The following is a 72,089-nucleotide window of genomic DNA, read 5'->3' as shown; positions in this document are numbered from 1 at the left end:
TGGTGCCTCAAGAGACGGATGGCATGCTTGTAATCCTAAATACCAAAAACACAAAATGAAAAGAAATACAAGCATTTGAAGCAACTTTAAGATAGATACACTTAAATAAAAAACAAAGACGGATTGATATTACTTACGATAGTACTATGGATTTCACATTCCCATGAGTCTTTGTATCCAAAAATAACATGTCCACCATCTTTTGGGGTTCCATTTGGAGGCTCATCTGGTTTCTGTGTAACCATCAAGTGAGATGGAGGCATGTGGGAATCAGTTGGTTTAGTGATAACCCTCTTTAGTCTTTCAGCGGTTGAGGTTGAAGTTGAATCTTGGGTTTGTTGATCATTAGCTTGAGTTTGTTCTCAATTTTCTTCCTCTTCCTCTTAATGTTCCTCTTCAACAATTTCATCTTCTATATCCTTATCTTTATCTACATTACCACCATCATCATCATCACCTCCTCCAACATTTGGCATGTCTTGATCACCATTATCATCATCATTGTTACCTCCTCCAGTAGCCGAAGTTCTTTCAACATCATCATCATCATTACCTCTTGTACCAGGTGGACTCCGTTGGTCTTCATGTGGAATTTCATCTGAGTCATTTGGTTCCCATGGTGGTTGAGAATCATTTCGTAAACGGATCTTGAGCGTTCCAGGGACAACGAATGCCCCTCGATGTGTTGCAATCAAGAGTTTGTCACCAATACGTGGAGGTCTTGAAGGAGGAGTAACCGTTTTCTTCTTTGCCTTTTACAACCTTAAAAAGAACAATTAAGAAAAATACATAAGTCAGCAGGGTCGACATATACAACCAATCCGGTGGAACGATGGTCGGAAAGGTCAATATCTAAACTACATGCCGGCTAAAGTATAGTCGGCGGGGTCTTATTCAAATAACGTGCCGGCTTATAACGACTATTAACACATGATTTTCAACATCAGTAGTCGACATGGTATATAATCAAAACAATACCAGCTAACATAAAGCCGACATGGTGGTATTCAAATACCATTCCGACCTTAAAATTTTAAAGCATCAAGAGACACTAAAAATAGGAATACAGCCGGCAGGGTATTTGAATTATAACCACCGAGGAAAAAAAAACTACCCCCGACATGCTTTTAGATAGAATAACTTGCCTACCCTGTAAAAGCAGTTATAGATACTGATTAGCCGTCAAGATCTTCAACCTAAGAGCTTTCCGACTATCTTTAAATATGAAAAGTCGGAAGGGTCGTGGAACAAACACCTTGGCGGTTAGATAACTGCAAATTCACAAATTCGAATTTTCTGACCTAATTTGACATGCAAACATGAAATTGAAGTGCTGGAGTGAGTTTAAGTTGGCCTTTACTTTCTTAATGGCACAATTTCTTCGGTTTGAGCGGCGTTGATTTCTTCTTCTTCAACCGTTTTTTTCTTCTCTTTTTGTTGAACTAATTTTGCTATTGCGGGGTTGTATTCATTGGGTTTTCTATTAGCGTCTTTCATACGAATAGCCCTAGGTCGCAGCGGATCCATGTTTGAAGATTAATCGAAAATTTTAAATCGACGATTACACGAATTGATCGACGTGTTTTGATGGTGGTGTGATGGGGAGCCGGTATGATTGTGGAGGAGAAAAGGAAGAGAAGAATGAAGATGAAATGAAAAAAAAACTGATTTAGGGTAATTGGAATTATAAAGGGTAAGGATAATTTTGTAATTTTATCCATTTAAACTCCCCCTTGGCCCTTAATAAAAATCCCTTTAAAATTGGGTATTACCCCAATCAAGCCAAGTTTTTCTTTACACTTTGTGTTGCATGTACTGTCCAAACCTTTTGTTTTGAATGGAAGGTTGTGCAGCTTGTGCCATGCCTTGTTAATCTCCATAAATGTATCACTAGGAATTGATACAAGTACCATTGTCAGTGGTAATACCACTCTTACCATCACTAAATGAGCTAAACCACCTTTGTGCAGACTAGTCTTAATTAATTAGCTATTATTACTGACTTAGCTATTTTTTTTTTCCTCTCATTAATCATCCTCATCTCCACATTAAATCAAACCACTTTTTTTTCTCTATAAAAACTCAAGTCCCAAACACAATCAGACCTACACTTGCATTTTCATTCTCAAAACCTGCTTAGTAGAAAAAAGGAACTCACAGAGCTCTTCTTAATATCAAAATTCCTAGAGAGAACATAAGAGTACCCGTTTAATCGAGTTAACATTTTATTTGAGTTCACTCAAGGAAATTTAACACTTAGAAAATCAGTTTTTTCTGCAAAAACAGAGGACCTTCATCAATTTCGGGGTTTTCGCGGGTGCAGAAGAAAGAGTTACGGGCTAGATTTAAACCAATTCATTGATCAGTATCCGGATCTGAGTCACGCCCCCAATCACCGAATCAGCTTCCGAATGCTTTTCTCTTTAATTCACTGATGTTTGCCTCGTTGATTTGACTCTCAGTTTATACACAAAAATGACCCAATCACCCGTTAGAACCGTATTCGATCTACACAATATATGGTTGATGATTGGACGAGTTAAAAGGTTGGATTGATGATTGTTAGATTTAGAGAGTATAAGGTAAGCGCTATTGTTACTGCAGAGTTGCTGCAATTATCGGTAATGGTGGGAGAGATGTAGGTTTAGAAGTTAATGTACTAAAATGCCCTTGGCCCGTTCAAATATGAAGACATTGAAGAGTAAGCGATGATGGTTGTTAATTGAGTTTTGGTTTCCCTACCATACATGTAGCCCGATATCAAAATTTCATCCGTTTTTTTAATAAAACAGCTGACGTCCGTTAAGTTTCTAACTCGGGACGAGTTGAACCGAGTCAACTACAACTACAAAATACATGAAAAGAACCAGTTAGATGAAATCACGATGAAAGTTCTTCAATGAAGAAAATCCCAAATCTGACAATTGGAATACATAATTAATCAATTCAAGTTTAAATAAACATACCTAAGGTGAATTAAATTGAACCCATTATCCTAAATTGAAAAAATTGATTTACAAATTTGATTACTTATTCATTAATAATCAGGTTAAAAAAGAAGGAATTCAAGATGAAAAAAAAATCACATCCTCATGGAACCATCACATACAGAGAAAGGTAATTATCGTTGTTGTTTTTGACAGCACTAAGAGCAAGAACAAAGATGAGGTCTGATTAGTGAGTGAGGGGGACTAGACCAACTGATGATGTATAACCCGGCAACAGGAAAGGTGTTGACAAAAAATAAAACAAGACGGCATCCACAAATAGCTCAACAGAGCCCATTTAAGCAAGCAACTACCTTAACTTGCTTGATGTTTTTTCTCGCACAAAAGTTCATTCAAAGCCCGTTCCATTCACAATCCAACTCAGTTGCAACCACACTAGTTTAACGGTTTTATGGATGGAGGGTGTACTTTAGAAATAATGAAAAAAACGGGTGTATTTTTGTAAACCCATTATCAGATTGGTGTATATTAGAAAATTTTCCTTTTTTTATTGAGCTAAAAACGAAACACAAAATTGGTTAAAAAGACCCAAATCAATAATTCTTGGGTGAAATGGACAGTTAGATTTTGATACTGTTTAAATGGACAAAAATGTAAAAATAGGCAGGATGTAACCAGTTTCATCGTGCCCATTTTCAAATATTTTTTCTTATTTTTAATTTACACAGGATGTATCCAGTTTCATCCTTGATATTTTTTAAATTTAAGCTAAAATGAAACCAGTTTCATCCTTACTATTTATTTTTTTGGTCATTTCACCCAAATTATTTTTTACTCGTCCATTTGAACCGTGATTTAAAAATATTTGGACAAATGATCCATTTTCCGAAAACGAAAACAAGGTTTGTAGATTTTTAACATGGAAATAACACTGTTACATTAGGTTAGGTACCGTACTGCTTGCAAGCAGCCATTGTTGCTGTCATGCCTAAATTTCGTTATTTATGTTTAAGCAAGGATGTTAATGGGGTACTAAATTGCTTGGGGGTGTAGTGTACCAACCCAAGGCAAATGTTGTTTTGTCCTATTTGTATTTTGATATACCCCAAGCAAACTGCCCCACCCTATTAGCAATTTTGATATACCTTCCATTAGGTACAATCTTTTCACCTTAAGAAAACATGTTACTTAAGCTTGAATGTAGCTTCCATTACGTAGAATTTTTTAACTTTAGAAGACCTTAAGTACATTACTTAAGTGTATTCTGTTTTATGGTTCCAAAATTAGGCATTTTCCTTTTAAAATATCTTTACAATATTGATTTTAAGCTCGGTCGGCCTCCCACTGCTACATCAGTAGCCTAGTTACTACTTTAGAAGGTAACAAAATGGAAAAATCTCAGGGGTTAAAACAAATAAATACTGTCCTCTTATATCTCATATGTTGTCCGCAGATGATTGTTTTATCTTCTGTAAAGCTATTGTCCCTGAAGTTAGAAACATTGCTTGGCTTTTAAAAATGTTTTTGTTGCATCCGTGCAATCAATAAATTTTGAAAAATTTGGGGTTTATTTTAGCAAAAAAATCCAGAATAAGCATCGTAAGATTTTAGCTAGGATGTTGAAAGTTCAAAGAATCTCAAAGAATGAAAAATACTTAGGTACTCTCCTATTTATCAAAAGGTCTAGCGCTTTAAAAATTTTGAACCACTTTTAGAAAAAGCTTATAGTTCTTTGAGAGGATGGAAGTTCAAAGTGCTAGCTCAAGCGGGAAGAACAAATAAGGTTCTTGATAAACTTGATAAAGCTCAACGAGATTTTTGGTGGAATAAAAAGGACCCAAAAGAGCAATTTACCCAAAGGCATGGAAGGGGATGTGCCTTCCAAAATCCCTAGGTAGTTTAGGAATAAAAAATCCACATAAGTTTAATATTGCTTTGCTTTCTAGTATGGCTTGGAGATTAATTAAAAACCCGGATCAGTTGTGGGTGCAATTGCTGAAAGGAAAATATTTTCCTAAAACTCATGTCTTGCACAAATTCAGATCTTATAATTGTTCTTGGGTCTGGCATAGCATAGGAAAGGGTATCGAAATCATTAAGAAATATGCTATTTGGTCTATACATCGTAATTCTGAAGTCAGAATCTTTGAAGACAGATGGTTACCGGATGGGAATCGGGTCATCAGTAATCACGTCAATCCCCCAAAACTAGTGAAAGATCTTATTAAAGATGATTCCACTTGGGATTTTCAGAAATTACGTACTTACTTTGATCAGCAAACTGTATGCAGGATTAGTTCAGTTTATATTAAAAAGGATTGCAATGATACTCTTCACTGGTTGGGAACTAAAAAGGATCTATTTACCACCAAGTCTGCCTATTCTCTTATATCAGGATCGGCTAACAGACATGTCACTTGGTTTGGAAAAAAATCTGGAAAATTCAAGTAATACCTAGAATATCTCATTTTGTTTGGAAAATGTTTGCAGATGTTTTATCTTTAAATTCCAAGATAGCATGTTTCTCCAAAAGAGCCAATATGCGGTGTATGTTATGTGATTTAGGGGTAGCAGAATCGAGCAGCCACCTATTTAAATATTGTCCTTTCACTAGAGATGTTTGGTTTACTTTAAATATACCATGGCCAACTTACAGTGGGAACTTTCTTGCGTGGGGTTACGAATGGTTCAAGAATGATTTGAAAGATTGGGTTCATGTCTTTAGTATTTTAACCTAGTATATATGGAACTACAAAAATTCTGTCATGTTTGATAATGTAACACCAAATCCGTTAGATCTTGTGAATCAGGTTAAAAGACAACTCAGCCAATGGAATATTTCAGTTCCATACAATGATACAAACCGGAAAGTTAATGTTGCTGGTTCAAGCAATGTGAATTCGGACTTAGCTGTTTACTTTCAAGTTGACGCATCATTTCAAAAAGAAACAGGAGAATATGGGAGTGGAGTTGTACAATTTCACAATGGTCTAATAAATGATATCGTCTTTGATTCAGGTTGCACTACAGGACCAGACTCGGTAGAAGCACTAGCGGTTCAGTTGGCAGTGAGTTGGGCAAAAACCACCCAGTAAAAAAAATGGAGCTTCTTTGTGACTGCAGCAATGTGGTGTCCTTCATCAATAACAAGCCTAACTCCTGTTCTTGGGAAGCTGCTAATATCTTAAATGACACTAAGACAGATTTTGTGTATTTTGAGACAGTTAAAGTGTCAATTGTAAATAGAAATTTAAATATGTGTGCAGATTTAGTTGCAAAATATGCTAGAAAATTTAGAGTTAGATGTACAGACATGCAATGCCACTCAGGTTGTAATAAACAGCAGATTATAGCCTGCTTAAAAACAGGAGACGTAAGTTTTCTGGGTTGATGATAATGTAATGTCCTGTTTAGTGACCAAAATAACCATATACCTTTCAAAATTCCAAACACCTGTTAATATGCATGCGGCGTAGAACACATATGGAGTGATCGTTTACATGCACATGCGTTAACTTAGTGCCCCATCCCCCTCAAATGTTTGCGCTGGAGTGATTTTATTTGTGTTTTTCTGAACTGAAGTTGGCAGTTATAAAAAGTAGTTTTGGTTCAGAGTTCAGACAAAACGAGTAGTACATATTTTCTTTTCGTTTTTATCGGCCTCCCACCACAGTCGGCTTTCTATACGATTACTCTTCGTATTTTGTCCGTCACAAAGTTTGTGGCTTAACGATCCAATGGCGACAGTTAAATTTTATTTACTATACAGTAAATGTTGTCGGCCCCACAACCGCATCAGTCATTAAAATCGATACCGGCATTTCAGGATAAATTTTTTGTTACTTGGTCAACGAAGATATTTAATACTTGTTTGGATGATATTAATCTATATTTATACAAGGACCCAATGACATGGTTAGAATGACATTATCATATGACATGGTGACATATATTTAAAAAAAATCAAATCGACAATGAATCCCGAGCTAATTTTTTGATGACATGTTTTTCTTATAAGTCTCTACATTTCTACCAAAAATGAGAACATTCCGAAATATATAAGACCACCATCTACCATTTTGAATATGAACCGTTGAAAATTAAAGGTTGAAATTAAAATTTGAGGATGGTGAAGTTTCGTATTTCAGAATACAATCATTTTTGGTAGGAATGTAGAGTTTTATACGAGGAATATGCCACCAAAACCTTAGCTCCAAATACATTTTCGTTTATATTTTTTTGTAAAAGTATGTCACCCTGTCATATGATAATGTCATTCTAACCATGTCATTGGATCCTTCCCCATTTATATATAGGATCCCTTCACAATTTTATTATCACACTATCTCACACGTTTGATGTTATTTTTGTGAATAAAAACCAAATCGTAACGGATTTAAAGGCAATATTTTGAGGATATGTTCCTCTTACTAAGTTGTACATCCCTACAAAAAATGAGCTTATTCTAAAATATAAAACCTTGGCCTTAATTTTGATGGCCAGAAATCCGTAAATCCTCAACCGCTTATTTTCAAAGTAGTAGATGATGGTGTTAACGTGAAAAGCTTATATAGGCTTCTTTATTTTCGAAACTTTTTTTTCATCGGGTCGGGTAGAGACCAAATAATAAAATAAAAAGGTAAATTAGAATCGGACCTAGTTAAGAAGCATACAGTTGAATAGATCTTTTGTATTGACCAGCCGATTTTGATGCGTTCTTCGGGAAGTCGTATTGGCCTTCACGTACTACAAACAATTTGCTTGGTCGAAAAAGTGAATATTAATTGTAAAAGAGCATACTCTTTAAGTGGACGAGAATGCAAAAATAACCAGAATGTAAACAGTTTTATCATATTCATTTTCAAATATTTTTTCTTATTTTTAATTTATATCACGATGCATCCAATTTCATCCTCGCTATTTTTCAAGTTTAAGTCAAGATGTATCCAGTTTCATTCTTACCATTTTTTTATATCTATTTTATCCGCACTAATTTTACTCGTCCATTAAAACTATGTTTTAAAATATTTGGACGGCAAAACAACAATAGAGAAAACCATGTCAGGCAAATTAATAAAATCCCGAAAAAAAAGAAATAATATAAAAAGAGACCCCTAATGGAGATCAAAAAGCTTGAATTCCAATTCACGGTAATATCATCTACAGGAGTGTTCTTAAAACACGGCATAGTTGACGCCACGAGAAAGCTTTAATCTTAGCTTCCAAGATGATGGCATTTGGATTCTTGTCTTTCTTATGAAATATCCTACTGTTCCTTTCCAACTAAAGACAGCCATAACACACCAGCATGGATCCCGTTGAAGTTGTGTGACTCAATACACATATGTGAGTCACATATGGGGTAGTTAAAGATAGTCTCATATGGAAGAGAACAAGTTACATATAGTGATATATAAGCTAGACATTCTCCTTAGGCTTACATAGCACCGAGGTTTTTTGGATTAAAACCCACACCTAGCCTCAAGGTGGTCAAGTGGGGACAGTATCGGTGCTATGTGGCCAGACTCGGAGTAGGTCCGACGGTCCGTATGAGTCCTACAAAATGGTATCAGAGCAAGGTGGAGCTGCCGGGAGTCAGGCTGAAGAGTGGTTATGGAATACCGGTAGTCGGAAGGTCGCAGATGGAGCCGGGAAGCTCAAAGTATGAGTAGTATTCCAAGAGCATCTGGTGGCAGTAATCATTGTCAGATTAGTAGCATACGGAGGTGGCGAGGTGGTGTGTATTCTTGCCAAGGTGGAGATTGTTGGAGTTGTGTGGCTCAATACACACATGTGAGTCACACATGGGGTAGATAAAGATAGTTCCCTATGGTGATAAAGATAGTTCCAAGGCCTTTTGGATTAAAACCCCACACTTAGCCTCAAAGTGGTCAAGTGGCCTCAAGGTGGTCAAGTGGAGACAACATCGACGACCCGTATGGGTCCTATATATCCTTTTCCAGAACTGATCTCCTTTGAGTGCCACAATAGTAGTCGAACATGCCGGTCTGCGAAGGCCTCCCGAACACCACTTACATAATAAGATACAAACTTTTAAGTTCTAACATTATCAGCGTCGTTAGTCCGGAAACCTGACGGGCCTAGCAAGGAGCTGAAAGAGGCTATAGTCCGTCTCTGATTTTGTGGTGAAAAAATTTAGTACAGGAAATTAGGTTAAATTTTATGTTTAGTCCGTGTATTAATTGTAGTTAGCTAATCGTATGTGATTATTAGTCCATATTACGAGGTGATCAAAATTTAAATCATGCAAATAGTAAATAATCTTCTTCCACATAATATATTTTTACTCTTATTTTCTTCTGTATAAAAATATCTTTTAATAATCACGTTGTTTTTGCTGTCATTTGTGTTGGTTTTAACCTTTTTTTTCCTAACCATCTGGTACTTTATGGGTGATTCACTAATTGGCCACTAAGTATATGATGTGCTCCAAAAACATTTGCTGCCGCTAGAATTACATTCCATCCCTATCCAATGGAGAATTCCGGGTCCGTCCCTCACCCAATATTATGTTTTCTCTTTAATTCACAAATGTGTTTCCTCGTTCCTGCCTTACCTTCCATTTTCTTAAAAAGAATACAAAACTCAGATCGTGGTGAGTACAAGCAATTAATATAGATAGGATGATGGCTTCGTACTTTCGAAAAGACAATTATTCCTTTTTTGGTTGTCAATTATTTGTCAAATGTGTAAAGTCAAACCAGTTTTAGTTTTGGATATATTCAATATATCCTCTACCAAACGGACCACCACGATGGATATAATTAATTAATCAGTTGTTCATATTTAACTAGCTTAATTGACAGCCTTTTGCAGCATGACATGCTAATAATCGAGTTCGTTTTCAAAGTAGCGACTACTATATATGTACATCAATACTGATCATCCTCATAATCACTACTACCATTTCCTTCGCATTGCTTTACTTGGCTAGCTAGGAGTTTTATTCAACATCAAATGACAGTCATGGCTACTCTAAAATTTCTTTCGGTTTTGGTTCTTGTTTTTCTTGTCTTAGACGTAAGTAATGGTCAAGGTCTGAAACTGGGTTTCTACCAAAAGACATGTCCAAATGCTGAGTCTATTATTTACAAGACGACTGCTTCGTACGTTTCTTTTAATCCTACACTCCCTGCCGCATTATTGAGATTGCATTTCCATGATTGTTTCGTCAGGGTACGTATATTCACTTACAATTCATTCTCTCCTTTCAAAATATTGATTAGCGAGTATTTAACGTTATTGGTAACTGAAATCTCAATCTGTTAATGAATACTGCAGGGTTGTGATGGTTCAGTGTTAATAAATTCTACAAGCACAAATCAAACTGAGAAAGCAGCGATTCCTAATTTAACTGCTAGAGGTTTCAACGTTATTGATGCTGCAAAGGCTGCAGTAGAAAAAGTGTGCCCTGGAGTTGTTTCATGTGCGGACATTCTATCATTGGTTGCAAGAGATTCAGTAGCTGTGGTAACTAATCTACCAATTGGATAGTGAATAAATTGATCTAGATGTAATATAGACTAATAAACATTTGGGTTATTTATTTATTTTTCAGATTAAAGGACCATGGTGGAATGTACCCACCGGACGAAGAGATGGTAGAGTTTCGATTATGACAGATGCTTTTACACTACCAGCACCATTCTTCAATTCTACTCAATTGATAGCATCATTTGCATCAAAGGGGTTGAATGCAAAAGACCTTGCAGTCTTATCAGGTAACTGAAATTACAATGCATTCTATATTTTAATTTCATGAACAAAACTTTGACGCTTAAAACGTAATCACTACTCATATATGCATCGACAGGTGCACACACAATTGGTGTTGCCGCTTGCGCCTCATTTGCAACAAGGTTGTACAACTTCACGGGCAAAGGAGATTCAGACCCGACATTGGACAGCGAGTATGTACCACGACTAAAGAGCAAGTGCAAGCCAAACGATTTAGTGCATACAGCCGAGATGGATCCAGGAAGTTTCAAAACATTTGACTCGAGTTACTATAAGCTTGTAAGTAAAAGAAGGGGATTATTTGCATCTGATGCAACTCTTCTTGACGACCCAGTGACTAAGGCTTATGTTAAGAGTCAAGCAAGAAACCATGGAGCAACTTTCTTCAAGGATTTTGCTGTGTCTATGGAGAAAATGAATGCGATTGAAGTTCTCACTGGTAATGCTGGTGAAATCAGAAAACATTGCGCTCTTATTAACTAAGAACATCATTGTTTTCGGGTGATGTACTTCATGGATCTTTTTGAGTACCACTTGTAATTGCTTTAATTTCAAATTTCTAATGCATCATTTTGCTTTCTTTTAATATTCTAGTGTATGTTGCTCAATGTGCTAAGTTCACGGCTTATGTCTATATCCAACAACTGTGTAATATGAAGCCCACTGATTTGGCTTCTTTCGCACTTTTTAGCTCCCATAATTGTTGATGCTCTAAATAAGAACCTCTTCTTTGGGGCAGAAATCAAACCAAGAACTTATGCATATTCAATAATCGCCATATTATCAACTTGATAATAATTTAACTTCCATTTTCAGTGCGCCATGTTCACCCACATGCACATAAATGCATACGAGTTTCTTAGAACTTACTATATTTGTGATAAAAGCAATCTATAAAGTAGCTTTTATTTTCACAAGTGGCTTAACTACAAAATGTACAGCATGTAATTGTCCGGAGAAGTGATGCATCTGACCTAGATCTCTATAAGTACAATGTTTATACTTGGAAGTGAAACCAGACGGCCCTAACATATCAATTTCAAATCATGGCGAGAAGTTCTTCAATTTCCTCTCCTTTCTGGTTAGGGTTATTTTGCCTAGTTTTGATTGCTTTTATATCTGAGTAAGTACTTTTTATTTTTCCCATTATTCCTTATTGTCTTTATAATGACAGTTTCTCCAATAACAAGTCTTTTGTTATTCTTTTTTGTCTTTACAGAAGAGTAGGCGTAGATGCATTTACGCAACCAATCTGTCCTGCAACTGCCCCAAAAACTCTTGGATACAAGTACATGATCTCGTGGAACGACTGTTCTGAAAATTGTCGGTATTGGTGTATCGCTGCTTTTGGGAGTACTTGGGGAGTTGTTCCCGTATACTGCTTCAACCCACGCCTTTTTGTTATAGTATGCCAGTGTTGTACCGCCACCACCGGCATACACCAACTTCAATTGTAAGTTGTAACAGATCTGTATCCAAATGTTAAAGCCCAAAAAATTAATGAAATTCTTACAGTTTATCCTAGCTAATTCTTCTTGGCCTGATGGAATCATCACAATTAGAGGTGTAAAATGTGCCGGCCGGCACAGCTCGGCACACTAAGTCGCGTGCTTCACGTGTCATGTGCTGTGCTAGGCTGTGCCAATGATTTAAACGTGTTGTGACGTGTTGTGCTTTACTAATCAAAAGCTAGGCACAACACAGCCCACGGGTACACCACGTAACGTGATGTGCCGTGATGTGTCGTGCTGACACACGTGCTATAAATAATTTGAGATCACTTAATGATATACATTAAGTCATACATTATCACGATATCTGCATATAATTTGAAATTATTCAGAATTTATTTCAAGTAAAATTAACAAGTTTATTCAATAAAAAGAAATATCAAACCAAATATAAAATTGGATCATTGCCATGTGAATTAATATTCTAGTCAAGTATATATAGGTAACGACATTATAACAACGATATTGAGATATATTTTCCAAATATTTAGGTATTATATGTGTTGTTAGAGCATCTCCAACAGAGGGTGAAAATACTTTTTTTAAATGACACATAGGATTTTAGACCCCCATTTAGTATAAAAGCATCTCCAATGGTTAGGTCCTAAATACCAAGGTGTTAAAGAAAGTCTTAACTACACCTTCGGGATGACCCTTAACTAATTCCATGTCATCAATTTTATTTTTAAAAAATATTTTTTAATATGAAATCAAGCTAAATATATTTTTTTTTAATATTTATCTAAATCTAAAATTCATTGTATAACCTTAACTGCTCGAGATGAGTTTTAGTGTAAAAGATGTTATTAAGATCCAGGGATAAAATCTAAATAAATGGGGGTCTAGCAATGACCTACTGTTGGAGATGCTCTTATAAAACTAAGCTAGCATAAAATGTCAAAAACTAGCTATAATAGTGCCTCTTTTTTGAAATATATACAAATGTGATGTATTATACCTTGTTATATTATGTAATCGTGCATGTTATGACGTGCTTTCTTAGCGTTCTGTGCTGGGCTGGGCTGGGCCACGTGCTTATCTGTGCCGCGTGCTGTGTTGTGCTACTATGGGGATTAGGATAACCCAACACAGCCCACGAAATTAACGTGCAGTGCCGTGCTGGGCTAAATCACGTGTTGGCTAGACTTCGAGTTTAGCGTGCTGGGCTGGGCTGTGTTCGTGCTGGCATAGCCCAATTTACACCTCTAATCACAATGTTAATGTCTTCAAAAAAAAAAAAATTGAAACAATCTTTATGACAGGGTTACATTTTGGGAAAAGATACCATGTCATTGCCACCACTTGATGCTATTTGCTAAAAACATGATCAGATCATTAAAATTTAAAATAGGTGCAATAGCAATTTGGACTGTAGCACAGAAAACGCGATGCAAAATGATAACAGCCGTGATAGACCTACTGAGATCCAGCACTGTGATGCGCACTGAGAGGGATCGGACAGTTTTAATGTCACCTTCCCTATATTGGGATAGGGGCGGAACATGAGTGACTCCACCCCCTCTCACCACCGTACCCAGCTCGGTGCAATGATAAGGGTTTGGGGTTTAAATTGCGCCATTTGTCTTTTCACCGTCCACGACAAGACCATTTTTGCGGCTGAATTAAAACGGACGCAAGAATTTCTGGATATTGTCTTCGACGGTTCAAGTCGTTTGACCTCTTACATGAGAAGTAAAAAAGTGGCAAGTGCCCGTAAAAGTGGAAAAATCACTCAACTATAATGACTGATGGATGATAGATTGTCACTTAAATCGGTTTTCAAGTGAGCTATGTAAAAAGCAGGGGGGAGCCAGACTTCTTATTAAGGGGAAGCAAAAGAATTTTAGGGGTGCAAACAAGGTAAAATGGGCTTAGACACCAAATATTTTTCAAATTTAGTTTTGGAGCCAGTTTGGAAGGGCGTGCAACTGCACATCCTTGTTATACACTAGCTCCGCCCCTGGTAAAAAGATGTAATAATAAGGCCTGATCCAAAATGTTTGAGCAGAAAAAGTTTCCCATATACCGCTCATTTTGGAGAAACTTGAGATTCTTTGAAGTACTTTTATCGGAAAAAAAATTTGCGGGATTTTGTAATATAAGTCAAAACTTCTAGTTACCGAAGACCGATCTTTATAACGTGTTTGAGAGAATCCCACTAAATCATGCACCCACATGTGGATGAGTTTCCTTGAAATACTAAATTAGCAGATTACTGCTACTAATGGTCTCTGAAGTTTGAATACAGGTGGTGTTATACTTATCTTCTGACTAAGAGCACTCTCTATAAGAAACGAAAAATGGGTCATTTATCCAAATATTTTTAAATCACGGTTCAAATGGACGATTAAAAAATAGTTTGGGTGAAATGGCAAAAAAAAATATTAAGGATGAAACTGGATACATCCTTTTAAAAAAATATTTTTAAATTCTAGCTTAAATTTAAAAAATAGCAAGGATGAAACTGGATACATCTTGTGTAAATTAAAAATAAGAAAAAATATTTGAAAATGGGCACGATGAAACTTGTTACATCTGCCTATTTTTACATTTTTGTTCATTTAAACAGTATCAAAATCTAACTGTCTATTTCATCCAGAAATTGTTGATTTTGGTCTTTTTAACCAAATTTGTGTATAAGAAAACTAATACTTAAAATCAAGTGGCTAGGTCGTTGACTAAAGATGCACACAATGTGGTCAGAAATGTAGGTGTATATTCAAAAATTCCAAACGTACCAGGCATAGAAACAACCTAAAAACAACATACATGATTTTTTTCAGCTGGGCTCCATGGCGTTTAGCAAGGGACCAATTGCTCTCGACGGGTTAATCACATCCCTTCATATTGTATATTGTTTAGATGTTGTTTTTTAAGTTGTCTGTAAGGAATTACTCGTGTATATTGGGGTATAGTATACAACTCTATAATATTGTATTATCATTTTCTTCCCTTTTTTCTTCCGTTTGCTTTTCCTAGTTTTGATTGTAATATTGTATTATCATCTTCTCAGTAAGTAACTAAGTATATTTTTCAATAATCGAATACAAATTTGTTTCTGTTGTGTTGTGTTGAAGTCCCGAATCTCCTAAAAGATAGACAATTCTTCTCAGCTTTATGGAAATTTTATATAGTGTTTTAATCTTTAAATGCTTTACGTGATTCCAGAAATAAAGCATAAGAAATTGCAAATACCTTTGTTGTGTATTTGTAATCTACTTCATGGTGTTGTCTAGTACTGATCATACCCAGTGCCAAATCTACAAAAATCTTTGTGAGTCTTTGGCAGGGTTACATTTTTGGAAAATATCATGCCAATGGCCTACTTGCAAAACATCATGGACGCACATGATAAGATAAGGGATGCTGCCACTTGAATAACAGTTTGGACTCATCGATATATATTTAAGTTCCTTTGAACTTGCCAAATTTAACATTGAAAGTAATGTTTCTTTAAAAATAGTACACTTATTTTCTAATAATGTATCTGATCATTTGTCCATAGTTCAGTTATTGATTTAAAGTGGTGTACTGTAGCCTACACTAAAGACTGCTTCTATAAATACAGGCTTTGCATTTGAAGGTTGGAAAATATCATCTAATTTTTTCATAACATGGAAAAAAGCTCTATCATCTTTTCTTCTGGTTTAGTTCTCCTGGTTTTGCTTGCTTTCATCTCAGAGTAAGTTCTTCACTAATGATTTGATGATTCCATTACTTATTTTTCTAACAAGCTATTCTTTTTAACTTTGGGTTTGGTTGATCATGCATACTTACAGAGGAGGTGGTGTTAATGCATACGAACAATTGTCCTGTGAGACTGGGAAAAGAGGTATTGGGTATACAAATATGTCTAATTGTAGCAAGAATAGCTGTCAAAGTTATTGTCAAGCTACATACGGGAGCTCCGGTGTCATTTCAGGCCAGTGTTTTTACCCAGCCCCAAATGCTGTAGTTTGCTTCTGTTGTGTCTCTTAATGTGTAATGTGCCAATAAATTGATATGCACACACCATCACCAAACACCAACTTTATTCTCGATCTATCTCTCAGATGTACCAAAAATAGTAATAAATGGTTTTATATTTGCCGTTAATATTAATTAAGCAAGAGAAGAGAGTCACAACTCTTTTACAAATATATTGAAATTTCGGCATCTGTCTTTTCACCGTATTCGATTAAGTCCATCTTTGCGGCAGCAATTGTTTAAGCAAGAATTTCAGGGTATTGACTTTGACCTCCTAAATGAGAAGTAAAATGTGGCAACTGTTTAGAGTCGAGAAAACCACTCAACAGTAACAATGATGACTTAAATTAGCTGTCCTTATCGATTTTCAACTGAGGTCTATGAAATGCTTGGCTGTGATGCTGATGGATAAAAAATGGTCAGACACCATGCAAACAAGAAGTTTCCCAAAAATAAATAAATAAAGAAAATAAAGATTCTATTTAAGTACGTTTTAGAAAAAATGATTGTCGGATTTTGTAATATACAGTAACATAAGTCAGCTTTAGTTATCGAAAACCGATCTTATTAACGTGCTTAAGAAATGGGAATCCCACGAATCATGCACCGATCATAATTAGATAAATTACTGCCCCTAGTGGTCTCTGAGTGCAAGTGGTAATGCTTATCTTCTAGACTAGAGCTATTTATGACAATCAAGTGGCTTGATAGGTTGACTTAAGATGCACACCATGTGGTCAGGAATTAAGGTGCATATGGGTATACAACTCTATAAATCTAGGCATTGTATTTTGGAAGTGAAATCACAAAATTCAGTTACTAAGAAAAACTATCAATTTGGAAGCATGTCAAAAAGTTGTATCATTTTCTCACCTTTTTTCTTTGGTTTATTGCTCCTGGTTCTGGTTGCTTTCATCTCTGAGTAACTACTAATCATCCTACTTGAAACTTAATTTTATTGTTTTGATCATGATTTTTTTTATAGTTGTTTCTCTAACATTTTTCTTTTTGGTGTTCTGTTTCTATGATCGAATTGATACTACAGAAAAGGAGGTGTGGAGGTCAACCGATATCCTGTAGTCCTGGGAGTGGCAGCTCTTTCGGATACAGAGTTCAGGGGACTTGTGAAGGTGGTTGCAACACTTATTGTAATTCACTTGTGCATCCGGGTGTGAAATCGGGGCAGTGCTTTCGGCTTGTCACTCCCGCACCTGTTCCACAGTATCTTTGCTTGTGTTGTGCCACTTGATGCGAAAATTCCTTGTAACGTCCTGATGACTTGAGTTTTCATTGTACCAGCACCATCATACACAATATTCTATCCCTTTCTCTCACAAATGTAATCCCAAGATAAGCAATGAATGAATGAACACTCCCGGTATTTATGTTTATTTTATTTTTATGCTTCAGAAAAAATCATTGCATTTTTTAGGAGTACTTGTCATTCCCCTGTCATTTTCTTGAAAAAATTATTGCATTTTAGAAGATACTAACTAAGTTAATCATTTTTTTAGGAGTACTTGCATCGGAGAACTTAGTTATTGCTTTGGTTAATCATTTTCATGAACTTAGTTAGTATCTTCTAAAATCATGAGATTAAACCAATATATACTATTACTACCCCATAAGTGAGCGACCCTCAAATGTGACCGTGTATGTATGTGGTCAAGAATTATGGTATCCACTGTCCATTGTCTTTGATATGACTTTGTTTTGAGCAAGATTTGAAAGGGCATTTTATACCGACTGTGTATTTGGTCTTTGTGTTCCCATCGCTTAATGCTAAGTCTAGTGGAGGAGGTAGGGTATTTGTACAGTCCTGCCACGTCATGTAGGGATGAGGTCTTAGTCTAATGGTGAATGACGGAACTAGGATACGGGCGAGGATTTAGTGTTTTATTCGTATAAAACACTAAAGATGGGCCCAAAAAGTTTATATTAATATATTTTATTATTTCTTTTATTAAAAAAAACTAGTAAGCGAGGATTGAATCTTTCTTTTTTTATTTTTTCTGTCGAGGATTTTATTTTTAAATCCTCTTCCACTTTATCTGTTTTCGAGCCGAGAAAGAGAATTACAGATTTTCAAGGCTTTATCTCCCTATTAGCCATGAAAATCTGTCATCATCATTACCTATTATCTCCTCTCTACACTCAGCCTAAGATCATCTTGCTAAAGAAGTAAAATTGTAACAACGGACAATAGTGTCTGCATTTGCATGTATGGACTTTCACTTTATGATTTTATAAAACAAAGTCAAACTAACGACACCTTGATTGTCACTTAACGTGTCCAGTAGCTACTAGCTAGGGTAGGCCAATGGGGAGATTTAGATTTATTTATTTTTGAACTTACGTCGGATAATACTCCATAGTATATATAATAGTTATTCTGTCAATGGGTATCCATTATCCGGAACCGGATCCGGTAGACTTTGATCTAATTCCGGGTCTTAAAGTTGGACCCATTAACAATTTAAGACGTGACGGATAATTATCCGATTGAACTCGAATCTAAACGGGTCCAAACGGATAATACCCGTTGGGTACCCGCGGGTATCGGGTACCCGTTTATTCATACTTTTATTCAAGTTTTTGCTAGTGTGAGCTTTGATATTTTACTCGTTTTAAATTTTTCTCTTACATTTAATTTTTTTTAGTACATTAATAAGAAAAAATAATAAATTTTTATAAAAATTATTTAAATCCAAGTCAAAAAAAGAAAAATACTAAGTTTTTGAGGCTTTTTTAGGATTTTTCTTGAGACCCAATGGGTACTCGGAACCGACGGATACCCGGGTATTTAAACGGGTCCGGTTCTGGGTCCACAAGTTCAGGAACCGGACCCGATCTTTATAAGTAGGGTCCGGATCTAGTGATACCCGAAAGAACCCGGACCCGTTGACACCCTTACTAGAAACATTCAAAAAAATAAAATGAAAAATTGAACGTAACTCTATTAACTAAACAGGGGGAGTATTAAGAGTTATAATGTTTTTTGGTAGACTTCTCTTAAATGTGCCTATATTTTTATTAACCATAACCCATTTGAAATTAGTGTTTTGACAAATGTCAACATATACATGGGTGAAGAGGTTAAACGGGCATTAATTGTTTTTGGACTAATGATTTTTGTATCGAAAATATAATCCCTTTAACCTAAACTAATAAATATACTGAAATTCCGAAATAACCCTTGAGTTTTTTGTTTTTGTGTATTGCACCTCTTTCCTGATCCAATAGTGGAAGTCTAACTTCTCAACGCATAGGATGAATCAATTTATTAATCAACGGATAGGATGAATCGTTCACCATGATTTGATGTAAAGATCATTGTTTTTGTTTAGTTATGAAACAGATTTTATATTTTCATATTTGTTAGTTTAAAACAGCAACCCAATTTTTTTTTGTTCATCTGATCATTTTTTTGTTGGGAATCATTGAAAACTAAACAAAAAATCCAAAAAAAGTCGAAGAACAGTGAGAGAGAGACAAAGAATCATGGAGTTATGATTGGAATCTACATGGTTGTATTATTTCTGCATCAACCGTGTGTCCCTTTACTTGACCAAGGACTTAATAGAGATGCATTGTACCACGAATGATTTGATGAGATCACATCAAGAAAAAACCATCAGTTTTATTGACGTCGAGAATTCTTAGAGAGAGAAGGGAAAGAAGGTCGGAGAAGAAGACGATCAGGTTGAGGGTTTTCGGTTCACGGATAACACTAATTACCTAGATGCATTTGATATTTTCTAGAAAATCTATACCGTTTTTATGAGTCAGTCCGAAGGTGGAGAAAACTTATTACATCTTGTGAAATAATTCCCTGGGACCCGTCTCCTATTTAGTTATCCCCAATTAGTACTTAATACTAACACAGATTCAAATGTAAGGGTATAAATGGAATATCAAAAACATTTATCAAATCAAAATTATTTAATACGACCAATATCATTTAATACTAAGCAACGGGTATTCCAAGGTGAAAATGCTCATTTAATTCTTCCTCAACCTCTTCCCCCGTGCCCCTAATGTTTTATCTAACTAAACAAATCTTTAAAATCATTACACATAATCTGCAAAACCATACATAATTATTATACATAACCTGAAATATTAAGATGATCATAAAATCTCTAAATAAAAAAAAATTATCTAATTTTTTTATAATTAAATTTATCTTAGATATATGACATGATTAATGTTTTTGAAGAATAATCAATATCCTCGATCAATATTGGTGCAATCATGATCGAGAAGACTCATCTTAGAGATTTTTTTTTTGGAGTTTTAGGAATATGATCGGGAAAACAATCAAATCCTAAATTAATTCCGTTTTGATTGATGTTGTTGTGGAAATTTTGACTGAAACAATTAGAATATACACTTTTATTAATTTTAATATTATCATGATTAAGAAAAAAGAAAATATCATTTTAGAGAAAAAATAAGAATTATGATTTATTTTGTTTTGGGGGAAAAGTAAGAATTAAGGCTTATAATTATGTGAGAATTATAACTAAGATTTATGATTTATATGTTGAAGTATGATTACAAGAAAAAGGTTGGGTTTATTTTGATTTTGAATAACAAAAAGAATTTAAGTTTAATTGTTAGTAAAAATTAAGACGTGTTTGAAATTTCATTTTAATTTAAACTTTTTGGATAATGATTAACAAATGTGTGGACAATATTTAAGAGAAAACAAAATTTAGACACATTTGGGGAGTGCATCTATGTGCAGCCCTAGATAACCGGGGTGCACGTTCCTCCCTTCCTTGTTCCAAAAAGGAAGGTGGCCTAGGCCTCAAGAAGCTTTTGGACGTTAACAAGGCTATGTTGATGAAGCTTTGGGTCTCCATCAGGGATTCGGACAAGATTTGGGCTCGCTTCCTGAGAGCCAAGTACTTCAAAAACAATGGCAATCTAATCGACTACAAGCTGGGTTCTTCTATTTTTCCGGGCATCAAGCTAGTTTACAAATTTGTGCAAAAGCACACAAGATCGATCATAGGAACTGGTGAAAATACTTCTTTATTTTTTGACAACTGGTGTGGGGACTTCTCGATTGCTGGGAAGTTGGGCCTCTCCTCCAAAGGCCCTAATAATTTCCAGGCAAGGGTTAGTGACATTATCGAGGATGGGTCTTGGGTAATTCCACCCTCAACTAGTAGTCTAATGGCTCATTGTGGCATAGATGTGGGGAAGCTTCCAATTATTCCTGGAGGTGAAGACTTCAGAATCTAGGACTTGGACAAGAAGGGGGTTTTCTCGGTGAAATCTGCCAAGGCTGTAATCAAAGCGTCAGGGGAGATCCATCCAACAGCGGTCCTGTTTACAAACAGATGGTCCATCCAACTTTGGGCGTGCAGTATTGGAAGATATGGATGGGCCAGTGTTATGCAACTGAGGATAAAATGATCAAAATCACTGGTAGAAGCATGCCAACGATGTGCCGGCTATGCCGAAGAGATTGCGAGTCTCTCAGCCATATCACTTGGCATTGTAGATTTGCTAAAAGGAGTTGGGTTTGGTTAGCTGGTCTCTTCAATATCAATCCCAGCGAAGACCTTGTGAACTCTTACAAGGCTGCAAAGGGCCGTAGCAGGATGATAAAAGACCTGTGGCTTGTGGCAAATCTTGTTATCACAACGGAATTATGGAAGACTCGAAACAGAAATTACTTTGATGATACTCCGGTGAACTGGCTTGGCTTCAAAGGAAGGGTCTATCAAACAATACGGGACAATTCTAACCGAATGAAAGGGCATATGCACAACACTCAAGATGACTTGAGGATTTTAAATTACTTCAGAGTGCAACACAGAGCTTGCAAGGTCAACATCCCGGTGGAGATAAGCTGGACTCCCCCTAATCCTGAAGAAATCTTGATTTGCTTCGATGGAGCCTCGATGGGTAACCCAGGCCAAGCAGGCTCAGGAGTTATATTTCGCGATCCAAGCTCAGCGGTCCTTGGATCTCTTTCTGTTGGTCTGGGCTGGCAGACCAATTTCTATGCGGAAATAGCAGCTGTTATCTATGGAGCAGTTGTGGCTCAGAAGTGGGACATTAAAAATCCCTGCATTCGTTCTGATTCGATGAGTTGTATACAGGCCTTTCAGAAAAATGAACTTCCTTGGCAGCTGAGACATAAATGGCTTTTAGCGAAACAATTCTTCTTCAACATTCGCTATGTTCACAGCTATAGGGAAGTCAATTTTTCTGCCGACGCCTTGGCCAAGAGGACCTGTTTGCTTGCCGAAGACATCTTTGAATTTTATGAGGGTAGGCCGGCCTTCAGTCCCTCTGTAGAATGGCCTGGTAATTTGTATTATCGTTTCAAATAGGCTCTTTGGCTTTCTGACTAAGGCTCCAGAGACCTTCCCCTTTGTGTTTTCGCTTTTTTAATCAATCCATTTTTGACCGAGTAAAAAAAAAGCACGTTCCTCCCTTCCTTATTCGTTGAATACAAAGCACCGGTTTGGTAAATTTCAAAAGATTTATTTCTCTTAAAAAAACTGATTTCCAAAATTAAGTACGGAAGTTATTTTTTTCTCTCTCTATCATCAAGTCTTTTTTTCGTTTCCAAAAAATAATAAGTCTTTTTGTTACCCAGAAATTGAAACCTCGAGTTTTCTTCCGGAAGAACTTTCATTTTGTTTTTCTATCTATATAATCATCTAACGGGTTTTAAGATTAAAAAAAAGAAGAAGATGAGATTGCAAAATGGGAAAAGATAGGATTTTCTGCTTAGTTTATATACTAGTTTAAGGGTTCTTAGTTTTTATTAAAACCTTCAATACAGTGACGATTCTTGTCATCATTAGTACAATATTATGTATTTCAGTGATGAGATTCCCATAGTTTCTACTGATTATGTATTTGATTTTACTTTTATGCTTTCTCCATTTTTGATTAAATTTCAATTTTTGATCAAATCGTGTTATCATCATTCTTAATAAAGAAAGTTACTGAGATTAAAAGGAAAGATTATGAATGAGTGATGAAGAAACAGAAAAGAACAGCCTAATTATGAGGTTCACGATGATGGACATCAACAACAAATGCCACCTTCCCTATTAATACGATCTAATTGATCACCCAAATTTTTAATTCTACTCGATGATGAACAGTGAAGTTTGATGAGAGATTTGAACATATGGGTGAGGATTGTTTCCTTTGTTTTTTTTTCTTTTGTTTTGATCAGAATTGTTTCCTTTGTTTGGTCTGGATACTTCCATTAATTTACAAAATTGAATGATTTCATTATTTGTGAAAATTCCGAAACACTGGTTGTGTTGAAGACCAGAAAAAAGAGAAATAAACTCTGTTTTTCCTTTTCCTAAAAAAAAAATTACTTTAACAGAGTATTTCTCAGTTAACTCCAGCCAATTAGGGACGCCTTGACATCTCGATTCGTCACGTAAGAACTTAAAAGAGCATGAGATGCAACTTGTGTAACAAAAATTGGTCGATTAAAGATGCCACTTGGGACGAAGTCTAACAAAAGACAATAAAATGCAAAACCGGATATTGCTAGTGGTTAGGGTTACGCATTTTATATGAACAAGTGTCGGGCACGTGCATACGCACGTGCTTAGAGCGAGGGTAGTGTTAGGTTTCTCTAGAGTCATAACTCAAATCATCTCTACTTCTCCGTCCACGCAAAAGCAACCTTTCTCTTATAAGTCTTTTGTGTCTTCGCCGCACCACCACCATCATATCTCCTCATCATCACCGTAAAGAAAGAAAACCAAATACAGATCAAGTGATGGAAAGGTTTTATTACTGTGGTTTCTTGGATTTTGATACAAACTTCTTTTTGTTGTTTGATTATCAAGTGTAAAACAATCATTTTCGAGGGCTATATATCAGAAATTTCCTAAAAAACATTATATCATCTTTCCATTAATTTTCAAAATTCTTCTTTTGGGATTGGCATTTTATTTTTTGATTCTCATCAAAAGTTTCTCTGGGATCCAACAATGGTAACTAAAGCCAGAAACAAAAAATGAAAAATCAAATTTTCCATTTTGCGCTGTAATATTACCATTTTGCCCTTAAATTATATTTCCATTTTCCATTGTATCGTGTGAAGATAAGGGTAATATTAGAACACATAATTTGCAGCTTCACCCTGCTATAGTAAGGCTAGTTCGCTTTATATAATAGAATAGATAATAGTTTCTAAAATCCAAGAATATTTACTGACCGGTGAATATCTATAACAATCAATACTTTTAAATGAGCTGACTTGAGTTGTACACCATGTGGTCATGAATGCATTATACAGTCTCTTGACTTTCATATACATATTTCTATAAATAAAGCCTTGATGGTTTAGGTATAATCTCACATTTCTTAAGCTCATTGTTCCTAAATAATATTGGAATTATGGCAAAGAATACTCTCTCTCCTTTCTTCTTTGGTTTGCTTTTCCTAGTCTTGATTCCTTTCATCTCTCGGTAAGTGCTCATTCTACTACATTTGTAGCTATTGAACTATATCAGGAACATTTTGTTGTTGTTTTGATTGTTATTGTTTTCTGGCTAACAATTTTCTCCTTTACATTTTTGTTTTTGTTTTGTTTGTGTGATTGGCATGATATTACAGACAAGGAGGAGGTGTGAGCAGTCAATCGACTAAAAACTACTGCAATCCTGGAACTGGTAGTCCTTTCGGATATAGGGTTCAACAGAATACTTGTTTTGGTTGTAATAGTTATTGTCAATCACTTGCCCTTCCTGTAGGATCCCCTCGGAATTCGGGTGTTCAATCGGGGACGTGCTTTCAGGTTGCCGCTCCTGGACCTGTTTCCCAATATGTTTGCTTGTGTTGTGTTGCTTGAAGCAAAATCTTATGAATCTCCTCAATGAATTGTGTTTTCATTGCACCACCACGGCACTACCAATACTATACACAAATTGTATACGCAATCTTCTATCTCTCTCTTAAAAATGTAACCACGGAATAAGCAATGAACAAATGAGAAAACACTGAATCTCTTATCACTTGTTGTTATTGGCTAACATTAGTGTTCCTTTTAGTGTTTAATTTGCATTTCCTCTTACTTATAGTTTATCTTTTACAGGTTATCACTCCACGAGCTATCCGATGAATTTGATGAAAATTAAGCTCATTTACTTATAAAACTATACCTTAATTGAAGAAACCCTGATAAGGTGCTATTAAGCACTTGAGTCCACGATAAACAAATTAATAGAGATGCTTGTAAGTAAATGTAAAATTTGACAGCTCAAACATGTATGTTTATTCATTGTGTTCTTATGCACCAATTACAGGACTCGGATCATGAAGTTAAACGATTGTTACTTCTTAACAACTGAGTGAACTTCATGTGTGAACAGAACTATTACAAAGAATTTTCAAAACCTAATAATATACAAGTCATTGTTATCCACAAAATTGCACAGTTTAACTTGCAACTTGCTTAACTTACAAAACTATACTCAACTTGATGATATTATTAGGGCCTTGGTCCCAGAATAACAGTTGACATTCACTGGAGATAACATCCACTGCCGCAATAATATCCACCGACAGGGATGGATTCTTGAAATTCATTGCAAAGAGGAGTGCGTGTGAGCAGTCAATACTTATATAGTCTTGGGACAGGTAGGCCTTTCGGAGATGGGGCACAGGGTAGCTGTTCCAACTGTGACCAGTATTGTATTGTAGATCAGTTGGGTTTCTCGTCGGATACTCAGATAGGTATTATAGCTACAGTTAGGTAGTCCTGATAAAAAAGTTCTGGCCGTATGTAAAAATTCTTCTAAGAATATCATGATATACCGGCGTACTAGGACATGTCAACCAAGACCTAGCCGTAGCTATAATTCGTAGAGTATATCTTTAAAAAAGGAAAAATTAACATAAGGTAAAATCGTGTTTGGCGAGATCTAGTGATAGATAATACTCTATCTGTTTCTAGAAAAATGTTATTTTCATTTTTTCAATTTGACCTAATTTTAGACTAAAATGAAAAATAAAACTAACACTTTTCCAGAAACGGAGGTAATATATTATCGAATTTCATTTGGAACTTTCTTCTGCACGTCATTTGACGTGAAACCACCTGAAATCCAGTGTTAGTAAACTGTGCGAGGAGAAAATCTAGCATCCGCCGTTTAGATGGGCGAACATAGGTGGTCGTGGCACCAAATCCACGGATTTCACCCGCTGCTCACCCCCGGTAGCTGGAGTGGGCGGGAGCCGAAGTTTGTTATGGAACGATTTTTTAGGGACCATGGTTTTTTTGAGGGGACCATGGTTCTATTAGGTCACCTTCCCTATAGTTATAAGGGGTGTCCTAAAGCATTGAAATGACTAACCTACCCTTAACCTAATTTAATTTAAACCCAACCCAATAACCACCTATATATATATATAACCACCACCTCCTCCCACCACCACCTCCCACCATCACCGATTATCACCACCACCACCACCTCCGATTATCACCACCACCAACCACCGATTACCACCACCACCGCCCACCACCGCCGATTACCACCACCACCACCTCCGATTATCACCACCACCAACCACCGATTACCACCACCACCTCTGATTACCACCACCACCAACCACCACCACCACTATATATATATATATAGCTTAATTTAAAACATTAACAAAGATATTCTCACAAATCCATTACTTGTCATTCGTTTTTGGTTGAATAAATGAGAAGTAATCATTAAAACGAGTTGAAAATGGAAGTTGCAGAGAGGTTTAATGGAGGGTTTTTTTCAGAGAAAAGTTCGGTTATCAAGAATTAATTTTTTCTTAACCGAACTCAGAGTTCGGTTGATTCGCAAAAAATTACTTTTAACCGAACTCGTTGTATTAGAACAACACAAGTCCATAAGTTTGGTTCCTTCGCAAAATAAGGATATCACCGAATTTTAGTTTCCGAAAATAATGAGAAGTCCACAAGTTCGGTTCGTTCGCAAAAATGTTAAGTTTTCCTTGTAACCGAACTCTACCTTTGAAACTTTGTAACCGAACTCTACCTAATTCGCCAAGAAATAAATTTCGTAGTAACCGAACGTTCGCCTAATTGCATATATGCATATATAAGCCCAGTTCGGTTGATTCGCAAAATATGTTGAAGTTTGCGAACCAACCGAACTTCTAACACTAGGTTACTTTTAACCTGCAGTTCGGTTGGGAACTTGGTTGCGTTGAAGTTTGCGAACTAATCGAACACACAAGATGTACCCAAATAAATTGTTAAGTTCAAAGTTCGGTTACCTACCATTTTATCCTAGGTAACCGAACATTACGTTGTACGACCAAAAACTCCATTAACGAGCGAGTTCGGTAACCTGCGTGTTTGGAAAATGTAACCGAACTACACTTTCAGGTGTGTTCGGTTACATGTTCTTGACATATGGTAACCGAACTGGTTCAAATCTACATAAAAAATTTCATTTTTTTTGAAAGTTTGGAGCAATTCAACCAACATTATCTAAGTTTGAAGCCTACCTGGGTACCCAAATACCCTTCCTCCGGTTGTGGTTGGTAAAATCCATCGTTTTTCATGTTTTTCTTCTCCATCTTCTCTAACTTTACTCTCTCAATAATTCTACTTCTTTAAAAAAAAACATCTGACTTTTTAATCTCACTAATTATCTTTAACGTAATCATCTCACTAATCATCACACTAACTATTATTAACACTAACTAATCATCACCCAAAATTAATCAGGAGGATAATTTAGGTATTAATATAAATATCCAGATAAGGGGTGACCCAAATTTACTTCTAATGATGGGCTTAAGGCCCATTACAATAAGAAGTTTTCCATTGAAACAGTGAACCTGGCCCACTACAAAATCTGCAAGTAGTCATCTCCGCTTCTCCGCTATGGAATTCACATTTTATCCGGGAAACCAAAATCCTGGTTTCTAAACTCTCCGGCTTCCGCCACCATATTCTTCTTCTTCAAAGAATCCATCCTTGTCTCTGTTATATCATCCGTAATTGGATCCTCTCATCAAGGATTTTGATGTGTGAAACTTGAGCAATCTCCCACCATCAGAGATCTTACTAGACAAAATTTAATTAGGTTACCAGCTAAATCAGTATTGGAGTTTAAATTAGGATTCAAAGAGATCTATAAGATTCTTAACTCTGTTGGAAGAATTACATACTTTTGGATTAAGAATTCTCTAAAACTCCATGTTATTGGATTAAGAATTTGTAAGAGTCGCTTTAACACTCCTGTTATTCGAATTAGAATTGAAAGTCATTGATTTGTTGTTTTTAGAGATATGGGGAGACTTTTTATGAAAATAGGCATGGTTGAAATCTCTCCTGAAGAGGTGATATTTTGGGAGACTTGAAAATTTGAAAAAAACTTGGCAAACATGAGAGTCAAGATAACAATGCTTCCCTATTAACTGAATTTTAGGGGATTAATATTCGACCCAACTATCATTTTTTTTTGTCATGGATATCCAACGAACAAGTGTCATTGTGGCATGCTTATCCAACCTAGTTGTCTTTGGATTATCCAACCTAGTTATCATCGTAAATCTTATTCAACCTCTTAAGAGGTAATCCTCCTTTATTTCAAATGGATGAAGAAATTATCATGGATCCAAATGGAGCCTCCGTCTACAAGAGAATGCCGTGAATGATGAGTATATTCCACCATGCAACAAATGATTTTGAAGATAGTAATTAGATGTGAGGAGATATGTGCAAATCGTTTTATTTTTATTTTTAATTAGATGTGAGGAGATATATGCAAAATTTAATTAGGTTACAAGCTAAATCAGTATTGGAGTTTAAATTAGGATTCAAAGAGATCTATAAGATTCTCCAACTCAAGTGGCTTATGTTCCTGGAAGGCATATTAGAGATCAATGAGTACAAGAGTTGTTAGAATCGATAAGTTATTTTGGAATGCGTCAGAGGTGTACACTTGGTGGTGGCAATGGATGGAGAAAGCATTATCATATGATTCTCCATCCATTGCCACTACCAAGGTGTTCATCCTTTATTTTTATTTTTTTTTGAATAGGCCTTCTCGGACGAAGCAGCATCTGGCAGGATGGTATGTATATGCATAACTTTAAACTGGTAATTTTGTTGAAACTTTGAGCATTTAAAACTTGAAGCTCATTAAAATGCATTGTGCCCTGACTATTATGTGTGGAATCTTGTTTGTGGGTTATTGCATCATTTGTGGTCGATCCCGTCTCTTGCTTGATCTGTAAGATGGTGTTAAGCTATGTTATAATAGTAGTTCCGCATTTTGTTGTTTCCTTGAACAATGAAGTGGTGAGGTAATTTCAATTAAGGTCGGGATGCAGACTTCAGTGAACATATTTGAACCCAATAATTTGTTAAGTTGAGCTTTTAGTCTTTGAAAATATGAATATAACTAATTTGATGACTTTCTGACAGTTCAGTTTTGGTATACCTTGCAAACTACGTGGCCTAGAATTAACTGAGTCGGTATCTGTTCATTTTTTTAATTTTTTATGTTTAATGTAGCGATGAGTTTATGCTTGCAAAGACGGATAAACCTACACTAGGTGAAACTTTTTTGGAATTTTACTCTGCTGGATCCTCTTACCTGCATAATATATATTGAACAACTGTGCCTGCATCTCTAAGCTTAACTGTGCATGTATCATGTTGCATCATTTTCTAATAGATGTAATGTATCCTGTCATTATCCAGTAAAGACCTTGAAGAAGGTCGACAGGCTTTTAAAGGATCGCTGGGTATAACCCTCTATTTCAATGGATAGGATTGCTTGTTGACTACTTATCAATGGATAGGAAGCAGGATTACTTGCTGACTACTTATCAACATGCCTAACTGGAAGCATTTTCATCAATTTTCGCTTACTTATGGCCTGAATTTGCGTACCTATTATGATGTGTTTTCTGCCTGACTTGGCACCTGAATTTGGTTCGGGTATGATTGTTTCAAATTTTTGCTATGTCTGCCTTTGATTCAAATTGCACCTAGTGTTTAACTTTAGGGGCTAAGGTAATCAGGTATAAAACCTGTTAGATGTTTAGTTCCTAACAACTATGGATATTGGGGCATATTGGTCGTCAGAGTGTTCACAGGACTGATAAGTAATCTGTCGATCCCATAGATCTAATCTCAAATTTGGGTAACGCGATCTTCATTGGTAGTTGATCTTCGCACCACCACCGCTGCCAGTGTACATGTCACTGGGTATTGTTTAGTCCTATTGTTAAACAAGTATGCAAAAATGACAGCATTTAGCCTTCTGATTGAAGTTTGTTTCACCTGACAGAATGGTTTTTGATGCAGTGAACCCATTCTATCTCAAAAGTGAAGCAGAGAATTATTCAATTTACCCATTATTGTAGCATTTTGATGAAGGGATTGATGTAGCATTCGACATATGACTTACAGGTGTTAAAGTTCTTTGCCATTGGCTGCAGATGTGTCAAGTCATTGAGACTGAGTGCAGCAGAACGTGTTTCGATTAGACTTGATGAAATTGGAGTTACCCTCTTTATATTGTGATGGTACCGCTAGAGGTAATTCTGGTTATGGATTTGTTTCATTGCTGTCATCAAAGCATTAGAATGGGCAATATCTATTGGGATGCTCAAGTTCTTCTGCTATCAGATTTGAAAGCACCTGCCAGTGCTTTTATGTCAGGGAAGTTGCCTTGGATAGTTCAGGCTAGACGGTCAAAAATCTGTTGTATGATGCAACTCTTGCATTTTCGTGGGTTTATGCTGAACCCTGAAACTTTAAAATCTCAACACTTCAGCTTGGCATTCAACTTATTCTCTTTTAAGTTTCATTAGCCAGTTCAGAAACTTATTGGAAAATTCACAATAAAATTATTATTATCATTATATATATTGTTCATATTTTCTTTACCATTGTTTCCCAAAGAGAGCAAACAACAAAGCTTAATTGTAGCTCCAGATTCAAAGGGTACAAATCATCAAAACAAACAAATTAAATTTTGAAGGGGAGATTAAAATTACATTACATACCCTCCATATTTTAAAATACAAAGTAAAGAAAAAAGAAAAAAGGAGTCCAGGTTTTATAAGTTTAGAGCTTAATTTGTTAAACCAGCTGCTAATTTTGCTCTCAGATCTTTTCTAAGGATCTTGCCAGATGGTGCCTTTGGAATTGTCTCAGGGAAGAAAACTTTGTGTATTCTCTTGTAAAACACCACCTACACTCAAGATGTAAAGGGAGTGTAAGAATAAATCGAAATATAGAAATTTCTAAAATTACTACTAGTAAAGACTAAAAATTACTATGTGGTAGTTGAAATTTTTACCTGGTCAGAAATGTACTTCTTGATTTCTTGCTCTGTGATTTGAGAACCATTTGATCTAATCACAAATGCAACTGGAACTTCACCAGCTGCCTCATCTTTCATTCTGAATTTTGACATAAACATGACCGGAATCAGTTTCTGACATACTGATTATCTGATTTTTGAAAAAAGAATGAGATAAATACTCACGAAACAACTGCTGCATCATTTATGTTGGGGTGTGCAATAAGCATTGCTTCTAGTTCAGCAGGAGCAACCTGGAATCCTTTGTATTTGATCAATTCTTTAAGACGATCAACGATGAATATCTCTTCGTCGTGATCAATGTACCCGATGTCACCCGTGTGTAACCAACCTTCTTTGTCTATTGTAATTTTTGTTGCCTCTGGATCATTCAGATATCCTGATAATTGATAATCAAATAGCGTCGTTAAGTACAACAGATAGATTGATAAGGGATTACCCAACATTCTTCTTTATGAAAGACAATTTGCATTAAGAAATTCAAACTTCATAACTCTAAATCCAAATAAAAAGGAAAAATCAGACATTTACCATCAGCAGAAACGTTTCTAACAATGAGTATGTGCACTGATTATTTAAAAAAGTTGAAAAGTCAAAAATTAGGTGGGGAACCGAAAATACGTTTTGTTGTGCTTCTAAATTCTGAAAGCTACTTTTGCTTCAGGTTGCCAAATACGCAATTATCACCAATAAATTGGTAATTGCTAGTATTGTTGAAGGAATCTCTAGTGGCTAGTAGTGCTCATCATTATCGCAAAGAAATTGAGTAAAAAATAATGATAATGGCTGGTGGCCCTCCTAATTAGTGTGTTTTTTCTTAGTAGATTTTGATTGCTAAGAGCACTCAGTTTTAAGCCACCTACCCACCACCCATGATGCCAAGAAATTCAAGAACAAAAATATCAAAAAGCATGATCCTGTGTTTCAGGAAGATATGACGTACCTTTCATAATTTGATCACCTCTGATGCAAATTTCACCGCTTTGGTGGCGGGGAAGAGATAAACCGGTCTCAGGATCGACAATCTTCATCTCGGCATTTCTCACTACGGTTCCACATGATCCCGATTTTACTTCCGAAGGCTCTTTTGCGAATGCCAAACACATTGATAGAACTGGTCCAGCTTCAGTCATCCCATATCCCTGTTTCATTCATACAAATGAGTAATTCGGTGAATTATTCGTCCAAAAAAACACGTACCATACGCATACGTTTCCAAAAAAGAACTCGATTCGCAAACTATACGGCTTTCGGGAATTATCTCAGGAGATTACGTTTGAAGAATTTTATCCCCAAAAGTAAGGGCAATTATGTTCGTACCTACCAAAATTCCTTAACGGAGAGGGACATGCATTTTGGTATGTTTGTTTTAAAAGGGTAACATTTTTATCATTTAATGTTACTATCTCATGTGTATTGTCATCTCAATGTATTGAATTAAGAACTGTATTGATTATGGTTATTAATTAGGTCAACTGTATGTTTGATGACATCTATGTTTAAGATTGAGTTAGAAAGGAAACCGATCCTAAAATTAATGTGAAAGATATTTCCAAGTTTCAAAAGAAAAAACTAATTAATTCTCTTGATTAATTATTACTCCAAAACAGTAAATTAATTAAGAGGGTGAAATGAATATATCCATACCTGGCCAAGCTTGGCATTTGGAAGTTTTGCTCTGACAGTATCCTCAAGTTCTTTACCCATGGGAGCCGCACCGGACATGACCGTACGTATCGAGGAAAGATCGTAATTATCGACGACCGGGCTCTTAGCAATGGCCAGAACAATTGGAGGCACAAACGGAGCAATTGAAACCTTATACTTCTGTGTCAATTCCATTAATGAAATAATCTCAAATTTCTGCATGATGAGAATCGCTGCACCGGCTCGCAACCCGCATAAAAGTACCGAGTTGAGTGAATATATGTGAAACAATGGCAGTACACATACTATGACGTCTTCACTGTGGAAGTACAAATTCGGGTTTTCGCCATCAACTTGTTGAGCAACACTTGTAATCAGACTCTTATGTGTCAACATGACTCCTTTAGGTAAACCGGTGGTACCGGATGAATACGGCAGAGCAACGACATCGTCCGAGTTGATTTCGACTTCTGGTAACTCGGTTTCATCGTACTGAGTCAACTCAGAGAAATGTAAGCAACCTTCTGGTGGCGTGTCAATACACATAACTTGAATACCATTATTACTAGCATCAATATCGACTTCTCCGTCTTCGTTTTTACTGTTTGCCATTAAATCTTTGAGTTTATCAACATAACAGGCTTGTGTGATGATCAGTTTCGTTTTCGATGCTTTCGCTTGTTTCGCAATCTCGTTTGCAGTATAAAACGGGTTCGCAGTAGTAGTAGTTGCACCACGATAAGAAGCCCCCAAGAAAGCGAAAACGAATTCAGTACAATTCTGCAACAAAAGCATAATAACATCACCTTGTTTGATCCCAACTTTGTGATGAAGACCCGCCGCAACTTTTCGGGAAATACGTTCAACATCAAGATAGGAATGAATTTCACCAGTAGAACCATTTATGAGACAAGGCCGGTCGCCGAATTTCGATATGTTCTCGAAACAATAAGAATGTAACGGTAAATGATTTGGGATGTAAATATCTGGTAACTTTGATTTGTAAATAATCTCAACCTCATCATTTTGTGGTTTCTTATTCTCTAATATGATCTCTTTCATTTGTTCCTGGATCTTCTTTTTTGTTTCAGTAATTGTCTCCATTAATGAGATAAGATGAGAAAAGTGAAAAGAAAGATTAGTTTGATAGAAAGTAGAAATAGGAGACTTGTTGGTTTTGGGTTTGGGTTAGGTGGAGAAGATGAATGTGAGTTTAAATATATACTCGATTGGATCAGGGGAGTGGAGAAGACAAGGTCAAAATGGGAAGATCATGGAAAATGTTTCCTTTTGACTTTTCCAACACGAGTCAGTTGTTTCCTGCTATTGCAATTTAGTCTTACGGTCTTACCTAACAAAATATGACTGGTTGCAACCGGTAATTCACCTACCAAAGACCGATGTTTACCTACTACACACAGCCGTCTTACCTAACAAATTGACCGGTTGAGCCGGTTATTCAACTGACCCACCTTTACCTACTACCACCAGCCCACCGTGACCGGGGTGGTTCGTGGATGTCACAAAGTGAATAGGTGTGGATGGATGTTGATGTTTTTCGGATGAGTGTATGTACCTCACCCCTCCTTTAGATTTGTGTAGTTGGTAAAAAGAGGTTATTAATAAAGTGGAAAGCGCAAATGATAATTTTTTTGGACTCCTGATGTCGCGGTAGTACAGTGGTAAAATTACTGGACGAAGATATTGATACCAATAACTTAAGCTCGAAACTCGTTAGACTTTTCATCATCCAAAGTTTGGAATTCGTTGGATTTTTACCAATAGAAAACATGCACAGGGACAATTTTGAATTTTGACGTTAGCCTAATGTCCGTTATCTCCGTTTCTTCTTGGCGGGTAAAATACTAGGGATCCACTTTACACATTCCCAATGCCAATGGTAGAGCCGTTGTGTAACTGTCATTCAGTTTAAAAGTGATATGATTATGAAAAATGAACCTTGAGATATATCCCGAGTGAAGAGAATGGGACTCACTTTGCACATTCCCCATGGTAGAGCCGTTGTATAATTGTCCTTCCATTTCCTATTCGGGATATTTCACAGGATTATACATAAAATAGACCGTGTTTAGTCTCAACCATATCCCGATTAAAAGAGAGAATGGGACCCACTTTACACATTCCAAATATTGATGATAGAGCTGCCGTGTGCCCTTTCATTTCCTCTTCGAGATATTTCACAGGATTAAACACGACACATGTAAAATAAAGACCGATTGAAAAAATTCCTTACTCTCGAATACAATCCAACTGAGAGAATGTGACCCACTTTGCATATTCGCAATCCCGATAGTAATTGCCAAGACTCACCAATAAGGTAACTCTACTGTGTGTTTTTTGGATCAAATCCGATGACAATTCTCCACTCATGTCCTTCCAAAGCTGAATTGCTCGTGCACTTCTGCCAGAGCAGAATCACGTGTGTACTTGGTGTATAACCTCAACAGTATCTTCCATCAGAACCTCAAATCGGCAACGAATATGTCCTGTTTCACAGAATTAAACACGACATATATAAAATAAAGACTGATCGGAAAAAGAAATTAATCTCGAACAGCATCCAACTGGGAGAGAATGGGACCCATTTTACACGTTCACAATCCCGATGTTAGAGCCACTGTGTGACTCCCCTTCAATTTTCTCTTCGAAATATTTCATAGGATTAAACACTACATACGTATAATAAAGACTGATTGAAAAAAAGATCTTCAATGTCGGATAATATCCAACTGAGAGAGAATGGGACCCACTTTGCACATTCCCAATTCCGATGATAGAGCCGCTGCGTAACAGCCTTTCCATTTTATTTCCGGGATATTTTACAGGATTAAACACGGTATATGTAAATTAAAGACTGATTAAAATAGTCCATAATCTCTAACCATATCCCAAAAATGAGAGAGAGCATTTGGACCCACTTTGCACATTCTCAATCCGGATTGTAGAGCCGCCGTGTAACTGGCTTTCCATTCCCTCTTCGGGATTTTTTACGGGATTAAACACTGTTGATGCAGACACAAGACTGATTGAATAATTCTCCCCTTAGCGGAGGTTCGTCGAAAAAAAAATAAAAAATAAAATAAAATAATTACATGTGTTTGTTTTCTTTGGAAATTTTCAACAGCAGATGATTCACAATGATTGTATTATAACATGAAAAGATAAACACATAGTTAGACTAATCTCTTTAAAATTTTCCATGAAAAAATTATCATGGAGAGTTATTGTACAAATTAGTCGGTAGCAGTAGAATATTCAAAACAATTACTGTACAAAGCAGCTTTAAATGTAGTTTGTTCTCCATAAAATTGATCCCTTGCAGTAGTACTCACAACGTTGCATTTTGATGTTCCCATTCTCAGAGCACTTTTTCTGACACTACAAAAACTTTACAACAAACTTCAGTCACACTTCGATTGTATTCACTGCCTGTAAAGAATAGAAGAATTAGTTGCCCGACACTTTTTAATGCTAACTATCAAGTAATCAGAAAGAAAGATGAAGAGGAAAAATCAATGAAGAGGAAAATCAACAAATCAGTTAAGGAATGAGTACACAGTTGTCGTGACTGAAACCTACACCATTAAGGATAGATACACATTAAATGTCAGCGCATATCAAGACACACAGACATTACAGGACAGAGGCAAGAAAATTCATTGCTGTCACTTTTTGATCCTTTTGTTAATGTTGTGATAATATCTATTGGGCAATCTAGTAATATCATATTTAAGCCTTTGGGAAGCTATTGGGAAGGAAAACAGAATTACCTAAGCATCAACATTTGTGTAACTAACGACACCACGAGAACCTACTAACAAAGTCGTGTAATGTGTCATGTGATACTAATTTCAAGTTAATAATCATCAAGAAACCTTAAGGATGCACTGTTCATCTTCTAATAGTTCATTTAACATTATTGTTTAGGGAAACAAAAAATCTAGAGTAAAACATATAGTTAAGACCGAATGAAGAGGAAGCCTAACATTGAAACACCAAAACAAAACCAAAACCTTAATATTAAGACCCTTCACATATCCAGTTATAAATCCCAACATAATTAAACCCGTAATCAGGATCATTAGAAACAGAAAAAGAGGAATCATACTATTTATGAACATAAATTGATAATGGTGAACTTTTTACTACTCTACGAATATTCGGTGATGCAGCAAATGAGTTATTGTTCTTGTGTTTCGAAATATTCATTACCTTAAGAGTTCATAGTACACTGATCTATCATTCTATCTACATAAGAAACCAAATGACCTTAATTTTCCAGTTTGTACCTTGCCATCAAAAAATCTAAAGTTCCGGCCAAAGAGTTTGAATGCTTATATAATCCTGCACAGGCACCAAAAACACTCCCATGACATTATCCTACACCCAAAAAGACTCTCATAAAACACTAATTCCTAATTGATAGCAAAACCAAGTATGAACTCATAAAATAAGAGGAGATAACCTTCAAAGTTGCACGGACAGCTCCAACAAAACTATCCAATCCAACACCTCAAAGCTTTTCAGAAACATGATCCCATGTGCAAAAATCATTAGATAGAGCAATCAGAGGGATTCAGTTTTTTCAAGATTTAACGATTTGGATTATCTTTCACCACTAAATAGAAAGGAAAGAGATGATTCAATTAGGACTTAACCTATTAACTATTGCAACAACTGTGAACAAAATCTGCATCACGAAAAGTTTGTCGCACGACTGTACAACCCTAAACCCCTAGGCAATGGATATCGGTGCACGTATCTCTTGCTACATATAGTATTTGGATGGACAATAAGCATAATTCTATTACAGTTTTAGATTAACAAATGCATTCTGCTGACCATTCGGATGGAAAAACAAATTCGTGTCTTTTCACTTTGCTTCTCTAATGTTGATTGCCTCAATTAGTATGCTATTGATATGTAAATGCGTTTTTATAACCAAAAACATGTACAAAACGGAATTTATCCAAAGTTGAGTAGTCTTCCGTGTGCAGATGAGTGATATATGGTGTCCTAGAGTTAGGGGTTTGAATGGCTTGATTCGAAAGCTGAATTAGATAACATCAGCACACCTCATTCATTTCTTTCTTGAAAAGGAAATTTACTTCAAAACTTATCAAGAAGTAAGGTCTACGACAGTGCTAGTCTTGGCAACTACGTCTAACAACTTCTAATCGTTCACAGTACTTATAGGTTGTCTGGATAAGACTTGCACTCATCCAAAATTTCTTATCTCCTCCTACCATTATTCAATATATTGCTTTCAAATTTCCCCTCCAAATATTGCTTTCCCCAATTCCCTTGTATTGCACCATCATACCGCAACCCCATTGCCAACTACTGTTTTAATGAAGTAGGTCCATAGCTATATGCAAATAGGAACTTTACTGTTTAGATCGCAAGCACCACCATATGCTTCTTGACATTATCCATAGAAAAAACACAAACTTATTGGTTTAACTAAAAATCATAAAGGTCCAAGGTTTTGCGAAGTAGGAGTAGATTCGAGTGAAAAAGTTAACAAACTTGGTGTTCAGGGGGACGGTAAAAAACAGCTATAACATTATTGGTAGGACGAATAAGTTGGGCCAAGACTACAATGTTTCTTAAGTTGTTCAGTAAAGAAAGGATCTAGAGACTTATTAGTGAACGCCGTTTTCAAATGCATATATTCTCCCATGTTAAACCAACATGCCGAAATGAAAGCACTCAAATTTTTGAACTGAACAAATATTGCTGGAAATAAACTAACTGTACTGCAATGAAGCCAAGCCGCAATGAGATACCTTTTGCTCAATACCTATAACCTAAAGTTATTGTCAAAACCTTATCAGTACCAAAAGCTAAATTCAATACTTAAACCGAAGATTCACATGTGTAGGCTTCGTGGGATGAATTATTCTACCCTCATGTCGGAAATAGCTACCTAGGCAAAACACCTCCTGGCCGCAATCCTAAGCCAGTGGTCCTTGTAATTTGCATAAATATTTCCCACATTGTACATTTCAGTGATCTCTAGCATTATATTTTGAAACATTACGAATACAGTTATGTGTTATATACCTGCACCTCCATGCCAGGAGAGGAGAATTCCACGACCATGACGCCCTTTTCGTTGATTCTGCATCCTCAAAATGAAGAAGACATTTCTGCACTATTGTTTTCTATATTGACCATACTCTACTGCGTTATCTCCAAAATTATAGATACCCTTTCTCCTCTTAAGATAATTTCTTCTTAGTTCTCATCACCTTTACAAGAAAATCAAAATCAAAATCAAAATTAAAATCCCTCTTTAAATGAGCAGAATTACAAAGATAAAATCAATAAAATCGGAATTCAAGTCTTTCTTACCAGGTGTAATGGCTGATCTGGTTTTCTAATCTGAATTGGTCCTTCCATTCTTCTCATCATCAGAATTAAACCTGACCCTAATTTACCACCACCACCACCATTGACATTTTGATCATCACCACTGCTTCCTTGAAAAACCCCCGGAAATTTGCTAAAACCCCACCACCACCATTACTTAGATTTTCTATCTTTCTCTAAGGATATTCCCAATTATATTTAACCCTAGTTCATCCATTAAAGACCAATAGTGAGGCTTCTCCATTTATTAACTCTTTTCACATTTGCATTTTAGAGATTCGATGAAGAATTGAATTGGATTTTAGTAAAGATAAACTTACAGTTAATCGTCGATTTTGCTTCCACCATTGTTTGAATGCATCCTAAAGAGAAGGCGAGTAAATCAGAACTCCAAAAGGAAGTGGTTTTTCTATTTTTCTTTTGTGGATTTTAATAAAGTGCCACACTTTCAATTTCGTGTTTAAGAAAGTGCCACCGTTTTTTTTCAGAATTTATTTAGTGCCACACATTTGACCTTTTCCATCCAGTTTTTTTCCAAGCAAAAGTTTACATCCGTTAGTGCATAGGTGGCAGTAGTTCAGCTTAGAAAAAGACATTTACACCCTTGAAATATCTCACTACAGTTCATGTCTTCTTTGGGTCATTTCATCGAACAAATAGACCGCGTTGTGCTCATCCAGCAGCAACAACATCATTTGATTCATTTGCACTTCACAACAGATTCTAGTGTCAAAAGCGAAAACAAAGTGCATTTCCATTCACATAGATTTCTACAAGTACAAAGAAGCAATCACACTAACATAAAAAACGATGCGCCTAAACTTACATTTTCCTTATTATGTACTTAAAATCACCACTGAGCAGATTTCAGAACAAAAAAAGAAAACACAAAACTCAAAACATAGCTAGGATACTTGGCAGTATCATCCTCCACTATCTCTAGCACAACAACAACGAAGTAACTAGGATATTCAGTTTAGACCCTCAACCCCGGTGGTACTTGTTTCATGGCTTTCATTCTTCCTTCTTTCGGCACCAGCATCAGCAACCTTCCGCACCTCATCTGCTGAAATAAAAAACAAAATTACATTTAGAATTGATATAGAACATTGTACTTCACTCAAAAATTAGTTATCATAAAGTTGCTAATGCGACTGCAGCTTCTGCTGAATCAGTTACTTTATCCATATTCAGCTTCTGCTCATCTACTTGCAAATTCAGCTGTAACTCACGTCCCTTAGCAACAATCACTAGCACCATCTCATCTTGTATGATTCACCATTGCAACTGCATCTTCTCCAATCTCTAATTCAACTCAATCCTATAGCAACAACATTCATATCTGTTTGTCTTTCTCTGCAGCCATCACCTTCAGCTCAGCTCAACACATCAGCTCTCCACATTAACATAGCCTCAACATCAATTCCTATCAACTCAGACATCCTAAGATTATCAAGGTCAACAATATCATCCATTTAATTCTTCAATTCAAAATTAATACAATAATTACCTAAACTCTATAACTCATCACAGTAACAGAAATTCAATTCAATTGATTGAAGAAAATTACCTCAGACCCAAAATCTAACCTCTTACAATTAACCAATCTTCACTGCTAGCTCGGTTCGGCTTCAACCAACACCAAATAGCCATCCCAAATCCTTCCCTGAGTTCTTCTCATGAAACCCTATATTTTCACTGCAAACAGAGATTCAATCAATAAATCCTTCTCCCTTCCTCGTAACAGTAAAAACCCATTATCAATTGATCGATTTTGTGATCAATTTCTCACAAACCCAAAATTCTCTTCAGTCAAAATAGAACCCTCACCAATTCATAACTCCACAATTCCATCTCCTTCATCATTCATGCAGTTCACTAACTAATTCCCTTTATTCAAATCCAGAAACCTTAACTAAGTCTTTGATTTATTTTTCGCCTGAGTTTGAAATGAAACCATTAGTGAGAAAATCAAACCCTACTTTCAATTTCAAACTCAGAAAAAAATAATGAAAGAAAAATTTCAATCTCAATTTCAAATCCTGATGGAAACCCATTAGTCAGATATGATTAGAAAACAAAAAACCCATTAATCCGACCAAAATCAAAGCCTAATTTCAATTTTAACACAATCTGCAGACCCTAATGGGTTCGATCTACAGCAGCAACTCCATCCTCTTCATCTCGTGCTCAAACAATCACAACAGCATCACCGACAACCAACTCTTAACGTTTCTCTTAAGTTTCTGATATCATAATCACAAAATCTTCTCACGGAAACACGAGAAGAGAAGAACAGGGGAAAGAGGAAGAAGAAAGAACTAACGGGGAAAGATGGTGAACCCATGACTAGTATAATAGGATTTTCAAGGGTAAATATGTAAATCGCGACAGATTATTTTGACCGAGTCAGCGAAAAAGACCAAGTGTGTGGGTCCTGACGTAAAAACTAACGTTTGTGGCATTTAATAAATTCTGAAAAAAAACGGTGGCATTTTCTTGAATCGGGATTTGCAAGTGTGGCAGTTTGTTGAGTCAGCACGCCAGTTAACGGTTTGAAACGGAAAGTATAGGATCACTTCAGAGCCGAACTTTGCTTGTAAATTCGCGAATCATTCCATATCAAACGGACACGCAACTTTTCCCCGTCCAACTGAAACTCCGTCTTTCATTCGCGGCCTTTCTGGGTGTCCTGCATAATTTGCAGCGGATACGCAAATTTCGTCCAACTGAAACTCCATCTTACATTCACGGCTTTTTTGGGTGTCCTGCATAATTTGCGGTTTATATAGATACGTGAAATATTCGGACTCCCGTATCAAACAGATACGCGACCTTTCCCCGTCCAACTGAAACTCCGTCCTTCATTCGCGGTTTTTCTGAATTATTCAGATTTGGACTCTGGGTGTCCCGCATAATTTGCGGTTTATACAGAGACTTGAATTAATTGGATTCTGTATCAAACGGATACGTTACTTTTCCACGTCCAACTGAAAATTCGTCCTTCACTCGCGCTTTTTCTGAATTATTCAGATTCGGACAGTTAATACAGACACTAACTAAATATACGGAGACGTGAATTATTCGGATTCAGACAGTTAATACGGACACTAACTAAGTGGAAATTACAGATATAATGGGATCGATCACACGACCACCAGTGTGATGAACCATGTACTGCACCACTAGGCTGAGTGCTCCATTGTTGTTGAAATTAAAGATATTCTGTATATATTGACGAAATATGACTTAAAATCATTACTTTTTTCGTATAATACATACTGAATTTTACATGCCAAATTGATATCTTTAAGATGAATTATACACGTACATATGGTTCCGTGTTACTGCCAAATCACAAACCGTCGACCGAATTTAATTTTTACGAATCCATATAATACTCGTATGTTTGCCGTTTCGCATGTTTCCCAAATGACCCTCGACACCCTAATCCATATCCACTTCGCCAATCACATCATCTCCCCCGATGCAATTCTGACCCGAAAACTGCTACTCATATTAGACTCCGCTTTCATGTTGCTAAAGATTCTAGAAATACCAATCCAAATGTAATTGATGAATCTCTGGGTATGACATACCTTTATGTAACAGCTCTTTAATAGATTAATAAACTTGATGCTTCAAAAAAAAAATTATAGTTTATGCCCAAGTTGCAACAAATCCATGGACAACTTCGGGGATCACGCGCATCACTGTGCTAAGGATATAGGCCCTAAGTTTCGACATGATGTTATTCGTGACATAATAGCTGACATTTTTTACAAAGCTGGTGTACCTGCGCGTAAGGAAGTTCCTCTTGGTTTTCCGAAGGATGATGACAAAGAATTGAAACCTTCTAATATTCTTGTGCTCAACTGGAAAAATGGACAAGATGTTTGTATGGATGTCACAGGTGTCTCACCCTTCACTGGTGAAAGCATTCGCTCTTTTGTCCCTTGGAAAGCCTTATCTAGTACGGTTTCTAAAAAACACACTAAATACTTGGACAAATGTGTTTCACATGGTCATAGTTTGGGAGCCCTAGATTTCTCTACCTTGGGAGAACTCGGCGAAGATACTTTATGTTTTTTCAAGCGTCTGAAGAATTGTATAGTTAGCAATGACGCTAGTAGGGGTTTTGGTAGTTTTATTTTTTCATAGACTAGGTATTGCTATTCAAAAAGGTGTTGTAGCCCAGCTTGTTGTTAGGTTACCAGCCAAAAGATTTGTGTAATTTTTGAAGGAAATAAAATTGCTATAGAAAATGTAAAAGAGAGTAAAAAAATGAAGAAAAATTTCCTTTATTTATCTGATGCTAAAAAAAAAGATTTAAAATTAGAATTATTTTTTATTTTCCCACGCGAGGGCAGGTGCCAATTCAGAAATTCAATATTCGGGTTTGTGTTGTTTTATGTGAATTCGTACCAGGAACAAACACTAGCAAAATAAGCATCCACGCTTAGCAATCGTGCTTGCACTCGTGCTTAAGCCAAACACTACCATTGTTGGACTTACTTATTTTGTTGGACTAGCAAAACACTACCATTGTTGGACTTATTTATTTTGTTTGTATACTGGGATTAAGCCAAAAATCTAGAAGAATTTTTTGGGGACCATGAAAATTTTGAAGGGGACCACCATTTTATTTTTGGCAAGTTATTATGAAGGAAAGTTCAATACCCCTTATCCACATATTTTAGTCAATGACAAAAATACTTTTATATTATTTTGATTATTATTTTCCTTACGATTTACATTAATCTTCATTTACACTAATTTTTCTTTATTCTATTTTTTTTATTTTTTCTTAAACTTTTTTGTCGGTGTTTTCGAAAAAATAAATAAATATTAATTAGAAAAAATTAAAATGAAAATTATCATAAAAATCAAATTATGAATATAATTAAAAAATAAAAATAAAAACGAAAAGACAAAGACAAAGTATAAGAATTAAAATAAAAAAATAAAATATGATGCCCCCGGTGGCTCTATATTAAAAAGTCAAAAAATTAAAAACTAAATAAGAGATGATTTAATCATTTAAGCTTACTAGGACATTCCTTATCCATAGACAGTGGCTGGCCTAATAACTTAATGATCCCCCGATAAAAATCTTGGTCCAAAAAAATCATTCAAACTTTACACACTGTTTTTTAGCCCATTGAAAACTAGTTCTCGAAAAATGAATTTTTAGCTTTAGGCAAGAGCATGGAAAAGCTGAGTAATAGATCAAGTTAAAAGTTCTTTGACCGTGGTGGTCGAATGTGAAGGACAGATTTGGTAATGAATGGGGTGAAAGCTTGTGTGTGTTAATTAGATTAATTTGTTCTGGTTGTCTACCTCGCACAATATACTTAGTTACAGTCCTAGTTAGTGAGTTTACTAGCGAAATTGCTGTGTGTACCAAGGATTTCTTCCTAGATTTATTCTGCATGAGATAAATAATGGGACACACAGGTGTGGCATTTATTTTAGTTTTCGAGGGGTTCAAAATTTTTTTTTTTTTTATTGGTCAATCAACAAATTTCAATTCATTCAAATCAAAATGGTGATTACATGTTCCCTTACAAGATCAACAAAAACATCAAAATACATAAAAAAAATATCAAGATAATCAAAACCCTAATACAATTAAGGATATCAACTACAAGTAGCGCGCGAAGAGAAAGAGCAATAAACCGCAGACATACCAAATTTTTGATTATGTATAAGGGAGAGATGATGGTATATTCCGGAAATAATTCCGACCATTTGATTTGATTGTATTCATCCTTGATAAGAGATGCTCCTGGAAGGAAGGAGTATTTTGCCCATAAACTTGTAGATCGAATCATTGATGTTTTTGAATCAAGAGTAGCAAGCCACGAACCAGCCATCAAAGATCGAAGAACTCGCCCCACAACGACGCAGAAAAATCGCCCCGAAACGGCGAAGAAACATGTCAAAAGACACAAAAAATAATGTAAAAACATCTTATTCAATAAGTATTAACAAAAACTAGAAAAGAAAATGAAATCCTTGCTCAGATTTGGTCCAAAAGGACCAAATCTGAGCAAGAAAGATGAAAAGACTCTTGAGATTTTTCAGAAGAGAAAGAGAAGAGAAAGAGAAGTAAATTCCCAAAAAAAAAGTCTTCTGTTCTGATGGGAGGTTATTGTCTCATTGTAATTTCTCTTTTAAGGCTTTCCTTCGACTGATGCGGATGGGGTTCCCTCGTAGTGAAAGAAGTAATCAAAGGAAGCCCCGAGTCGACTTCGTTCTTGCGTTTCTTGTAATCATCTTCGCGTCTTCTTGTTTATATATATATATATTTTTTTTTTTTTTTTGCTTTTTATCCCTTTTTATCCACAAAAAATAAATAAAAATACGTACTTTGTTGTCTACGTCGGGACCGGCCCTATATTATGGACTGATGACGAAAGATCAGCATCCTTAGAACGTCATCATCACTTTCTTCCAAAATCAACTTCGTCATATTTCTCAACTTTGGCAAATTCTTTAAAATTGTTTCCCTCATGCAGTGGATATATGAGGAACGAAATGGTTGAAGAGACACTTTCTCACCAACTATTTCTTCACTTACTTAACATGACACGTGTGTTGTGACTTGTCATATAATATTGCGCGTGAATATTGGAACCCGATCAGCGGGTGACTAGTGGAGTTGAAACGAGGGCGGGGTCGTAGTCAATTATGGTTGGACCTATTCTTTCTTCTTCTTTTTTTTTGTCAAAAATGGACGAAATTACCCTCACAACAACCATAGTTGGTGATGATTGATAGCAATCTTTTGTTGATTAGTTCTGTTCATTGATTTTTTTTTTTAAATCAGATATGTTGTAGTAATACGTCAAAGGAGCACTGTCTATTCAAAAATTATTAACGCACAGAGCAAAAATATAAAAAAAGAGGAAACCCGGCTCTCACGGCTCTCTTTGTGGTGATCCACGTGTTGATGTGAGAGTCCGGTTTCTGCTCTGTTTTTTTGTTCGGTACGTTTAGAAAGACTGCTGTCTATTTGAGAGAGTCTCGGACCAAAAAATTATTACAAAGGTAACATAGTGCGGGACACTTGAAGAAGTTCCCGGTGGATCGTAGTGTTATCTTTATATTGGAAAAAGAGTGGCAATTTATTGGTTTTTTCTTTCTTTCTCTAACTCGGTTGATTCGTCTGAATTTTATTTATCTGATCTATTATATGTGACTGAAAAATTCTTACATAAAGGAAGGTCATAGTCAACGGCGGAGCTATCCTGAGGGTCTGCAGTTATCTAGCTTCCAAGCTTAATTTTAGGAAAAATTAGGCGCAGACCCAAAAAAAATAATATTTTCATTGTGAGACCCACAATTAAATTTAGGTACGAGACACCCGTAATTATATGAAATTATTAAAAATGTCTGCATGATGGATTATGCATCCGCATGAAGGGTTATACATCAGGGGTACAATTGGCAATGCAACTTGGATATAACATATCTAAAAATCCACGCCTTGGAATTTTACAAATTTTATATCGCTGGAAATCTTTTTAAGAGAGCTACGCAACGAGTACAAACAAGAATATCAAATTTTTGTTTTTCACGAAAAAATCGGAGGTGATCATCATTTTAGGCAAAATTTTCGAAAACTTGATACATAACCATTATGCAGCCACCAAAAAAGATGCATAACACATTCTGCAGACGCATTATGCAACCATTTTCTCCACTGCATAACAAAGTTATACATCTATAACTTGTTATGTAGCCATTGTATTAGTGCGTAACTACATAAAAAATTGATGCATAATGCATTATGCATCTATTTTCTCGATGCATAAAAGATTGTGCAACAATTTTCTCGATGCATTATGCAGCCATATTTTCGGATGCATAATAGGTTATGCATCCATTTTCACGACTGCATAACATGCTATGCAGATATTATTGTAGGTGCATGACAAGTTATGCAATCTTTTTTATTGCTAGTTTCGATACTAACAAATAAGCTGATGCAAAATATGTTATGCGACCATTTTCTGGACTGCATAACAAGTTATGCAACATTTTTGTAGATGCATAATAGGTTATGCATCCATTTTCACAACTGCATAACAGGTTATTCCCTGACCTTCTCATGTGAATTAATATCCCTTGCCGATAAACTGAAACACCACTTGATTAAAAACCATATTACAGTCGCAACACTTGCAACACTTGAGGTCAATATAGCCATCTAAAATATTATTTTTAGCAGCTTCCTGTAATTAAAATAGCTTTATCTCCCATCTGTATAAATTTACTTCGGTGAATAAGTTTTCCATCTAAAACTCGATACTTGTGTTGCCAGATTGATGTATAGAAAAACAAGTATGGGTAATCTTCTGAAGTTGATTGTTGCATTTAAGCTTGTCTGTAGCTTTTAGGATTATCGGTGGTCCTCTGTTGCTTAACAAAGCCAATATAAAGAAGTAAGATATGTTGGAAAAAAATGGGTTTCACAAAGGATGAATGACACAGAGAAGAAGGTGTTGCACTCCAAAACTTTCAAGGCTTCTATAAATTTCTTTTAGACAAATATTTCTACCCTCCCAATAACAATTGGCGATTACAACAGGTATGCGAAATATTGCCTTCAGGATACAATGAAAGCCCTGCAACGAAAACTGAATTCAAGGTTTGTACCCCTTGATTCAATCAAGAACACACAAAGAGATTTCTGATTTCTGATGATGCTTTTTGAAATAGAGAAAACAGATTGATTTTTCTTATATGTTAAACGAAACTGGGAGAAGCTATTTATAAAGGGTTTTGCACCTGTTGGGAATAGGTTTTTTTTTTTATTCGCCAACAGGTTTCTATTCACGAACCGTCAGGTTCCTTCATCAACAGACATCAATGGTGTCTTTTGGATTCGAAATTTTCGAACAGGCTTTTATCGACCACAGCCTGGGGGGCGATGCCCCCCAGGACCCCCCTTTGGTTAGCGGCGTTGAAAATATTCCAACATTCTCCCCTTATTTTCAAAAACCATAAAACAAAGTTAAAACTTTTAAATCAGAGTGACTGCATCACCGAAGTGACTGCCTACGTACCCGAGTGGGATCAAGCCAACGTAGTTCAAGCACAATTGAGACTAAGCATCATCGTTGAAATCAACACATAAATGATAGGTATTTTTTTGGATTTGAACCTTCACTTAGTGTAAGAAACTCAAAGCCTTATCGAGGTTCTATGGTGAAACCAGTCTTGAACCAAGTACCCCTTATGATAAAACCGGAGTCTCCACACATATTGATTTCATAAAATCATGTGTTCTGTAGCCAAGCACGTTAATGGCCATGTGCTTATATCCTTGTTCATGAGTCTTCTTTAGAGAACGGTCTTCTTCTCTTAGGAAACGGCCTTATTTCCATACTCATATAGGTAAGTCTCGAAGGTGTTTCTGCGATACACCTTTTACTAATCATAGACTCATTAAGGATTTACATCCATCCTATTTTCTTGCAGAAACCAGCACTAATAAGAAATGGGAAGTTTTTATATTAGTGCTCCATAATCCACATCCATAACTTGTTGGTACCACATTGAACCTTGTTTATCCTTTTCAAAACATAGGTTGGGTTTCTGCTATGGGAGATCAAACTTCCTTCACAGACCTTAGTCCCATTTCTTTCCTTTTTATTGAAACCACTGAACTTGGTAGACTTTTCGTAAATGGGTCTGCCAAATTCCTCTTTGATTCAATAAAGTTAACCGTAACTACTCCCCTCTTGAGTAGTTGCCTAACCATGTAGTGTCTAAGACTTGCATGTCTAGACTTTCCATTATAAGTCTTATTAGAGACATTATAGATTGTAGCTTGATTATCACAATTAATCAAGACCGCCGGAGTTGGCTTCTTCCAAAAAGGAATTTCCATAAGTAGGTTTCTAAGCCAATCTGCCTCCTTACATGCATCAGTTAAAGCTATCAATTCTGAAACATTGTTGAATCAGAAATACAAGTCTGCTTCTTGGAACTCCAAGACACAGCAGCACCCCCTAATGTAAAAATCCATCCAGAAGTTGACTTGGAATTTGATTCTACATTGTTCCAGTTAGCATCGCTGTACCCCTCTAGTGCAGCGGGATAGCCTTGGTAATGCAAACCAAAATTTATTGTTCCTTTCAAGTAAGCCATAACTCTTGAAACTGCTTTCCAGTGTTCATATCCTGGATTACTTGAGAAACGACATAATATTCCCACGGCTTGGGCTATGTCCGGTCTTGTGCAATGCATAGCGTACATAAGACTCCCAATAACACTAGAATACTCAAGTTGAGCATGAGTACGGCCGGTGTTCTTCATTAACTTGATAGTATGGTCTAAAGGAGTAGGTGCTGGATTGTCATCAAAGTGACCATATTTCTTGAGAAATTTCTCAATATAATGAGATTGAGTTAAAACCAACTCATCTCCCTTTCTTAGGATCTTAATTCCCAAGATTACATCAGCCTCTCCTAAATCCTTCATATCAAAGTTAGAACTAAGAAACTTCTTTGTTTCTTCCACAACAGATATGTCAGACCCAAAGATTAACATATCATCAACATACAAACAGAGAATCACACAACCAGAACTATCATGCTTACTATAGATACATTTGTCTGCATCATTCACCACAAAACCATATGACAAAACTACTTTATCAAACTTCTCATGCCATTGCATAGGGGCGATGCCCCCCAGGACCCCCTTTGGTTAGCGGCGTTGAAAATATTCCAACAAGATAGCAATCATATTTCAGAATGCTGAAACATATAGGGTCGACGAAAAATGTGAAAAGTTAAAAGTAAGACGCTGGTGAGGAAAAAGATGAACCGTACTTGAAAAAAAAATGAAAAGTGAAAACCTGGAATTCATAAGAGGAAGAAAAATGGTTGATGAAGCAAAGCTGAAACTGGTTTTGGTTGAAGGACCCCCTGTGTGGATATGTACGCCAGTATGTGTATGGTAATTATGTACCTTCTACAAAGTTGACTTGTCATTAAAAGCACCATTCTAGTGGAGATTCGTATCAGATTTTCTTTTGTAAACCCAGTCAGAGGTCCAATGGCGGAGATATCATCCTTGGAAACAGCTGATGGTGTTTACGATGTCACTTGGTCTGAAGAGAATGAAAATCTTCTCGTCGCTGCAATCGCCGATAGTTCTGTGAAATTATACGATTTAGCTTTTCCACTAGCAGGTAATCCAATTCGAACAAATTTAAAAATCAAATCGAACAGTAGAGTGGAGAGGAAGAAGAAAAGGAATTGAAGAAGAACAACAAAAAAAAGACGGAAACCTAATTTTATAAACTATGGATTTGGAAGAAATTTTTCACCAAAATTGGATGCGCGCCTGAACTATTTTTTCGGTGGGTTTCACAGTGACCAAAGTCTTAATAATGGGTGTGTCTGTAGTTTGCACTTAATTTTACCCATGCAAGTTAAATGCATTCTAAGCCCATCTCGTCTCTCCTTCCAAGCCTATTTGTACACACTGTGTCTGACTAATTTCTCAAGTGAAAACTACAGTGAGATCCATTTTTCAGATTTCTTCCACTGAGAAATCCACGCCCAGAAATCTGAAGGCGCGTATCCATTTTTTAGAAAAAAATTGTCCGACCCAAAATTATTAAAATTAAGTTTTATCGGGTTTTTGTTTCTTTTAACGATGAAACCCTTTCCTTTGGGAAGAAAGAAACGAGATAATCAGAGGGTCGAACAAAAAGATCAGCAAATCGGAGATCGATTTTCAAAATCTGTTGCTCTTCTGGTTTCTTTTTCTATTTTCGTTCTCAAATATATTTGTGTGTTTGAATCTTAACTTTTTCTAGATCTGAATTAGGTATACGATCCAAACTATTCTCAGATCCTTTTGTTTGATGTAATTTCTATTGTTTGATTCATTAATTGTGTTTGTTGTTTCGGTTTGCATATCTCATACTATTCAATTGTACATACGACATTTCCCTATGGGTTCTTCACGCATGTGGTGTTTCATGGTAAGATAACAAAACACCGTAGCGAGTTTTCATCTTAACAGGAGACGAACAAAGCAAAAGTTTTAATCTTCTCACTGAATTGGTAGTTTCATTTGTTTTTCCAGGTGGCCTTACCCATTCCTAGATCTATCGACACCATGGGCACCTGTACGGTAAGTTAAATCTTAAGCTCTTCTATATATTCCGCTTTCACACTCGTCCACTCACGAGAACTTTATCTACAGGTACCTTTGCCTGGCTCTAATTTACTTCCCTTGTTACGTATTGTATGCTCTGATAGTAAAACTAAAGATTGGAGCATTCTCGAAGTGGTTCCCTCATGCGTTTGTGAGCATATATTAGTGACTTTCTTTCTGTTCATAGCTTGATCAACTATTTTGCATGGATTCGGATTAATCACTTCTGTTTATTTTTCTCAAATGGTACGAAGGTGTGGGAATACTGAAACCTGATGCATTTGCTCCTCCAAATCCATAAGCCTATTTGAGATAGTTGTAACTGTCACTTAAAACACTGCCACTTTTCGTAAATGCTAATGGTACTATTTTTTCTTGAAATTTAAACTCAAAACTCCAATCCAATGGCTAGTGAGTACACAATCCAGCCAAATTTAAATATAAACAATAATAAGAATGCGTTGTTGGTTGGGAAGCTACGGATGTATTGATGTCGGTGTTGGTCATAATGGTTGAATCATTTGTTATGCAGCTGTGAAAATGGATGCATAACCTGTTATGCATCTAGAAAAATTGTTGCATAACTTGTTATGCAGTCCAGAAAACGGTTGCATAACACGTTATGCAACAATTTTTTTGTTACTATTGAAACCAACAAATACAAAGACTGTATACTTGTCATGCACCTACAATAATATCTGCATAACATGTTATGCAGTAGTGAAAATAGATGCATAACCTGTTATGCATCCGAAAATATGGTGGCATAATGCATTATGCATCGAGAAAATTGTTGAACAATCTTTTATGCATCGATAAAATAGATGCATAATCTGACATGCATCCGTAAATATGGATGCATAATGCATCAATTTTTTTATTTACGCACTAAAATCAACCAAAACAATGGCTATATAACTTGTCATGGATGCATAACTTTGTTATGCAGATGCATAATTTGTTATCCAGTCGAGGCAATGGTTGCATAATTCGTTATGCGTCTGCAGAATGAGTTATGCATTTTTTTTGGTGGCTGCATAATGGTTATGTATCAAGTTTTTTCAAAAAAATTTCCTAAAATGATAATCACCTCCGATTTTTTGGTGAAAAACAAAAATTTGATATTGTTGTTTGTACTGATTGCGTACCTCTCTTAAAAAGATTTCCAACGATATAAAATTTGTAAAATTCCAAGGCGCGGTTTTTTAGATATGTTATATCCAAGTTGTGTTGCCAATTATACCCCTGAAAAATTAGGCTGCATAACGAGCTATGCTTTTTTCTTTAGAAAAGTTTCGCTCTTATCTAATCGGTACAAAAATTGTTGTCTTTTCTGATCATGCAGCACTTAGGTACTTGCTTACAAAGAAAAAGACGAAACCGAGGCTCATACGATGGATTTTGCTCTTGCAAGAATTTGATATAGAGATTAAAGACAAGAAAAGAATTGAGAACACCGTTGCGGGTCACTTGAGCCGTCTTGCTGTGGACAAGGAAGCTATCCCATTGCGTGAAAGTTTTCCGGATGAGCAACTATTCTCAATTGCCTTTGGAGAACCATGGTACACTGATATTGTTAATTACTTAGTGTTTAAACAAATCCCAAAGAACTTGTCTCGTGCTGAGAGGGACAAACTTATGAAGTTAAGAAACCAATACATATGGGATGATCCATACTTATGGAAACATTGTAGTGACCAAGTAATAAAAAGGTGCGTTCCCGAATCAGAATTTAATTATATCTTGTCTTTTTGCCACTCATATGCTTGTGGAGGACACTTTGGGAGCAAGAGAACCGCTCTCAAGGTACTAGAATGTGGTTTCTATTGGCCAACTTTGTTTACGGATGCGCATGCATTTTGTATCACATGTGATAGGTGCCAAAGAACACGCAATCTAGGTGCTCGAAATCAAATGCCACAAACTATTATTCAATTTGTTAAGGTTTTTGATGTATGGGGAATTGATTTTATGGGCCCTTTTGTCAATTCTAATGGGAATTATTATATCATGCTTGTTGTGGATTATGTCTCGAAATGGGGGGAAGCTAAGGCCACCCCAATTAATGATTCTACAGTTGTTTCAGATTTTGTGCAAGCGAATATATTTGGAAGGTTCGGAATTCCAAGGACTAGTATTCATAACGAGTTATGTATTGATTCTTAATAGTTTCATATAATTACGAGTGTCACGATACCTAAAATTAATCGTGGACCTGATAATAAAAATATTATTTTTTTGGAGCCTGCGCCTAATTTTCCCATGCCTCAAATACCTCCGAGCAAGATATTTGAGCCCATACTTGGAGTCAGATATCATAAAAATGAGAAAAAAACATAAAAAGGAAAAGGAAGGATCTAATATCGTGTCAGGCCAAGTCACCCAGGCAAACAAAATCGAAACTTTTGGTGTTACCTAGATTTGTCTATTCAATTTTTATCAAAATATGTTACTACAAGCAACTAAATTCTTCTGTGGTCTGTTTTATTAGAGTAATGCATCAAGACCATTCAAGCTCGTGTAAGTGACAACTTGGTGGAGCCTCATACGCTACCTTGTTGAGCCCATGGTTGTCGAGGCTTGAGGAAGTCAACCTTTGTGCCTGTCAGTGATCACCGTGAGGCTTGAGGGTACAACACCATGGGTTGTGACCAGAGAGATCCTGAGGCAGTGTCACAGGTGTGCCCGGGCAGGGCCTGGCTCTGTGCGGGGTCTTTTTCTTGGGCTACACACTTACCAACACCAAGACCAATCAAATTGGGTGGGACACTTTTTTAGGAACGATTTTTTGGGGACCATGGTTTTTTTGTGGGGACCATGATTTTATTTTGGGTAAGACATTGGAAGTAAATCTAGGTCATCCCTTATCTAGATATTTATACTAATACCTAAATTAGCCTCCTGATTAATTTTGGATAATGATTAGTTAGTGTAATGATTAGTAAAATGATTAAGTTAAAGATAATTAGTGAAATTAAAAAGTCAAATAGTTTTTTTTTTTAAAGAAGTAGAATTATTGAGAGAGTAAAGTTAGAGAAGATGAAGAAGGAAAACATGAAAAACGATGGATTTACCAACCACAACCGGAGGAAGAGTATTTGGATACCCAGGTATGCTTCAAACTTAGATAATGTTGGTAGAATTGCTCCAAATTTTCAAAAAACAGTAAATTTTTAGAGTAGATTTGGGCTTGTTCGGTTAGCTTATGTGAAGAACAGGTTACCAAACTCATCTGAAAGTGTAGTTCGGTTACTTTTTTCAAACACGCAGGTTACCGAACTCGCTCTTTAATGGAGGTTTTTAGTCGTTCGGTTAACAGACATGTTACCGAACTTTGTTTATAGGATTTACAGAGTAATGTTCGGTTGGTTCGCAAACTTTATCCCAACAACATATCTAACTGAACTCCACATGTATGCAATTAGTGAAGAGTTCGGTTTGTTAAGATTTTTTGCGAACAAACCGAACATAGTGGGACAAGTTCGGTTAAATTGAAACTCAACATAGTAGGCAAAATAGAGCACAGTTCGGTTACATTGGATTTTTTTTTCTTTTTGTAATATAGGTAGAGTTCGGTTACTAGATAGTTTTAGAAATTTTTGCTAACCAACCGAACAGAGTAGGCAAAGTTCGGTTACATCATAACTCAACATAGTGGGAAAAATAAAACAGTTCGGTTACATTAGCTTTTTTTTTTTTTTTTGTATTATGGGTGGAGTTCGGTTACTAACTAGTTTTAGAATTTTTTGGGGACCAACCTAACACAATATATTGGTTTTCAATGAGGAGTTCGGTTAAAACTATTTTTTGGGAACCAACCAAACTCAGAGTTCGGTTATGAAAAATTAAATTCTTGATAACCGAAGTGTTCTTCGTGTTCTTGGTTTTAGAATGTTCGGTTACAAAACTAGTTTTTTTAAAACTATTCCTAGCCGAACATTCCACTTTAACTTCCATTTAAACCATATTTTGATGATTTCTACTCAATTTTCTCAATCAAAGAACGAATTAAAAAGATTGATGAGTTTTCCAATCGAACGAGGAACGTTAAGGAAAGAGAGAAGAAGAAGAGAACATTTTTTTTTCTCTAGACTAAAAAGTTTCGATTCCCCTCCTGTTTTTGATTTTGATTTTGATTTTGGTTAATAAATTCATTTAGATTAGATGTATATGATTAGATTTATATAGTTATTAAGTTAGTTTGGATTTAATTAAAATTTAAATTAAAGTAAAGGACAAATGTGTATTTACCTAATTTTATGACATCCCTTATAAATATAGGAAGGTTGGCCTAATAAGATCATGGTCCCCAAAAAAACCCATGATCCCTAAAAAATGGTTATTTTTTAGTGTTCCAGAATTCAAGCTCAGACCAGCCAAGCCCAATTTGTTAGTTACCTACTGTAGTACGTAACAGAGCAGGGCCTTGATTGGAAATATCTCTCCAGCATTTGGAAAATTGATGTGCGAAGAGCAACCCTTGTTAGTGGTTATGGCAATTGAGGTGTTGATGTCGTATCCGAGGGAGTACTCACCCATAATTCCGGTTTTACTTTTTCAAGAGGAAAGATCGTCATATATCTATTTTCACACTGTCTTATATTTTACCTGGCTAAATTGGGGTCTATACCATTTAATTGGGGCCTATGGATTTTTTCATTCATCCCATAAAGAATGATAAGGGGTGTCTAAGTTTGATGAAACTACCATTTTATGAAGTACGCTTAGTCCTAGGGATTTTTAATATGCCATGCTTAAGAAATACAAGTAATATTTTATAAAATCTATCTTGGCAATAAACTAGAGTTAATATTTGTTTTGTTTTTGAACTATAATTGCTAGAATTAAATTCTGAACCACTTGAAAATGAAAAATGGCCGAATCTTTAGTCCCAGTTTCTCGCACCAGTGTTAATATTTTTATTGTATATATTTATCTTTTTTATTAAGTTTAAAAAATTATCCTTCACAAGTCCGAGAGTTTGAACCTCATTACTGCAACCCACAAAAAATCATTAATCAATTGGTCTCGCTGGAACTCGCTGGAATTGTAGTTGACGCTGAATACACAAGTCAGATGCATGTGTAACTCTCAATTACACTAGATAGATGCATATGTAACTCTTAATTACACTAGACAGATGCGTGTGTAACTTCTAGTTACACATGCTAAGAAATTATTGTAAATGAAATACATGTACTTTTTGTATGCCTTCTTTTTAATGTCTATTTTTTGATGTGTAACTTTGCATTACACATGTTACAAGGATGTGTAACTTTTGGATACACATGTCATATGCATGTGTAACTTATGTTTACACATTCACACTATACTTTAATAATTTTGGGCCTAGATTTAATAATTTTGGGCTTAAATTTAAATTTTATTTAATTTGGGCTTGCCAATATATAAAAGGGCATGGATGTCTTTTAATAACTCGGGGCCTAGATTTAAACTTCTTTTAATTAAGGGTCTCATATTATGGGTTATCCATGGGTTGGGCCTTAGCCTAATTTTCCCATCATAAAATTAAAAACTAAAATCAAAATCATAAAACTAAAATCATAAAATTTAAAAACTAAAATCAAAATCAAAATCATAAAACTAAAATCATCAAATTAAAAACTAAAATCAAAATCAAATTCATTTCCATCTCCACTTCAACTGATTCTTCTTCTTTTCTTCTCAACCCGATCCTATAAACTAGGTTTTAGTAACATCAAATTTCTCAAAAATTGAAAATTTTGAAATCAAATTTTTCCTGGTTTATCATAATCGGTTAACGTTAATGTATATGTGATCCGATTGCAAATAGAAACGGTTTATGTTCATGCCCACAAAGACCGATTGCCCTTGATATGTTTTCTGGTTCGAGAAATTTGAACCAGAATCGGATTACATTAGCACTTATAAAAACCGATTGTTGATGTATAATGTTAGAATCAGATTTTATATGTGTGTCGAGTAAACCGATTGTGGTTCTCAATTTTCCTGTTGTGCAACGTCAGGAATCGGTTTTTACATATGTATCGTGTAAACCGATTCTGGTTAACCCATTTTTTTCAGTTAATACTCGATCATAAAATGAGTATGAAATCATACTCGATTTCATTTCATTAACTCGGGTATAGAATGAATTTTAATTTTATTTGATGTTTAACAACACATAATTCACAGATAAAAAAGAGAAAATTTACCCACAATCTGTTTACGTTCATACCAATATAAACCGATTATGGATAATCGGTTGATTTTCATGTCCATAAAAACCGATTCTAGGTAGAATCTAGTTTCGAAAAATCCCTGTATGTTTTTGAGGTTACAATCGGTATATGTCTTTGACAACATATACCGATTCTGAGTTGGTGTTCTTCAAAAAATTTCAAAATTTCATATTTTTTCATGTTCAGATGATTAATTAACACAAGTTAATTTCACATCTAACACTATATTTTACCGCTAATCATCCGAATTAACACTAATTAATCAGGGGTAAATTAGCCATTAAGAAAATAGTTGGTTAAGGGGTTTCTATGAATTACTTTTTAATGACCCTATTTTGTCATGTAGTTATAGGCCCCAATTAAGTGGCATATGCCCCAATTTAGCCAGGATATTTTAGGCATTATTTTTTTAGATGAAACCTAAGCGGTAACAGATTTAAACATAATATACTGGGAATATGTTTTTTTTACAAAACTCTAAATTCCTACTAAAAACAAAAACATTTTAAGATACCAAATCTCGTAATCTACCAATCTTAATTTCAACAGTCGATGGTGGTGATATACGTTTGGAAATGTGCTTATTTTTAATAAAAAGGTTGAGTTTTTAAGAAAAATATATTCCTAAAACATTAGCTTCAAATCAATTATCATTTCATTTAAAAACAAAAATGCTAAGATGTGAGATAGTATGAATATATGAGTGCGAATGGGTCCCCCTCTACCGCAGGTTTGTTTCATAACCTTCAAACTTTAGTGTTTTTCATGTTTATAGAAACTTAAATTGACTCTTGTGTTGCAAATTGGTATCATTAGTTCGTTTGATTAATGGAGCGCACGTAGGGTGATCATCATTATGTATTTTTGCATATTTCTGTACCTTTCAACAAAATTAGTAATATTGATGACCTTTGCTCTAGTTTCGAAGCATTATATTCAGGCATAGAACATAAGCACTCGGGGTTGTTTCATTTACCAACTTAATCTGATAGCAATGACAACTTGTAAAAGAAATACAATTAGGAAAAGGGAATACAGATCAAACAGTTACACCGGAATATCAATTGCAACCAAAAAGAAATACTAATGAAATACAATGGCTTTTCATCCATTCATCGCTTATTCTGAAAACTCAATTCATCATCAGGATATTATTAATTAGATTCTTCTTTTCGCAACACTCGCAAACATATGAAAGATCTCTCTGATAGTAAACGTTATAGCACGAATACCATCTAACACCAGGTGAAACACGACAAAAAGTATCACAACCAGAACAATCCTTCTGAAGCCGAGAATTGACTCTCATCCCAAGAGGACAGCCAAATTGTTGACCTCTCACGCCACCTCCTTGTCTGTAAAATCGATCATTTCCATCACACACACAAAACAAAACCCAAAATGAAAAAAACTGTTAGAGATCGGAACAATATAACATGAATAATTATCAAAACAACAAAACAACGTTTCACAATTTTAAAGCCACGGCCGAAAGCAGTAGAATGAATGAGTACTTGCTGAGAGGTGAGAGCAATGTAAGCTAGGAAAAGCAAACCAAAGAAGAAAGGAGAGAAAATCAGAGAATTCTTATTCGCCATAGAAATTTGTTTAGGAACAACTAATTAACTTAAGAAATATGAGATTATGCCTAAAGCACTAGGCTTTATTTGTAGAAATAGAGATGAAAATCAAGACTGTGTAAAACACATTCATGATCGCATAGTGTACATTGCAAGTTAGCTCTTTTACTTTTATCAAAAAAAAAAAAAAGTTAGCTCTTTTAGAGTATTATTATTAATCCAGGTTTAATTTTGAACAATCCCTTCCATCCCTAGATGAATCGCACATGATTACTCCATAAACTTATATCCGTTAGATGATACAGTATATCTTCCAAATTGTTTAACAATACAATTTATTTATTGGTTGTGTGTAACATGTGAATCATTTAAGTATTCTTTTTGAACCTTACAAAAATGCATAAATTATAAGCCATGGGCATGTTACCTCGTCTTCGCGGAAGGCCGTTCCCCAACCTACAACTCTATCAGATCCATCGGTGCTCGATGAAAACTGATCCGGTTACTCATGTTCTATATACGGCTATGAGTATTCTTTGGACATAATTTCAGAAAGAATAAACATTAGAGTAATCTGTTTGTATGTGTACATCGTAGGGCAGGTGGCCTAATAAAACTAGGGACCCAAAAAAAGACTGGTCCCAAAACTAGTTCTTTATAGATTAATTGGTCAAATAACCGCTTACATTTATCCTACTTAAGTTCTTATCTTCTAAAATCATGAAATAGGTGAATTTGTTTTTCACCAAATTGCAAAAATAGTACTGATTTGGTATTGTTAGTGTTTTTATGTTCTCGATTTTCTTTTACATGTGGCCTGTGGGATATTACTGAATTTGTCTAGCAAGTTGAAAAGAATCAATATATAAATACAGGCTTAAGAGGAGTCTACTTTGTTGGGGGAATTATCGATCCGGGAGGCTATGTACAATATGGAATCTACACAAGCAATAATACGCAATATGGAGAAAATAATACCAATCACACAACACCAAATATTAAGGGCAAATTTCCACTATGACAAATAATGGGATACAACGATATCTCCCAAATTGAGGTTCCAAAAAACTTCAAGGTGCGTATAGCACTTGGATAACAATACCCTCTTTCTCTACTCACTCACCGCTTGTAGGAACACAAAATAGGCTCGTCACGTGGCCACATAAGAAGGCACGAAATAGGACCAAATTATTGTTGATCGATGTAATTATGTATGGTTAAAAATAGTATTTAGTTTACTGAAGAATCTCACTTAAAGATCTCGGTGAGTGACTTGTCAAATCAAATGTCAGAATTACCTCGCCATTAACTAATAACACAAAGCGCGAAGCATCCAGAAAAACGAAGTACCTCGCACAAGGAACCAAAACTGCGAAGAATCAGTTGGAGTACCCGGCAAGACACCAGTCACGAAATAGAAATGGACTAAGTAAGGTTACTTGGCTAGAAAGATAACTTGCGAAGTAAGTAATTATGGAGCAAGAAAAGGGACAGCTGTCCCGACAAACACCCAAAGGTGACAGCGAAAGAAAGGGGAAAACTTCGTGGAAAATGATCTGGGCGAAATATAAAGCATCTCCACAAGATCCAGGCGAAGAAAAATGAGCTGTACACCATTAGGTTTAATTGGTCTATAAATAGGGGTCCTTGGGCAATGTATAAGGGATCGAATTCTTTGGTGAGGGAGAGCTCTGCTGAGAGAGAAGGAGAGATTAGGGTTTCCTTGTACTCAAGAAACTTGTATTCTTCACTATTTGAAATGGTTAATCAATAAAGATCATCTTATCCAAAACCTATATCATGTCTTAGATCTATTTCTTCTCTTACTTGGGTGTGCTACTGGATTTCCAGTAGTTACATTTTGGCTTCCAGAAAAAGGGACTTAGATCGGGGATTCATCCTCATCTAAGAGTTTGAGAAAGGTTGAATTATTTTTTAAATTTTATAAGTTAGAGATTTTGGCGAGTTGTTTTAAAATTAGGGTTTTTTAGATCTTAAGCGATTCATTCGTAGTCAAGACTAGAAATCTAGAGAGAGTGACCCTTGGATAGTTCATCGGAAGATTCAAGGCGAGAAATTAGTCGGAAGAGATCGAATCAAGGATCAGTTGATGGCTAGAACACCAGATCGAGCGAGGCACTTGATAGCGATGAGAAATAGTCAACGTTTGGAAGCAAATATAAGAGGAAGAATGGAAAGGGCAGAAACATCGATTGCAGGGGAAAGACAAGGCGTGAACCAACGAAGGAATAATCAGACCGATGAAGATGACTTTAGGGAAGGCTCGGTACACACTTCTGACACGGAAACCGCTGTAGAGGAGGAAATGACCCATGAAGAGTTGGAAGAAAACATCGATGAGGAACACATGACGCTGGAGCAGCTAAGGGAGACACTTCTCCTTGAACGATAACGAGACAGGGATCTAGCAGAGCAACATGCTCGATTGATGAGGCAAAACACTATGTTGGCGCTACAAAATCAGCAACTTAACGAAGAAACGGCGGCAGGCGACATGGACTCATAAGGAAGCACGATATCGTCGGGAGAAGAAGAGACACGACGGAGGAGGAATGCCCGCGAGGGCGACGGAGGAGAGCGGCGAAGGAGACAACGAAGAGAAAGTAGTAAAGAAACAAATCTGAGAAGGACGTTGGAGGAAACGATATGGGAAGATCAAAGACGAAGGTATGAGGAAGAAAGGAGGAACAAAGACGAGATGAGGCGAGAGGAGGAAATGAAACACGAGGTAAACCGGAGACATGAAGAGGCAATCAGATGTGAGGAAGGAAGGTTTAACGTGATGAGAGGCGACCATCATGAAGGAAATGGAGGAAACCTGAACCAAGAGGTCCTGAATGAGCTACGAGATATGAAGACGCTGATAAACAATTCGCGAAGAGGTGGCAGGGTGCAGTTGGCAGAGGCGATAGAGGAGGCAGATAAATCTTCATTCACCTACGAGATAATATACGCGGACATTCCTGAGAAGTGTGTGCTACCCACATTATCAAGCATATTCAGTGGATCGGAAAGCGCTGTGCAACACTTGAAATAATATTTTTTATCATTGATGCAGTGGGGGAGAAATGAAGCGGTACTCTGTAAATATTTCCCGGCGAGTTTGACCGGCGAAGCATTGGCATGGTTCGACGGATTACCAGAAAGGTCGATTTCGTCATTCAAATACCTGCAAAGAATATTCCTAACAACGTACATAAGTAACAACCTGCTGAGGCCAGGAATCGAGACCTTGTTCAACCTAAGGCGAAGACCAACAGAAAGTTTGCGAGGACTAGTGACGAGATGGAGAACAGTGTGTAGTGAACTCGCGGGACGAGTTGACGAGAATTTTTTTATCCTAGCCTTCGTGAACGCCTTATTCCCGACCGACCTGTTGTACACCCAAATATTCATTATCCGGAACTCCTTAACAATGAATGAATTAAGGGAGTACCAAGAGGAATATATAGCGTTGGAAGAGAAGCAGAGGCAAGTCAGCGAAGTAACATCAATTCCATCAAAGGAAAGAAACTCAAGGCTATTACCAAGGACATTACATGTCGTGGAGGATGATCCGAAATATTAGAAAGGGGAACCTTCATCCCTAGTTCCGGAAAAACTCGTAGCTGTGTCAAGCGGAGATCAGGAGTGGATCGATCAACAGAGGTATGAGGAGTCAAGACGAAGGAATTATGAGCCACGAAGCCATAACACATGATATCAGCACAGAATCAATCAAGGACCTAGGTTTGGAGAGAGAAGACAAAATGTACCGGCCTTTGAGGATATAAAACTTCCAAGACTCAATACAACTGTGGAGAAGGTATGGGAAGCGATAGTACTAACAGAAGAGATTCCGCCCCCACCAAATCTGGGAAGAGAACCACTTCAAGTACTAGGAGACATGAGTTTTGAAGGTATCATCAATTTCACGGACATCATACGAATGACTGCCGAAACATCATAAGGATCATACTTCGTCTAGTGTAACAGGGGAAGCTCGCTCATTTTCTGGAAGGATATGTACAACCTCCCCCACCCCCACCTCATGGAAATCAACCGGTATACCGAATAAATAGATCGGGGAACTCAAAAAATGAATTGTAATTCGATAATACATTCAGCCAAGAGCATTCAAAATTTCCATGATAATATACTCAAAAGAGTGTACAAGAGGGACTTCGCAGGGAATGGGATATTCAGCGTGGCGAAGAAGGAGCCATTAGAAGAGTGGAAAAAGAGGGAGATAACATTCTCAGCAAAGGACGTATCATAGGAAGGAGCTTCGCACACAGAGCCATTGGTCATAACCTTAAATTTCGGGAAATACTCGAAGTGGGAAGATGACGAAGTTAAGAAAGAAAAAAATCTAGGCAATAGACAGAATCCTGGTGGATACAGGGAGCTCGGTTGACATCCTCTTTTATCATGCATTTAGAATCATGAGGTACAAGGATTCAGACCTTGTACCATCAACATATAATATATATGGGTTCAATGGGGTTGCGTCAAAGCCGAAGGGAGAATTAGTCGTAAAGATTTTCGCGGGCGAGTTGGAAACAAAGGTTATTGTTTGTGTGATAGATATAGACTCACCTTACAACGCTCTCATAGGTCGACCGTGGATACATGGGATAAAAGGGGTTGCATCTATATACCATTAGGCCATACAATTTCCAATGCCAAGCGCAATAGGCGAGATCAAGGGAGATATAAAAGATGCGCGAGATTGTATCGAAAAGGATCTCCACAACTATGACGAAAAACTGAAGAGGAAGATAGAACAAAAAAGGAGGGTATGCGAAGCAAAAAGAGCAGAACAATTGATGGTATTCACCATTGGGATTAGCGAGGAGCAGATTACAACGCAAAAAATCTTGGAGGAGGCAGAAAAGATGACGATTGTCAGCGAGAGGGACCACGAGAAAACTCCGGAAAAGGAAGGCCAAGTTAAGATAAAGCAAAGCGGAAAAACGAAGAAGGGAAAATAGCTGAAGGAACCGAAGTAATGAGAAGCGAAAAAGAAACCCCTAGTGCCAAGGAAAAACGAACCCCGCAAGGCGGAGCAATGGCAAACAACTCCAAGCACAAGAAGGTATCAATACAAGAGGCAGAGAAAAGTGTTGAATTGCCCGGGCATTTGGGTAAGGAAAGTGAGGCATACGACTAAGACAAGGAGATGGATCAATTAAAGAAGGAACTCTACCAAGAAAGACAAAAGAAATAAGACTTGGTAATAAAACGAATAAGACTAGAAAGGCAAAACAAGAAGCTCTTGATCAAGAACAATCACCTAAAAAACAAACAAAACATAACACTCAAAGGGGGGAAAATGCTTCGGGAAAGAAATTGGAAATTGAAAGGTGTCATGAGTATTGGCGAGATAGAGAAGGGCGAGGGGAACAAAATGAACGAGAAGAACTGAAAAGAGCTATACAAAGCAGCAGCAGGGAGTTCATGGAAAAGGAATATCGTATGCAGCAATTGATGGTGACAAGGAGAAAAGGCGCAACGAGCAGTGACCCAGTGACAGGGAGAAAATCTGGAACGCGGGAAGAACTAGAGATGATGGACAAATGTGCGAGAAGTGAGCCATGTAAACCAGAAATAACAGCACTATTTTCGTTGAAACAAAGGGAAAACGAAAGCTTGCAAAGTATTGTGGCAAGGTGGTATAATATTTGCAAATAACTAAGGGGAAGGCTATCAGAAGAAGATTTAGTACGATTGTTCATTTCTGCACTGTCGGCCAGACACCCCTTATTTTCAACATTGTTCAAGATCATGAACGAGGTGAAGATGAAGGAGTTTAAAAGGTACCAGTCTGAGCACATCCGCCTAGAGGAAGAGCGCTGATATCAAGGAAGAATCATAGAGATGAGAAAATGTACTTGTGAACTTATCATTTGGCAATGTATCAGATTTACAAAATAATAACAATAATATTTTGAAGTTTGATTCAAAGATACGAATTTTCATAAGGCATTTGAAACGAAATAAACCCCAACACAATAAGACCTTAGATTAGGAGGCGAATAAGATACACGAAATAAATGGTTTCTAGAGAAACTTAAACCCTTCACTTAGGAAGGCTGAGAGTCCACGACATGCACCTTAGTTCGCATGAAAGTGCAAGAGGCAAGACCTAACGCATGTTGTGAACAACTTTCAGAAAGGAAGCTAGGGGCAATGATAAGACCTATCCGCTGATGGTCCCTTTTATGATGGACTTCGGTAAGGAGTGCAGAGTATGACCAAGGCGCCGACGTATTCGGTTGAGTTACGGGTGCCTGAGACGTCTGGAGCGTTACCGTCCATGACAGTATGGCAAGTCTTGGCTACAATGCACTCGATCCCAAAGAAACCTCACTTAGGGTGTGACTTCGCAACCTCAAGACATATCGGCGAAGGGGATAAGAAGTCACGAAAACAACTGAATGTCGTAATAACTGGATGGGAGGAGACCAACATGCATGTTAGGGTTAACCTCCTTGAAGGGGCAATCAGGAGGAACATAAAGGGATGGCACCCTCCAGATTAGGGAGCTGCGTGACCGAAAAGACGACAATGTCATGGGGCTATCATTCACGGGAGTGGCTAGGCCTGTCGCATTGTCGCGAGATGGGGTTCAACACAAATGTTAAGACGAGGTTGAGGGATTACTATTTGAAAGAATAGTAAGCGCCTGATACTTCGACGAATTAAGATCCTTCAAAAAGAATGAGGCACAATAAGACCTTAATTAGGAGGCAACGTAAGACCTCAAAAAGTAACACATGAAATATGAAACATATGAAACAGATAAGAAAGGGAAAGATAAGGCAATATAAAAAGATAAAGCAATAAAAGTCAAGAACAACGCAAGAGGCATAGGCGAGAACTCAAGCAATAAAGAGAAATATCATCTTTTTAAAAGCTTATGTGTGAAGTGAAAATGGCGAAATATCACCCTCTCACTTTATACCTCGGAAACACGCAAAAGAATAAGAAGAAAGTATATACTTTAAATTTTGTTATTCTTTTGAGTATTCCCTCGTAGAGTATATACTTGATAGATGGATTAAGGGAAAAGCGATACTATTCAAAGAAAAATCATGTGATCAGCAAAAGCATTACTTAAAGAAAGTCGGAAATACATAAAGGCCCAAGATATCCTGCCCCCAAGCTTGGGAGCACCCAGACAAAGAAATTATTCCCAGTATAACCAAGATTGAAGTTAAGGGTATAAAAGAGAAGAAGTTAAGATTGTTGTTGAAGAGGAGTGCCATCAGTGACTAATACTTCGGGAATGCCAGCACCAGCCTCGCCAGAAGCAGTATCTGCATTGGGACTTGAGGACTGACCAGGGAGACTCGTAGGAACAAAGGCACCTTGGGGTTTCTCCTCTTTGGTCGTCTCTTCTTCGATCTCCTGCTTTTCATCGTCCTCAGGAAATCTCTCCTCTTCACCCAAGATAATTGTATCGTCCTTTGGTTGCTCATCATCAGGAAACGCCTCCAGAGGAAAGGTAGGATGAGGGATGCCTTGCTCATCGTAGAAGTTGCTAAAGAGAGAGACCAAGTGACTCTGGAGATTCTTGCGAGTTAACTTCGCTACTTTCCCAGAATCTACTATCATCTCGTCAATATCAACATTCAAATCTTTAACCTCATCTTTGAGGAGAGAAACTTCCCTGCGAGACTCGTCCCTTTCGTGGGAAAGGCGAAGAACTTGATTCTTGTAACGTTCCTCGGACTCTGCAAACAGAACAAAATTTTATCAGAAAACTGAAATTGGACATGACCAATAACATCTAGTATTGCACCTAGAGCTACTTTCCATCTGTAAGATAGTTGTGTTTAAAGTTTCTTGGATATCGGTATATAAATGATCCTGGTTGGAGATTTGAAAATATGATTCTTGGAGCTAAACGAAAAGCTCGTGGTACGCATTGTCCCAACATTTACCATGACCAGACTTCGAGGTATCTTAGCTAGGTTGACTGACGAGAGCAACTTTGTTCTTGCGAAGATCCGCAGACTTGACCTGAGAGGAAGATTTGACAGACTTCCAGCGTGAGGGGTTATCCAGCTGAGCCTGAAGAAACTCCACCTTTTTCTTCAGACTATCATTTTCCTCGTTTAAACCAGCCACTTTGTTGCGATATTTATGAAGATCAACCACCATCTGATTTTTTCTACTAATCACACGCTCGTTGTCTTCCTCCAGTCTCTTATAAGAAGATAATGATGAAGCATGAAGATACCTCGAGGTAGTAAGGGAATTGATGGGCCGTTGAAGTTCTGACTTAACGCGTTCGTTCTCGTCATGAAGATGAAGATTCAGCTCCTCGTTGCGAGCAGAATCAACAGACAGGCGGTCCACTCGCGAAAAGAGAGTCTCGACCTTCTCGTTCAAAATCAAGTTTTCAGACACATAACTGTCATTCTGAGTCAAAAGGTTCAAATTCTCGACATGAATGTCTTCAAGCGAGGCAGACGCTTCAGAAGCATCTATTTGTCGTTGCATGCATCGAGATTGATGAAATACAAAATAAGAAAATAACAGAAGTAACAACAAATGCAAGGAATGGATCTGCAAGGGGTGGGGACTTACTTTGAAGCTTCTCCATATTCTTATCTTTCTTGATGGATTACTCCTTCTCCTCTTTAAGCTCCTTCATCAAATACTTGATATGGGCATCGTCCTTCTTCATCTTTTCTCGAACCAACCTAGTCTCCACTAAGATGGCCATATGACGATTGACTTCCTGTGAACCGACGAAGCAAAACTCAGTAATAAATCACGAAAAACTGCAAAGATACAGTTGAAAAGGTATGCAGGGCTCACCAAATTCATTAAAGCGGAATGTTATTGGAGAGTCAAGTTCATAGAAGCATTCAATAATACGGAGGAATCCTGAGAAAGAAAGTCGCGAGCACTGAAAGTCACCAAATATTCAAGTGCACGAGACCTCGTAGCAGGATCTTCGCGAGCCTTGTTATAGATATCTTGAAGGAACTTCATATCGGGATCATATATGGGGTTAGACATCACAGACACAGCCGCTTGCTTCCCCTTTTCACAAGTTGGTGATTTCGCAGTGGATTTCTCATGATTCTCGCCTAGAGGAGGAGTAGGAGAATCAAAAACCTTTGGGGAAGCAGTTGTACGAGATTGGGAAGGCTGACACTTAGGAACTGAAGGATGACTTGGAGTAGCAAAAGAGCTCCTCACAGCGGTCAAAGCAGCCAAGTCTAAGACTCTGCGTCGCCTTTTAGGCTTGCCAGAAGAGAGAGCAGGTGGATCATCAGTCTGCGAAGTAGCAAGTTCAATAAAGCCGATAAATAAAAGGGCCAGAATACACGAAATGATAACTTGGACGAAATAAAGTTACCTGAACAGGAGAAGGAAGCGGAGTAGGATGATCACGCCTTTTCCGTCCATTAGTTGACTCAGAGGAAGGTTTCTTGACAAGGGGAACGTCATCCTGCGAACAATATAAGGTTAGAATTTAAGGTAATCACGCCGAAAAGAAATTGATGCGCGAAGTGGTTACCTGTTTTAGAACATGAGACTCAATACCGACGACCCTTCCCTTGAGATATTTGAGTAGACCAACAACATGTATCTCATACTAAGTAAGAAAAAAGAGCAAGGATGAGAGGGTCGATAAAGTTAAAGAAAAGACGAAGGTATAAGAAAAAAGGTGATACCTCAGCTGGCACGGTCCAGCGAAGCTTCCATGGAGTACATCCAGAGAGGTGACGATGTTTGGAAAGAGGACCCACTCTAGGAATCCCGTTCTCGTCAATACCTCAGACCAAGGGACCCCCTACCGCCAGAGGGAACCTCACCCAGTCTTCGTCCTACTCTAGTTTGAGAATATCCACGTTTAAAAGAGGAGCTTTTGGATGAGGCCGAGATGGTCTTCTGAGTGAGCTCAGTACCCCACTCCTGATGCTTCCTAGTACTTGTAAACCTCGCGGAATAGTTGGCCGCGAAGGAGTCTGCATTGTAGTCGCGAGGGTTGAATTCCTCAGCCGCTGATACAACCTGCGAGGTACGGTTTCCCGAGCCAAGTGCAAACTCATTGGAGATACGAATTGCATTACCAGAAATTTGAAAGGCCCCACACTGGAGCTTATTCAAAATCTCAAGAAAAACCGGGTTAGAAGGGTTGTAGAGGGGAAAAGATAACCCAACTCTTAATTGACCGGCAGTGACAACCATCTTGTCTGCAGACCAAGTATCGGATTGAATCCATCTATAGTTCAGTTCCATGTCTTAAGTTGCAGGGATAGAGGGAGTTACAGAAGAATCAATGGCAGGGGTTAAAGTTAAACCCATTTTTTGAAAATCTACCTGGAATTCCTCCAAGATTTTGAGTGCGGTAGGTGTGGAAACAGTCTTTGGATCCATAATGGTGAAGGAGAAGTAAGAAAGTCGTAGAAAGGAAATAATAGCAAGGGAAGTAATAAGCTTGAATTCACGGAGAAGAGAAAAGAAACCTAAATTAGGGCTAAAACAAGATATTTATAGTAGGTAAAGGATGACCGGTAGAGCAAGTTGTCGACACGTTCGAGGAAACTCGACCGGTAATAACCGGTTACCAGGAGAACGTGGTCACGTGGAAGCTAGAAGGTGGAGAACGTGGCGGCCAAGGAATCTCAACCGATTCTTATTTCGTTCTCATAAGATTCGAACGGAATAAGAAAAGGCAAAATGTAGGTACACAAAATAGGCTCGCCACGTGGCCACATTGGAAGGCACGAAATAGGACTGAAGAATCTCACTTAAAGATCTCGGTCAGTGACTTGTCAAATCAAATGTCAGAATTACCTCGCCATTAACTAATAACACAAAGCGCGAAGCATCCCAAAAAACGAAGTACCTCGCACAAGGAACCTAAACTGCGAAGAATCAGTTGGAGTACCCAGCAAGATACCAGCCACAAAATAGAAATGGACGAAGTAAGGTTACTTGGATAAAAATATAACTTGCGAAGTAAGTAAATTATGGAGCAAGAAAATGGACAATTGTCCCGACAAACACCCAAAGGTGACAGCAAAAGAAAGGGGAAAACTTCGTGGAAAATGATTTGGGCGAAATATAAAGCATCTCCACAAGATCCAGGCGAAGAAAAATGAGTTGTACACCATTAAGGTTAATTGGTCTATAAATAGGGGTCCTTGGGCAATGTATCAGGGGTCGGATTCTTTGGTGAGGGAAGCTCTGCTGAGAGAGAAGGAGAGATTAGGGTTTCCTTGTACTGAAGAAACTTGTATTCTTCACTACTTGAAATGGTTAATCAATAAAGATCTTCTTATCCAAAACCTCTATCATGTCTTAGATCTGTTTCTTTTCTTATTTGGGTGTGCTACTGGATTTCCAGTAGTTACACCGCTAACACCGCTAATGATAGATAACTAATTCTTTACCAAAGACTTAGGTAGATTCAACCAATAACAAGAAAGGAAGATGAGAAACTTACTACTACTAGGATTTGAACAAACCATAGAAAATACCCCTTTGAAGAGATGTAGGATGCGGTGGATAAATCTTCACCAACCAAACTGGTTCTTCGCTAGAACACTCTTCTTCTTCAAGCTCATAAAATCTTCACCAAAAATCCCTAATGGCGGCTGTACATCTTTTATCTTTTCTTCTTGTTTTTTTCACGGCACCAAAGCCCTTTCTTTGTTTTATGTTGCGGCTATGCTGCACTTCTTGTTCTCACGGACTAGAGATTGTATAACAAACTTGTTTGCTTTTCCTAACCTAACTAGGCAGCTCCTAGTTATCCCCCCCTTATTTGATAAGGGTTACCGACTGTTGGGCCATAAGGGCGTGAAAAACCCAACAATCTCCCCCTCACGACTTATGGCGTGGTACCTGTCACCACCGCATCTGCCTTGCTGCAGAATTGTACATGCTTATACGTCGGTAGCGATTTTGTCATCATATCAGAATCATTTTCATAGATCTTCTCAACTAACTCCCCCTGCTTCTTATCCGCTTTCATCATATCATTGCAATCAGTCATTAAAATAATATCACCATCATCAATCGCAACACTAATGGCTTCTTTATCTCTATTGTTTCGGATTTCTGCATTCAGTTGCATAATGGCCTTTCTTGTGACAGTTCCAACATTTAAGGTCTTTTCTGCTTATTCTTCTCCCCCGCGACTCTGTAGCAAGATATTATGAATGAGATGAGTCTGATGACTTCCTTCTAACTTCTTCATTCAACAAACTATTTGTTGCAATAGCCATAGTTAACTTCTTGCCTTCAGCAGTATAACTTAGAGACATCCTCAATGCTTCCCAACTCTATGGTAAAGTATTTAGCAACAGATAAGCTTGCATTTCATCGGGAATACTCAAATCCATAGATGTGAGCTGATTCATGATGCCCTTCATCTCATTTAAATGTTGCGCCATTGAGCTTCCATCCTTGTATTTTAACTTTCCAAGATTTGCAAATTGAAGAGATTTTGCGCAAGGAGATTGCTGGCCATATATCTCTT

General features: G+C 36.8%; 4 protein-coding genes and 2 long non-coding RNA genes across 11 annotated transcripts; 4 read left to right on the top strand and 2 right to left on the bottom strand.

Moving 5' to 3' along the window:
* Positions 1-9,885: 9,885 nt before the first annotated feature.
* LOC113320406 (peroxidase 27-like) lies at positions 9,886-11,340 on the top strand. Its single transcript, XM_026568321.1, has 4 exons — positions 9,886-10,145; positions 10,251-10,439; positions 10,528-10,690; positions 10,783-11,340. The coding sequence occupies exons 1-4, from the start codon at positions 9,927-9,929 to the stop codon at positions 11,187-11,189; spliced, it is 978 nt and encodes a 325-aa protein (XP_026424106.1). The 5' UTR covers positions 9,886-9,926; the 3' UTR covers positions 11,190-11,340.
* A 5,661-nt stretch (positions 11,341-17,001) lies between these two features.
* Positions 17,002-17,583, top strand: LOC113321408. Its single transcript, XR_003346642.1, has 2 exons — positions 17,002-17,105; positions 17,229-17,583. It is a non-coding gene; the product is annotated as an uncharacterized LOC113321408 (long non-coding RNA).
* A 3,442-nt stretch (positions 17,584-21,025) lies between these two features.
* Positions 21,026-21,436, top strand: LOC113325188. The gene has a single exon (XM_026573401.1). It carries the CDS (start codon positions 21,026-21,028, stop codon positions 21,434-21,436), a length of 411 nt encoding a protein of 136 aa, XP_026429186.1.
* A 3,124-nt stretch (positions 21,437-24,560) lies between these two features.
* LOC113321161 lies at positions 24,561-25,200 on the top strand. Its single transcript, XM_026569048.1, has 2 exons — positions 24,561-24,654; positions 24,803-25,200. The coding sequence occupies exons 1-2, from the start codon at positions 24,584-24,586 to the stop codon at positions 25,035-25,037; spliced, it is 306 nt and encodes a 101-aa protein (XP_026424833.1). The 5' UTR covers positions 24,561-24,583; the 3' UTR covers positions 25,038-25,200.
* A 5,843-nt stretch (positions 25,201-31,043) lies between these two features.
* On the bottom strand, positions 31,044-34,389 carry LOC113320805 (4-coumarate--CoA ligase 2-like). 2 transcript variants are annotated; one of them, XM_026568697.1, is made up of 6 exons: positions 33,190-34,389; positions 32,486-32,684; positions 31,708-31,921; positions 31,519-31,621; positions 31,282-31,410; positions 31,044-31,248 (listed from the first exon to the last, which is right to left on the bottom strand). In XM_026568697.1, exons 1-5 carry the CDS (start codon positions 34,291-34,293, stop codon positions 31,291-31,293), a joined length of 1,740 nt encoding a protein of 579 aa, XP_026424482.1. In that variant the 5' UTR covers positions 34,294-34,389; the 3' UTR covers positions 31,044-31,248; positions 31,282-31,290. The 2 variants fall into 2 exon arrangements, with proteins under 2 accessions (XP_026424482.1, XP_026424481.1); XM_026568696.1 differs by having other exon boundaries at positions 31,044-31,410.
* A 1,991-nt stretch (positions 34,390-36,380) lies between these two features.
* On the bottom strand, positions 36,381-39,971 carry LOC113321338. Of its 5 annotated transcripts, none has more exons than XR_003346612.1 (5): positions 39,906-39,971; positions 39,568-39,789; positions 39,277-39,464; positions 37,500-37,729; positions 36,381-36,639 (listed from the first exon to the last, which is right to left on the bottom strand). It is a non-coding gene; the product is annotated as an uncharacterized LOC113321338 (long non-coding RNA). The 5 variants fall into 5 exon arrangements; XR_003346614.1 differs by having other exon boundaries at positions 37,500-37,590; positions 37,676-37,729; positions 39,568-39,965; XR_003346613.1 differs by having other exon boundaries at positions 37,500-37,554; positions 37,676-37,729; positions 39,568-39,965.
* Positions 39,972-72,089: the final 32,118 nt, after the last annotated feature.

The sequence above is a fragment of the Papaver somniferum genome, chromosome 11, assembly GCF_003573695.1.
Source record: "Papaver somniferum cultivar HN1 chromosome 11, ASM357369v1, whole genome shotgun sequence".
Classification (NCBI taxonomy): domain Eukaryota; kingdom Viridiplantae; phylum Streptophyta; class Magnoliopsida; order Ranunculales; family Papaveraceae; genus Papaver; species Papaver somniferum.
This window is presented reverse-complemented; position numbering and strand designations above follow the sequence as displayed.

Coding starts and splice junctions, on each gene's coding strand:
- LOC113320406 (XM_026568321.1), top strand. CDS start 9,927: ATGACAGTCATGGCTACTCTAAAATTTCTTTCGGTTTTGGTTCTTGTT. Junction 10,146..10,250: donor TCCATGATTGTTTCGTCAGG/GTACGTATATTC, acceptor TGAATACTGCAG/GGTTGTGATGGTTCAGTGTT. Junction 10,440..10,527: donor CAAGAGATTCAGTAGCTGTG/GTAACTAATCTA, acceptor TTTATTTTTCAG/ATTAAAGGACCATGGTGGAA.
- LOC113325188 (XM_026573401.1), top strand. CDS start 21,026: ATGTTGATGAAGCTTTGGGTCTCCATCAGGGATTCGGACAAGATTTGG.
- LOC113321161 (XM_026569048.1), top strand. CDS start 24,584: ATGGCAAAGAATACTCTCTCTCCTTTCTTCTTTGGTTTGCTTTTCCTA. Junction 24,655..24,802: donor TTGATTCCTTTCATCTCTCG/GTAAGTGCTCAT, acceptor ATGATATTACAG/ACAAGGAGGAGGTGTGAGCA.
- LOC113320805 (XM_026568696.1), bottom strand. CDS start 34,293: ATGGAGACAATTACTGAAACAAAAAAGAAGATCCAGGAACAAATGAAA. Junction 32,685..33,189: donor CAAATGCCAAGCTTGGCCAG/GTATGGATATAT, acceptor TGAATGAAACAG/GGATATGGGATGACTGAAGC. Junction 31,622..31,707: donor AATGATGCAGCAGTTGTTTC/GTGAGTATTTAT, acceptor GTCAAAATTCAG/AATGAAAGATGAGGCAGCTG.